Below are 71,854 nucleotides of genomic sequence, written 5' to 3' on the forward strand. Positions count from 1 at the left end.
GCAAGGAGTCAAGACAGATTTGGCGATCAAGCAAGATCCTGGTCGGTTAGAATAGGAATCCTTATCCGACCACCTATGGCAATTGTAACTGGCTAGGATTAGTTTCCAGATCTGTAACCCTACCCCCTGGACTATATAAGGCGGGTAGGGGACCCCTCTCAAAAACATCTCTCACTGACATACAGCAATACAATCAGACGCAGGACATAGGTATTACGCCTTCTTGGCGGCCGAACCTGGATAAAATCTCGTGTCTGTCTTGCGTCACCATCTTGTTTGTGGCTTGCGCATCTGTCTGCTGACAATCTACTACCTTGGACATACCCCTAGGTAGACTGCCGACCATATTTCGTCGATAGTGGCACGCCAGGTAGGGGGTGTGCGTACTGCTCTCCAAGCAAACAAGATGGTCATCATCTCTGGCTCCGTGGCTATGTCGAACGACCTCACGTTCACCGTCGGCCAGATCACCTGGACCACCAGCTCCGATGACTTCATCGCCATGACTACGGAGGAGGCGCGGATTCAATCTGCGTCAACCACTGCTTCACCTGCATCGGCTACGACTCCGACCAGCTTGGATACGGCTCCGACCACAGTGGATACAGCTCCGACCATAATGGATCTAGCTCCGACCATGGTACATCTGGCTTCGACCACACCTGCATCATCTTCAGCCACACCGACAACCCGTCGTCCGCTTCCCCGCTACAAAGGGAAGCAGATCGACAACACCGACTTGCTCGACTCCATCGATCGGGTCGGCACCAAACTCGATGAAACCCTAGCTCTGGTAAGTGCAATTCAAAGTCAACCTAATGAGTAGGTAACCACTCCCCACAACAGATCTACCCGACCAGCTCGGGCCAGTCGTCCTGCATGACTTGGTACAGATCTCATGGTCATATCTACTCCCGAAGGGCGCTCCGCTCGTCGCCGGCCAGCCTCCGCGACGGGCCTCCGGCCCTCCAAGTACGAAGCCTCGACAGAGAACTACCAGGCCTAGCCCTATGGCCTGTGAAACATTGCCTCCAACAACATGTATAATATACAACGCTGCTCGGATCTGTGTTTTATACATCGACCTCGGCCGAGGCCACGCAACTTCATCAACATGATCCGGATTGAGGATTATCAAGAAGGATCCGTCCACACGGTCCAAGAGGGTGACTCTAGCTCCTTGTCTGGCATCGCATCTAATGCCTCCATCCACACCGAGCTCCAGCATCATGATGATGAAGGCATCGAATATGATCTGGATATACCAGACCACGCCCCGGGGTTCCCACAATTCCCGTCTTTCCCACCAAGGCGAGGGGATTTGATCAATGTTGTCAGCAATGATGAACCACTAGCAGTTGGCGAAACAGAACAAGAAAGGATTGCACGCGAAGCACGCAATATTGACCGGTTTAATCGCTGACAAATCGAAGCCGAAGCAGAAGAGGAGGCACGACGCATAAGGGTCCAGCCACGCGACCTCAACAATGCTTTCGATAGGGTGGGGGACAAACAGGTCTTTAGGACTCCAAGCGCCAAAGTAGCCGTTGCTATGGCGATGATGCAACGGCTACCCAATACCCCAGAAACCCAAGCAGTTCACGATGAAATACAAGCCTATCTAACAGCTGCTATGGCCCAGACCGCAGAGATTGTAAATCAAGCCTGGGCTCCATCCGTCTCAGTCAAGTCAAGCCACAGCCGCCAGTACTCAAGTCGCTCACAGCCACCCAACCAACATGGCTCGCGCAACAACGACCCGTCAGACAACCATCAAGGCAGAAACGGTGGCCATGATGGTGGTCGGGATGACAACCGCCGTCGGGAGGACAACCGCCGTGATGTCTAGGACGATAACCGCCAAGACAACCGCGACAATCGCCGTGATAACCATGGTCGCAGGGCTAATCTAGATGGCAACCGAGATCGCCGCGATGGCAATAACGATCTCCGCCATTACCTCGGAGGATGTGATCTGCATGCTCGCATCAACCAAAGAGCCAACGATCGTGCATCCCGTACTACAATCAAGTCTGAGGCACTCATCGATTTCATCGTCGAGTGGACAGACTTAAGCACGCCTGCCTCTCAAGGGTCCGATGAGTATTAGAAGATGTACTTCGACGGCTCTCTCAATATCGACAGCGCGGGAGCAGGAGTCCTTTTCGTGTCACCATCTAAGCAGCAGCTCTGGTACGTCCTCAGGATTTATTTCCCAGCATCTAATAATGTCGCCGAGTACAAAGCATGCCTACATGGTTTGCGCATTGCGGTCGAGCTCGGTGTTAAACATCGCTATGTCTACAGAGACTCGGCTCTAGTCATCAACCAACTCAACAAGGACTGGGACACGACCAGCAAAAAGATGGATGCATACTGCAAATCGATCAGAAAGTTGGAAGACAGGTTCTATGGCATCGAGTACACACACGTGATCCGAGACAAAAATCAAGCAGCAGATGCGCTGTCAAAGTTAGGATCATCCCGAGCCAAAGTCCCACATGGCGTATTCGTCCAAGACCTGCTCACGCCTTCGATCGAAGAGGAAGATTCCACGGTCGACAAGCCTCCAGACAAGCAATTGGTGGCTACGGTTCCGGCGTCGAGCACCACCGAGCCACCTCCGACCACTCATGAGCCTGACTGGAGAATACCTTTCATCAAGTACCTAACAGATGGTAGCGGTTACACTGATAGAACAGAAAACGAGCGCCTGATGCGTCGTAGTAAGCAGTATCTGCTCGTCAATGGAAAGCTATGGCGCAAGAACGCAAAGGAGGAAATCTTGATGAAGTGTATAACCTAGGATGATGGCGAGCATCTCCTGGATCAAATCCACTCTGGCTCCTGTGGCAACCACGCAGCCTCGAGGACGCTGGTCGGCAAGGCTTTCCGAGCAGGGTTCTATTGGCCATCAGCGGTAGCCGATGCAGAGAAGCTAATCCACCACTGTGAGGGTTGTCAGTTTTTCGCCAAGTGAATCCACATACCAGCACATGAGATCCAGACAATACCAGCCTCTTGGCCCTTCACATGCTAGGGACTGGATATGATCGGGCCCTTCAAACCGGCTCCTGGGAAATTTACATGTGTCTTTGTGTTGATCAACAAATTTTCTAAGTGGATAGAATACATGCCTCTGGTACAGGCATCCTCAGAAAAGGCTGTTACGTTCCTCGACCAGGTCATCCACTATTTCGGCATACCCAACAGTATTATTACTGATCTGGGTACTCTGTTCACCGGGAACGCTTTTTGGGATTTCTGCGATGAAAGGAGCATAGTAGTAAAATATATCTCGGTGGCGCACCCCAGAGCTAATGGACAGGTCGAGCGGGCAAACGGCATGATTTTGGACGCATTGAAGAAGAGGATGTATAGAGAAAATGACAAAGCTCCCAGAAGATGGCTCATAGAGTTACCAGCCGTGGTCTGGGGCCTCAGAACTCAGCCCAGTCGTAACACCGGTGTCTCACCATACTTTATGGTTTACGGCGCTGAGGTAGTCCTCCCCGCAGATATAGCTTTTAGATCAGCATTGAAAGGGCCCTACCAGCTCCATCCCAAGTCAAACCATACCATGGAGAATTGCCGCATTCTCAAGTCTATCTACATGTGTCAACAGGCTCCGGATACATCCGACAAGCCTAACGACGCAGGGGAACAGCGCAACGAGGATAACGGCGATGAAGACGTAGATCCCCGTCACAAGTACGTCAAGCCAACCGATCGCGTGCACACCATCATCAGAGGCAAAGTGTCCATCGAGACCAAACGAGAACGCAAGTTGCTCGCCCGCGCTTGCTTGAACGTGGCCAACACCGATAACCTCCTCACCGATCCGTGGCTCCCTCCGTGGTCTCACCGCGAGATCTCCTTCAGCAGAAAGGACCAATGGGCCGCAATACCTGAGCCAGGACGTTTTCCCCTAGTCCTCGATCCTTGTATCAACAAGGTTCAGTTCGACAGAGTGCTGATCGACGGCGGCAGCTCCATCGATATACTGTTCAAGAACAGTCTGCCCGCCCTGAAGATAACCTAGGCGGATCTCAAGCCGTACGAGGCACAGTTCTGGGGTGTTCTCCCCGGACAGAGCTCTACACCTCTCAGGCAGATCACGCTACCTGTGCAATTTGGGACCCTGGACCACTTCCGCACTGACTACGTCAACTTCGTGGTCGCTGACTTCGACGGCACCTACCATGCTATTCTTGGTCGACCGTCGCTCACCAAGTTCATGGTCATACCTCATTATAGGTATCTAGTGCTCAAGATACCTACTGAGAAAGGAGTTCTAACCCTCAGGGGCAACGTATATGTGGCTTATACTTGTGAGGACGACAGCTTCAAAATAGCAGAGGCTCATGACCTCTCTATTCGCATGGCTGAGACCATGCTCGGCGCCAAGAAGACCTCAGCCGACCACTTGGAGATCCCAGAGCTCGAGGCTCCATGCAAGAACACCAAGTCTAAGGAGCACAAGGTGATCTAGCTGGTCGATGGTGATCCTAGCAAAACGGCCCTTATTGGAGCCAACCTAGATCCCAAATAGGAAGACACGCTCGTCAGGTTCTTGAGGAGCAACGTGGATGTGTTCGCATGGAAACCTGCTGACATGCCCGGTGTACCTCGGAACTTGATCGAGCACTCCTTGAATGTCAACGGTAAGGCCAAACCTATCAAGCAGAAGCTACGACAGTTTGCTCATGACAAAAAGGAGGCGATTAGGGTAGAAGTTACATGGCTTTTGGCAGCCAGATTTATCAAAGAAGTGTATCATCCAGAGTGGTTAGCCAACCCGGTTCTTGTACGCAAAAAGAATAATGAATGGAGAATGTGCATTGATTATACTGATCTCAACAAACACTGCCCTAAGGACCCCTTCGGCTTACCTCGCATAGACAAGGTTGTAGATTCAACCGCCGGTTGGGAGCTACTTTCCTTAATCGATTGCTACTTTGGTTATCACCAGATCGCTCTAAAAAAGGACGACCAGATCAAGACATCTTTTATTACGCCTTTTGGCGCCTACTGCTACACGACCATGTCGTTCGGGCTCAAGAACGCCGGGGCTACCTACCAACACGCTATACAAGCCTGCCTCAAAGAAGAGATAAAAGACGACCTCATCGAGGCTTATGTTGATGATATAGTTGTCAAAACCAAGGAAGCACATACCCTTGTTGACAACCTGGAACGCACCTTTGCAGCCCTTAACACATTCCAGTGGAAATTAAACCCAAAGAAGTGCATCTTCGGTGTTCCTTCTGGCATACTACTAGGCAACGTCGTCAGTCATGATGGCATATGCCCTAACTCAGAGAAAGTCAAAGCTGTCTTGGACATGAAGCCGTCCCAAAAGGTGAAGGATGTTCAGAAGCTTACCGAATGCATGGCCGCCCTCAGCCATTTCGTATCAAGATTAGGCGAAAAAGGATTACCGTTCTTTAAACTACTCAAAGCATCCAAAAAGTTTGAGTGGTCGGAGGAAACAGACGCTGCCTTCATACAGCTGAAACAATACCTTACGTCACCTCCGGTCCTCACTACTCCCAGAGAAGACGAAACACTCCTGCTTTACATTGTGGCTACTAATCGAGTGGTCTCCACGGCCATGGTGGTCGAGCACGACGAGCCCGGCCACGTCTATAAGGTACAGCGACCAATCTATTTCATCAGTGAGGTACTCAATGAGTCCAAGACTAGGTACCCATAGATTCAAAAGTTGATCTACGCCATACTGATAACATCCAAAAGTTGAAACATTACTTCGACAGATATCGTGTGGTGGTCATGACTGAGTACCCTCTGCGAGACATCATTAGCAACAAGGATGCGAATGGGCACATCGTCAAATGGGCAGTGGAGCTATGCCCCTTCTCCTTGGAATTTACAAGCCGTACTACAATCAAGTCTCAGGCACTCGTCGATTTCATCGTCGAGTGGACAGACTTAAGCACGCCTGCCTCTCAGGGGTCCGATGAGTATTGGAAGATGTACTTCGATGGCTCTCTCAATATCGACGGCGCAGGAGCAGGAGTCCTTTTCGTGTTACCATCCAAGGAGCAGCTCTGGTATGTCCTCAGGATTTATTTCCCAGCATCTAATAATGTCGCCGAGTACAAAGCATGCCTACATGGTTTGCGCATTGCGGTCGAGCTCGGTGTTAAATGTCTCTATGTCTACGGAGACTCGGCTCTGGTCATCAACCAACTTAACAAGGACTGGGACACGACTAGCGAAAAGATGGATGCATACTGCAAATCGATCAAAAAGTTGGAAGACAGGTTCTATGGCATCGAGTACACACACGTGATCCGAGACAAAAATCAAGCAGCAGATGCGCTGTCAAAGTTAGGATCATCCCGAGCCAAAGTCCCACATGGCGTATTCGTCCAAGACCTGCTCACGCCTTCGATCGAAGAGGAAGATTCCACGGTCGACAAGCCTCCAGACAAGCAATTGGTGGCTACGGTTCCGGCGTCGAGCACCACCGAGCCACCTCCGACCACTCATGAGCCTGACTGGAGAATACCTTTCATCAAGTACCTAACAGATGGTAGCGGTTACACTGATAGAACAGAAAACGAGCGCCTGATGCATCGTAGTAAGCAGTATCTGCTCGTCGATGGAAAGCTATGGCGCAAGAACGCAAAGGAGGAAATCTTGATGAAGTGTATAACCCAGGATGATGGCGAGCATCTCCTGGATCAAATCCACTCTGGCTCCTGTACAGGCATCCTCAGAAAAGGCTGTTACATTCCTCGACCAGGTCATCCACCATTTCGGCATACCCAACAGTATTATTACTGATCTGGGTACTCTGTTCACCGGGAACGCTTTTTGGGACTTCTGCGATGAAAGGAGCATAGTAGTAAAATACATCTCGGTGGCGCACCCCAGAGCTAATGGACAGGTCGAGCGGGCAAACGGCATGATTTTGGACGCATTGAAGAAGAGGATGTACAGAGAAAATAACAAAGCTCCCGGAAGATGGCTCAAAGAGTTACCAACCATGGTCTGGGGCCTCAGAACTCAGCCCAGTCGTAACACCGGCGTCTCACCATACTTTATGGTTTACGGCGCTGAGGTAGTCCTCCCCACAGATATAGCTTTCAGATCAGCATGGGTCGAGAACTTCGATGAATGCAGGGTCAACGAAGTGTGGGAGCTAGAAGTGAATAGTGCAGAAGAGAAGCGGCTCGATTCTTGTGTACGTATAGCCAAATACCTTGCTGTTTTGCGCAGGTACTACAACAAGAACATTAGAGAGCGGTTCTTCGTGGTCGGGGACCTGGTCCTGAAGTGGAAGATGAATCAGGCTAGTGTCCATAAACTCACAACTCCATGGGAAGGGCCCTTCATGATCAAGGAGGTCACACGACCAACGTCTTATAGGTTAGCTCACCTGGACGGTACGGACGTACCCAATTCATGGCACATCGACAAGCTTAGACGTTTCTATGCTTAACTACTAAGATATGTACTCCTCTTGTACTTTCGATTTCATTCAATAAAGCTATTATGATTTCTCCGACCACTCTAATGTGTCACTTCGAATTTTACGGTTATTCTAACTTAGCCAGTCAAAGCCAACCACCATTCCTTCTAGGGTTTTCGGAGTAGGCCCTGTCTCCGATTCCTCCCAACACGTGCATGGGATCCGCTCTCTACGCTACGGGTGATCGGTAGGTCCCCCCTGGTTTGACTTGTCCGTGTCTACGTGTGCACAGGTCACGCACCTCACACTCCGACCACATGGCAAATTCGGGCCGTACAAACCTTTTAGGATGACGTGTCGAGTAAAATGGTACAACTAAATAGAACGTTTACATGTTCTCACTTAGTTACACCAACATGAGTTTCAAGCTTAAATACGTTTTATACAAAGCAAACAAGCTTATGACGATATACAGTTACGTTATTACAAGCTTGCCTGAAGAGGCCCAAGTTTACAATAACACAACTATGTCCTTCTTCTACAGCTCTAGCCTATTCTATTGACTGCTCTCGACATCCTGCTCGAGTCTCGGGGACTCTTGTACTGGTTGAGCTGAAGAGGATGGCCTGCCGATGCCTGGCTAGTCGAGACCGTAGGTTTCACCGGTTGGCTCACAATTGATGGCCTTTCTAGCTGACTTGTTGATGGCGTACCCTGTACAGGTGCTGTCCCACCTCCACACAGGTTAATATCGCTAATTATCTTTGAAGACAGGTCCAGCTGGGTCATCCAAAGCTCCTCGGCCTTATCTGGATCTACCTCCTTCGGGTACCCAGCCTCCAGGCACTTGAGATCGATCAGGGGGTAGTGGGCACGCACCATGCTTAGCACATGTGCACCTGTGTACTCACCCGCCTCCTTCACGAACTCTTGGAACCATCCCCACGCCTTTCGGCATCTCTTGACCAGTTCGAGCTGCGGCGTCCCTGGCACTTCTTCTGTAAGCGCTGGGTTGATAAGGTCGAGGACGGGCAAAATGCCAGTTGCCACCTCCTGGCACCGTTTCTTCCATGTGTCTCGATCCTCAGTGATCTCTAGGCATCGCGCCTTCTAGTCATCATGATCTTTCATCACGGCTTCCAGATGTCTCTTGGCATTAACTTTTAAAACTGCAAACCGCACAAGACATTAAAATGTCATGCCACGACAAGATAAGGCGGGCAACAGAATGAGCAAGGTGGTCTGGAACACTTACTTTTTAGTTCCTCCTTCATCTTAGTTGTACGGTCCCGGAGTTGGGACTGGTCGCGCGCCAGTTTCTCGTTGTCCTCCTTCAGGCGACCACACTCTACGGCCACATGGCTATTCTCCTCTTGGAGATGGACTACTTCGGCTTCTAAGCCTGCACTACAGCTGTTACTACCAACAATGCAACAACACTTGTCATGCACTTGTTGTGATAAAATGACAACTTACTTATTTTTTCCTACTCTTTGTTACTGAGCTGGACGACTAGGTTCTGGTTCTATGCCTCTTGCTCAGTCCTTTCCTATTCGGCGGCTTCAAGTTGGTGGCGCAAGCACTCCACCTCGACTGCCAGTTCTCTATTGCTTGCTGTGATTCCCTCGATCTGGTCGAAGCACTTCTTTCGGTACCTTGCGGTCTTCATCAAGTATTGCATGTAAAAAAAACTAAGTCAGACAGTTTGACTGGATAGCAGGATCAAGCGGTCAAGCAAAACATACCTAGACTTCTGTCACCAGACATTTTGCCGCTCATTCAACCTTGATGGTCTCTTTGACCTCTGGGATTTCCTCATGCATAACCCATTGTTCGTTCCGCCAACACAACACATATACATGTTGTTGCTTGTCCTGAGGATGGCCTAGGACCTCTTCTACTTCGTCCTCTTCGGCCTCTTGTTCGGGCAGCGGCGCTGGTCCAGAGTTGGCAGCCTATGCGATCACTATGGCTTTCCCACGGGCCGTATCATTAGCAAACCTACTCTGTGCCACCTCCAGCTGCTGCTCCTTGGTTTGTTCTGGTACCCTTGGCGCCGAAGTATCCTCCTCAGTAGGGTTAGTGCTCGAAGCACCTGTACTTGGCTCGGCTCTCCCCTTGACCACCTGCTCGGGGACTGTTGTCTAGTCGCTCGTCTACTGAGGCTCTGGCGGACCTTCTACTATAGGCTCCTCCATAACCGGCTGCTGGGAAGTCTTCTCTGGGACTGCTGGTGGAGCCATGCCACACCCGGCTAGTTGGTCGGGATTTTCGGTGGATGCCGACCTAATGTATCAGAGATAAGTCTAGAGGACAACATTATTCAAATATAAATTGTAAGCTTACATCAAGGTTAAAAAGACTTACAGCTTGGAAGCACGGAATGATGTGGCGAAGGCGTGTCTCTTCGTTCGTGCTTGCTCCACGTGCTCTGCGAGTGTCACCGAGTCTCTTTCCACGACCTGTACCGGCACCGGGGCTTGGTGTTCGACCCCTTTGTCGCTTGCCCTCTGCATTGCAGTGGTCGGTGATGCGGTCCTCGCTAGCACGGAGGAGCCACCCAGCTCCGTTGACTCCAGTTGTCTCCTCCTCTTTCGAGGGATGAGTCGAAAGATGTCTGCATCCTCTATTTCATCATCTGACAGTGGGAAGATGGCCTGACGACGCTTATTGGCCGCTGGCTGCTTGCCAGCAGCCCTGGCCATTGCCTCCTCCCCAACCCCGAGTATGGCCCAGTCGACGTCTTTGACCCTGGCACTAGTCTGGGTGGTTGGGTAGGCAACTTGCGGCCAATCCACACCAGGGGGTGGAGACACGAACACTGCTGCCCTATCATGACCATTACTCTAGGAAACATAAAGGCAACAACACAGTCAGTTTTTGTTATAACATAACTCTACAGGTACAAGGCAGCATAATTTACCTTTGGGGGAGGTCGGGCCAGCTTGAAGGCGTGCTCGATGTCGCTTAACCTGACACAATTCGGATCAGCTAAGTTGAATAGCTCTCCAATCCTGGCTTTGATTTCTATCTTGTCAAGAGCCTCTTGCCTGGTCCTAGTTGGGTCTGCGCTACCTTGGTACTCATAGCTGGGATGTACCCTCCTCTAGCAAGGCTGGATCCTTCGGCTAATGAAGTTCCCGACCATGCTCGGACCATCCAGTTTCTTCCATGGGATCATCTCAAGAAGTTCTTAGATCTGCTCCAAGTGCTCGGGCTTCTTTGACCAGCTGTTCTTCTTCTCCGGAATGAACCCCACATCACACAATGTGATCGTGTTCGGCTCTTCACGGATGTAGAACCACTTCTTGTACCAGTCGTCCAAAGATGTGTTCCAAGGGCAGTGCAAGTACTGGGCCTTCATCCCGTCATGCAGATTGAGGTACACACCTCCGGCTATCTTCGAGCCGCCGCTTCCTTTCTTCCGCAGGCAGAAAAGATGGCGAAAGAAGTCGAAATGGGGCTGGAAGCCACCATATGCTTCGCAAAGATGGATGAAGGTGGAGACAAGAAGAATCGAGTTGGGATGCAGATTGCAAATCCCAATCTCGTAATACAAACAGAGCCCCTGAAGGAAAGGGTGCACTGGAACCCCAAAACCCCGCTTGAAGAAATCTTCAAAAACCACAATCTCACCTGGTTGTGGATCAGGGTACCCTTCTCCTTCCGGCGCGCGCCATCCTGCGAGTGCCTTGTTGTGGAGTACTCCCATGATGACGAGGTCTTCGATGGTCTGCTTGTTGCTTCTTGACTTCCACCACTCCTTTGCCATGACTCCGGCTTTCTTCTGGGCGTCACTCTTCGCCATGAATCCACCCTTGTTGATGGAGGTGGATATGGTGGAGGGGTGATTGGTGATGATTTCGGAAGTATTAGGGTTTGCAAGAGGAAGAAGAAGGCTGCGGCGGCGAATGGTAATGGGGATCGGTAAAAAGTAACTTACCAGTTCTATATTATAAATAACCAAGAGTTCCACCGTTTTGTCCGCCCGAGATTCTTGGGAGACATGTGCACGCGCCGCAGACGGTTGTTTTCACAACCTTGAGATCTACGCCAATAAACGTGCCCCTTCGTTACCAATGTACGCGCCTCTTCGTTGCTAGTGTGAGAGGGCCCACACTGACGCACCTCCTTACAGGTGCCAATCGACTGTTTGCTAGAAAGGGTAAGAAGACAGTATGACATGCTATACCCGTCTGCTTTTTTTACCAGACGTGTTAGATTGGACTTGATAGAGTAAGAAGATAAATAAATACACCAAATAATAGTACAAGTGGCATTCGTTTCTTCGCTGCATGTCTTGTGCTCGGGGACTGCTCCGACCACTACCGTGCTTGGGGGCTGCTCCGACCACTATCGTGCTCGGGGTCTGTTCTGACCATTACCGTGCTTGGGGACTGCCCAGACCACTGCCGTGCTTGGGGACTGCTCCGACCACTGCTGTGCTCGGGGGCTACTCCGACCACTACCGTGCTCGGGGATTGCTTCGACCACTACCGTGCTCGGGGATTGCTCCGACCACTACCATATTTAGGGACTGTCCCGACCACTGCTCGGAGACCGTTCTCCTCGACTACATGTGATTTGTACTCACATACAGTTGAGAGACATTTATTTAGACCTTGCTACAAGGCTCATACTTTGCCTTCCAACAAGCTCGGGGACTACATCGGTACGATGCACCTGCCGGTGCATCTCGTATCGCCTGTACGACGGTTGGGTTCTCAACTTAACTGGGAATTCTTTTTAGACCCTGGCACCACGTGCCTGCGTCACCTACTACCAAGCTCGGGGACTAAGTGGGCACACTTCACCTTGCGGTGAATGTGTTTGTTTTTCGACTGCTACGCCTCTGATGATCAAGGACGCTACGCTTCGAGACGCACTTACATTTCTTTTCAGAAATACAAGTGGGCACACTTCCTAGGATGGAAATCTTTTTCTTTTTTTCTTAAGAGCACCATACATTCTTCAGACAACCTACTTCTTCGGTTGAATACGGTGGTCAGAGATGTCAAGAACTCAAGCCTCAATGTTCGGAGAAGGTTAAAATGGCGTGTCGCAGCATAATACATGGTGCTCGGGGACTAGTTGTGGGGGTATTAACCCCTAGACCCTTACGGCTAGGCTTGGGCCGGCCCAGATCAGAGGGTCCGATCCACCAAAAGACGACGCGCGGCCCGGCCAACCTGTTCGGAGTCCCGCGCAAGGAGTCAAGATAGATTTGGCGATCAAGCAAGATCCTGGTCGGTTAGAATAGGAATCCTTATCCGGCCACCTATGGCAATTGTAACTGGCTAGGATTAGTTTCCAGATCTGTAACCCTGCCCCTCGGACTATATAAGGCGGGCAGGGGACCCCTCTCAAAAACATCTCTCATTGACATACAGCAATACAATCAGACGCAGGACGTAGGTATTACGCCTTCTTGGCGGCCGAACCTGGATAAAACCTCGTGTCTGTCTTGCGTCACCGTCTTGTTTGTGGCTTGCGCATCTGTCTACCGACAATCTACTACCTTGGGCATACCCCTAGGTAGACTGCCGACCATATTTCATCGACACTCCCCCTCTGCCTCTGCTGCCTGCTTCACTCCCCTCCGCCTCTGCTACCTGGTGCTGTGCGCCTGAGGCTATTGGTGCAGGCTGGTGCTTCAAGAATTGTTAGAATCGGATAAAAACTCAGAAAAAAATCAACAACAAATCAGGAAAATAATAGACAATAGTAGTAATCATCAAATCAGAAATAACCTCGAAAATCATTATTTTTTTAAAATAAAATCAAGGAAAGTAAGATAACATGAAAAATAAGAGATCTACATAAATAATACAAATCATGATTGATTTGTGAACAAGTATAGCTCAAATGTAGACCAAAATTCAAGCAGTAATAATACAGTTCCAATAGAGATTATGGCTCCAAAATTATAGCTCCAATAGAGATTATGGCTCCAAAATTACAGCATAATTGCATAGGTAATTTAGCACAAAGCAAGATAGTTCTCAAAGAAGCTTGAATCTGCACCTATTGTCAAAGTACAGCTCCAAAGTCGAAATAATACAGTTCTATCCATCATGGAACACGAACACAAATTAAAACTTCAATCTTAGCTAGCTACCCTCTACTCCTTTGTGTCCGGTGCTAGCAGCAAAGAGATGAACACACAAGACGAGGGAGGTAGACATTTCAGGTCTAATTCTGCAGCAAAAAAAACATGTAACATCAGTGGAATGAGTGGAATTAGTAACTTAGCAATGAGATGAACAGAGAAAAAAACCAAACAAAGCAGGACGACTGACGAAAAGAAGTACTTGGGATTTCTTTTTCACATAGTGCAACTTATCTAAACTCTGAATTTATTTACCACTGCATTTCCATATACTCTTGCCATACTCTCTCTAACACTCCAAGTCATGTTCTAACACTACAATAGGTCACATTCAGATATGCATTCATACAGGTTCAGTAGGTCATTCAGCAGATGAACACTACAGTAGATAAACATTCATTCATTCAGCAGATAAACATTCACACGTGTTCTAACACTACAGTAGAAGAACACTACAACAGTCTCCAATGATCAAATTAGAGGCATCCATTCAGATAAACATTCAGGTCATCAAAAATATCCACAACATCACATGAACACTATAGCAGTCTTTGATGCTAGAAGAAGAGGAGAAAACTAAAACAAGCAAACATACCTATGAAATTTTTTTCTTTAGCCAAACTAGTCGAACAACTGGATTTTTAGTCATCATAAATATCTGTTGATTCATCTTAGATTGAAAGAGCTCATTAGCATCTGCCTTCTGCTCAATAGTTAGGTCTTCTATGCTATCCACAACAACAGTGCACTTTTCTACAGAATAGTCATCTTCTTTTTTCTTCTTCTCATCTAGTTTTTCCTGATTTTTCTCCATCTGGATCTTTCTCAAGTCTATGAATTCGCCGAGTTTAGCTGCCATTTGACTTTGCTTGCGTTTTTATTCCACTAGCACTTGCTCCCTCCTCTAGATGGAGTGTTAGCAAAATTGATGCCAACAGAATCAGAGCCAGCAGCCGTGTTCTGCGTACTTTGCTTAGAGTGACTTCTTTCAATTGGAGGTCATGATGTCATGTTAGGTGGCTCAGTTGATGTAAAATTCAAATCTCCAGTGGCTATACTTCCTATTAATACACATCACAGATACACTCTTAGGTATTATTCAAAGTTATTCAGCACCATAGGCACATGTTCATTTAAGAAACAGAGCAAACAAATGGTAAGGCCATAATGATAGACAAAATTGTGGTTCCCTAAACTCAGACCACCAAATAAACATAGTTGTTCTTTTAGACTCATGAGCTGAATAAAATAAAGAGCACACTTGTACAAAAATTCATGACAGTTCTGAATACTCTTACTGCAGCACAGATGAGCTGAATACTTGTACAAAAAAATCAGATTTACGATACAGCTAGCTCATTAATACAGCACCACAAAAATTGTATTCATGAGCAAACAAAGGAAAATTACCTACATACAATGATGCCAGGTGTTCATAAAGAGGAAGTGGCTTCTTTTGGAACTTACTGACTTTGGGATACTTCTATTAAATGCAACAAAGCAACATTTTGGTTAGCTTCTTAAAATAGTGAAAACACAGTACTATATAATTGATAGAAAGTGTCTAACCTCAATTAGGTCTTCCCATTTCTTTGGTTCGGCAATTATCATGCTTAATGTCTCATTCCAACCAACACCACTCTCCTTTCTGGTATCTCTAACTGTCCTATAGTTTCCTTTCAACTCCATCTCCTTCTCTTGCATTTGTTGTTTTGAAAAATGACCTAAAGGGAAGGTTTCATTGAACCGTTTAGCAATATTTCTCCAACCATCTGTTGTCCAGCCATTTTGTGCCCTGTACACTGGGATATTGACATGCTCTTTCATTACATCCACCAGCCGTTTCTCATACGTGTAGCTCCATGCAGCCCTTGTACCCTGGGACGTTGACATTGCTGAAAAATGGTGAAAGATAAATATAAGCTAAAATTATAGAAATATAAATGTAAGGTAAAATGCTGAAAATGATGAACAATGCTCCAAATTACCATCTAATTATTATAGGTAGCCCGCATCGCTTGCGCAATTTGATCTCGTAATGTGTTACCATCACTCGATTCTATCTCGCTTGGATAACTGTTATCCCCCTCCGTCATATCAACAAAAGTGGTTGGATTGATATATTGTGGTTGGTGATCTAGCCAATTATCTTGCCCATTGTGCGCTCTAATTATATTGTGAAATACCGCTGCTGCTGCAGGAATCTTGATCTGAGTCTCAATTGGATAGTGTGTTCCCACTTTCAGAATTGGAAACCATTTTTTCAACACCCCAAATGCCCTTTCAATATGATTCCGAAGTTGTGCATGCCGATGATTAAACAACTCCTTGTAGTTTGCATACTCATTTCTCTACGATGATCCATGCCTTCTAAACTCACCAAGGTGGTACCTAACTCCTCGGTACGGTGCTATGAATGATGGAGTGTTAGCATATCCGCCATCTACAAGGTAGAATTTCCCTGGCGGTACATGAAAACCCTTCGTAAGAGCATAACATAGGACTCCTGCATTAGACGCAGATCCTTCCCACCCACAAGAGATGAAAGTGAATTTGAGATCAAAGTCACAAGCGAACATAACATTCTGGGACAATGTCCCTTTTCTGTTTCTAAAAGGAGTGGGCCTTATCTTCATTGATAGTAATAGGGATATGTGTCCCATCAATGGCGCCAATGCAGTTCTGCACGTAAAAATGAACCTAAGATTGTTGGAATAGTGTGTTTAGAATGATACAAGGGCAAGCAGCATATATGACTAACCTGGAAGAACGACATGAACCGAGGGTTTGATAAAATCTTGGCATGTGTTTGGTTTAGATTTGGAAGCTTGATGAATCTATGAGTCAATGTTGGAATTATATCGAAGACCTCATTAACTTTCCTATGAATTGTCTCACCACTGTGTTGGAATGCTTTCTTCATCGTTTCAATGCTAGCATTATGGGAGAGCATGAACAAAAACATTCCTAATTGCTCCTCAATCTTAACACCGCGTGTGTCGCGTAATAAGTTTTCTGCTCTGAGAAGATTTGCTATAGCTCTAAAGATCTCAACCTCCATTCTAAACTCTGACTTGCACCAATTTTCGTGGCCTTCTAGGATTTCTTTGACCTTTATGGCACCAGGAAGAGATGACATGTGTTCTGGCATCTTTTCATCATAGAGACATGACATGACAAGACAGCAGAGACAATAACAAAGAAAAGTTCATCGTCCAATTCTTCCTCATCTAATATGAACCGCCTAACATCCTCCTCCCAAGAACCTATTATCTATTATATAGGGATAATATTATTAAATAGGATATAATATAACTAAAAACAAGAATTATAACTGATGTGCCAAACATAAAAGAAGAGTTCTATGAACTGCAATACATAAAAGAAGAGTTCCCTGAACTGCCAAGCATAACAGAAGAGTTCTCTGAGCTGCAATACAATTTTCAAGTAGATCGAAACGAGATTTGCAAGAACCTATTACTCAGTCAACTCCTAAAGTTCAGGATCTAGGCTGATCTTACTCTAGTTAATTAAATGGGGCAAATATGTAAGGTCTTGGCTAGGTTAGTCCAACTCAGTAAGTATAGTAAGTTAGTAATCGGGATTTATTTTTCATATGTGTTTGTCACCTCTGATACAGAAGTTTACAGAAAAAAGATGTAACACCTCTGGTGTTTTGACCTAATACTAAAATTTGACATGTCATCATGTGCATTGCAAAGCATTCATATAGTATAAGGTTTTGAATACATTCACTAAATAAGGTTTATTTCATAAGGTTGTTATTTTATGTGATGTGTTTCAAAAACCCTAAATAAAGATCATGACCACAAGGGTCAAATTTCATGTGATCATGTGAGGCCATGTGTCATTTGACTCAAATAACCCTAATGGGCCATGTTACTGGTCAAAAATCAAAATCTAAGTAAAAGGAAGACAAATCAAATTTTAATTCATATTCAAATTATAAAAGTCCTTTTTGCCCCTTTTGACTAATTCAAAATCCATGAGGAATTTGGGGTTGAGGCAAAAAGCAAAGTTGGAGATTATTTTATGTAGATCAACTTTGGTATTCAAAGTTTTTCAAGTTTACATATAAAATTTGGAGTAATTTTGAAATGATTCAAATGCTCAAATGCACCCCAAATTCAAATTTCAAAATGGAGGCAGAATTTGAAAATATTTCTAGAAGCAAAGTTGTAGAGTTTGAAAAATTGAACAACTTTCATTTTTGGAGATTTTCAACTTCTTTAGAAAATTTGAGAGTAATTTGAAAAATAGACTCAGTGGCAGTTCTGTAAATAATTCAAAAATTTGGATTTACATCACCGCTTATCGCTGGCGCCACGCCTCTGCTGTCGCTGAGCGTTTTGCGCCGCTTCCTCGCGCCCTGGCACGTCTTCATCGCCGTGGCGTCTTCGTCGTGCGCTGTCGAAGCCAGATGAGCTCCTTCCCGCTATAAATAGCCGTACCATCGTCGTCCCTCTCCTCTTTTCCTGCCTCTGCTCGCCGTCGACGACCTCGCTGCGCTCGCAAAATTCGTCGCCGTCATAGCATCTGGAGTCAGTAGCATCCGCCAGTAGCTCCGCCTCGTCTTCCTGCTCCTCCCAAGCTTGGTCGTGTTGCTCCTAGAAGTCCAGCGCCACCGCGCAACGTCGTCTTCCCCGAGTCCGGCCGAAGCTCCGCTGTGACCCACCTCACCGTGGCCAGGGCGATTCAGTACGCCTCCGTCTACACCAAGGACACCCTCGTGATCACGGTGAGCTCCGGAGCGTGATGCTCGCCTTTCTTTTGACTCTACTGCACCGTATCCCTAGCTACATCGACCGCCGTCGGGTCCGAGTCGCCATGGCCGGCGTAGGGTTCTATCTGGGGTGCCTGTTGCTGATCTAGGGGTTGGGTTAGGTTCGCGACATGGTGTAGATCACATTGGTACAGTCCATCTCACCGGAGAAGCACCGCCGGCGCGTTTTGTCAATCGGAACTGACCACACCGCCGTGCGTTAGCTTTGAGTCACTGACAGTGGGGCCTAGCTGTCAGTGCGAGTGAGGAAGAAGAACAGTGATAATTTTTATTTTCTGAATTTGTGAATAGTGTTGAAAATTTGGAAATTTGTAGGAAATTCATGATAGCTCCAAAAATTCTGAAATTTTGTGTGTGGCTTCTGTACATGTTCTGGTATGATTTAAAAATTTCAAACTTGAAATTTGAATAAATTTTTAATGTTCAAATATTCAGTCCATTAATTGAAAAATGCAATTTCCATGATTTTTGTAGGTCACTGTATAATTCCAAAAATTTTGAAATTTGTTTTGGTACACTAATTTGTCATGAGGAATCTTACATAAAATTTTCAGGTCATTTGGAACAAGTTCATTTTTGGGCTTAATTCCAAATTAATTCAAAAATAGATAAATGCAAACCCTAAGTGTTTGATTAGTGTTGGATCTTGTTTTGGTCATGTTTTGTGACTAGTAGGGTTTCAAGATCCATTTGGTCATGTCACATGTGTGGTTCTTAATGGTAGGATTGCAAGTTGGTTTTGTTGGCTTGCAACTGTACCGTGAAATAAAATCATTTGCGGGTGTTTATACATTTCATGTACCGTGAAAGCATAATGTTTACATTATCATCATGTTAAAGCATATGTTATCATTTCGTGTAGAACCCGAGAACGAAACGATTCTAGTTAAGCAAGTTCTGGAAGAATCCCCGGTTGTCACGGGATTCGATAATTGTGGTACTGATCCGGAACCTGAGATCGTCAACGAAGGCAAGCCCCGGTTTATGCATTAAACCCTTACCTTGTTTACTTTGAAAAGTTTATCAACTATGTTACTTATTGCATTAAGTTAGTTTATTCAAATGTTTCCTACTTGATGCATTACCTACCTTGTTACTTGTTTACCATCCTTGGAGATGTTTTTATTTACAAAGACGTAGAATGCTTAGTATGCTTTATAGTAGGCTTTCAAAGTAAAAGTTTTGATACAATCAAAGATGGCATACTAGCCAAAGAAAGAAATAAGGTAGAATAAACTAGAGACTAGTCGGGTGACTTATCTTGAATGTTGGGTAATGTTGCCGACTATGTCGCTTAAAGGCCACTCATTGTGGATCTTCTGAACGAGACACTTTGTAGTACTGGTCGCATACTACGGTAAGCCTACTTCGGCTAAATCCGATACTAAGATGAATGCCCACGCACTGGGAGTGGAGAGATGGCGGGAGTAGCGTGTACCCTCGTGGCTGAAATGTGGCCGGATTTAAGGTGTGCTGTGCTCTCGGGTGGCGTGGAGATGGCTTAGTATAGGAAGATCCGGTAGCGAGGTTGATATATGCAAGATTAAGTTCTACATATGTCGTGTGATAAGGAATCCCCAGCTGGGACTTGAATCAATTCGAATTGTCGGTGCTCCGCGGATATGGAGACTCAATTCATTACAGAAGTAATGCAGGACTGGTGAATTACTAAAATATAAAAAAAGAATGGAATGAGAAGGAAAGGAATACGAGAAATGTACATTTAGTTTGAGATAATGAACAAAAAGTACTTAGTGGTAAAACTTGAAAATAGAATGAAGAATAGTAAGCTTTTGGCAAAGAACTTTTGAATCTTGCTACATCCTTACCTTGTCCCAAACCCCTGCATCTCTAAAGTCTTACACCCCGTTACGTCGGGTTAGTCTTGTTGAGTACCTTTGTACTCAGGGTTTGTTAACCCTTGTTGCAGGTGAGTCGCATGCGCAGGCTTGTTTTGGTCCCTGCTGCATGTCGGTGTTTGAAGTCAACGACGATGAGGAGTAATGAATGGCCTTTGGACAAGGCACTAGTTTGTATGATAAATAAAGTTAATGTAATATTATCCCGCTACTATGGTTGTATGACACTTATGGTATTGTAAGTTTGAAAACAACTGGTTTGTAAACTATGTTATCTTAAGACTTCAGCTATCTTTTACTCTGATGTATATATTTGATTAAACTGTTGTAATCTGCAATGACTATGATTGGGATCCTGTTTGAAAAGAGAATCGTGGATGATTCGGGTTTCCCAAGGACACCCCACAGACCTGTTGAGTTGTTGGGAACTCGTGTACGCTATCCGAGGTCTGTTAAGACAACGATAGATGCATGTGGGCCCGATTCCTTAGGAGGTTCTGCCACAAAAGAGAATACTGCTAATTCCAAAATGTAGCAGGAAATGCATCTCTCTTCCACAACAAATAGCTAATTGAGATGGATCCGACATCTACTACATACTCCTAGTAGGATTAGAAAACTGCATGCAGTCTTCTATTTTAGCTCTCACTCAACTATTTAGAAACCTATCTAGATATCAAGATATATTTTGGGCAACTAAAGAATGTCACAATTTGTCTTTAAAAAATCCTTTCTAGGCCTTTACAACTCACCAAACATAATCTAACAATTAACTGTTTTGCTTTGTGCAACATCAAAATACAAATACAATCCTAAATAGTATATTTTTTATACACTCAAAACTGGTGTATGAGTGCATTATGCCTTCTAGCAACTAGCAGCAGGTCTTTGCCAATGTTTTTCTTTTAACTATAACTCACAGATGTCATCAAAATATTACCAGATCCTCTGCTTTGTTGACAAATATTACCGGATGTCGTCCAAATATTACCAAAATTGAAACATATAACCAAAGCAGCAAATTTATGGAATCACAGCTCAAATGAACAAGGGAGAGGAATCAGTAACAGAGACACACAAAAGTACCTAAGCTGCTAAGCAAGGAAGTGGAACTTGCTGGGTCACTTCTTGCCTTCACCCTGAAAACAATCTATCAACTGAGAATTGTAGATGAAGCAAACTAAGATGACAATCAAATATCTAATTTTAACTATAGGTAAATTTGTTGGTATTACCGCAATAAATAGAACAACATTCATTCACTGGTCAACCAGTACATTATAGCAAAAATGGCAGATCCTTGATTTTTCTAGGATAATTTAACAGATCCAGATCCAGCTCCACTTTGAGTCTAGCTAGCCTAGCCTCGTTTACTCGTTATTAACTGCAGATTGCACGTAGAAACGATGATCCAGAAATAGTATGCAATTTAAATGGTATTGCGCTTTGGATCTGGCTAGTGCATCCATCATGCACACTTGAATACGAATTAGATCTAGGTGAGAAACTTGGACGGGTTCTTGGAGCTAACCTGGAGTAGATCTTTAAATTCGGACGGTGGTGATGGCAGTCGCGAGGCCGGCGACGGAGATAAGGAAGAAGCCGGAGGGGGGCGAGCTCGGCAACGGCGGGGGCGGGGGGCGGGGGGGGCGGCGAGCTCGGTGGTAGTGGCGGCGATGGGGGGCGAGCTCGGTGGCGACGATGAGGGCGACGACGGCGGCGGCGGCGGCGGGAGGACGGCGGCAGCGGTGCTTCCTCTTCGTCGCCCTCGCTCGGTTCGGGGAAGAGCCGCCCGGACCCCTGGGTGCGGGACGAGCCGCCCCGTGGAAAGTACGGGGCTCGAGTCACCCTCTCCCGGGTGATGTGCTTCCAAATGCAAGGGGGCTTCTCCCCGTGGCCGAAATTCGCTCGGGGCTTGGCTCAGGAAAAAGGCGGGGAAACCCCCGTGGATTGGGTCTCCGAAAGGAGGCCTTAGAATTGGGCCTCTCTATTTTCGTTGCTGTAAACATGGAATCGGAACGTGAAAGGTAACAAAAAAAAACCTATCACCAGTAATTCGATCCAGCCTACATCGAACTCACTAGAAACCGCATGAGCAACGGGAAAAAAAAAGATCCCAAAAATGCACACGGTTTTACACTGGCACCAGCTACACTGCCTAGGCGAATGACGGAGATCTCCCCGACGCGCCCGTCCCAACGGTCGACCAGATCCTGCCGTCCACCAGCCCCCCGCGCGCGCATCCCACCGTTCAGATCGCCCTCGCCTGGCCCGCACCGAGGGCAGAATCGTCCGACGCGAAGCCTCGTCTCCCCCATTTAATCACGGCAAGGGCCGCGAGCGCCGCCCAGTTTGAAATCTCAAAGCCTCCTCGCGTTTTCCTTTCCCCCCAAACCGACCCCGCTCCACGCCTCCACCCCCACCCCCCACCACCCCCCGGGCCTTCGCGAGCGGCGGCCGGCGATGGCGGCGACCAACATCGGGATGATGGACGGCGCCTACTTCGTCGGGCGCAACGAGATCCTCGCGTGGATCAACACCACGCTGCAGCTCGGCCTCTCCAAGGTGGAGGAGGTAAGCAGCGCTCCCCCGTGTCCCTCTTCCCGATCTGTGTGCTCTGTTCGCGTAGTGGTGGAGCCGAGGCTGAACTAATCCGTCGGGAGGGTGCCCTGTTCGTGCGGGCTAATCTGTTGGGTCCTGTGCGAGTTGTGAGTCCATGAAAGGCTGAAACCAGTGGTCGATTTCGTGTTCTGCAGGCGGCGTCGGGCGCGGTTGCGTGCCAACTGATGGACGCGGCTCATCCTGGTGCCGTGCCGATGCACAAGGTCAATTTCGACGCCAAGAATGAGTACGATATGATCCAGAACTACAAGGTCCTGCAGGATGTGTTCAACAAACTCAAGATCACGAAGGTGAGCAGCGTCTGGGTTTCTCTCCGCGTGGGGATTGTTTTTTTTTTTCTGAAATCGATTGAACAAGGTTGCTTCCCTCGTGTTTCATGCTCTGGTTGTTCAGTGCTGATAAGAGTTTATTCCAGTTATGTGATGGCCGTGTTATGCAGTAGTTTGAAATCGATTGAACAAGGTTGCTTCCCTCGTCAACATGTTATGCGGTAGCTTGAAGCAGCTATGTGATGTGACATATGCACATGTTATGCAGTTATGTGATTGTTCAGTGCTGATGACTGATGAGAGTTTAATTCCAGTTAGGATCCTAATTTTTCTTGTTTCCATTGCTAGCTTGAAGCAGTTTGACGATGCCGTACTATTTGTGCTCTAATTTTTGCACGCTGTGTTGTTTGGTAGCTTTAGAATCTGACAAGAACAATGAAACCCTCTGCAGTCTGCGTTGCTTTGTTGGTCTCTGTTATACTTTGTAACAGAGTAGTTTTTCTTGTTTAGGTTACTACTTACTAATTCCTGTACTAAATAGCCTTTTGTTGCTACTATGATCTTATTTTTGTTGTTTCCTTTTGTTAATGGTTGCAGCACATAGAGGTGAACAAGCTTATCAAAGGAAGGCCACTTGACAATCTGGAGTTCATGCAGTGGATGAAACGATATTGTGATTCTGTCAGTGGTGGCTTCATGCGCAAGTAATCACTGACCTGGTCATTAGAATTTTAGACTGTAGCTCATATAAGGCTTTGAGTGTTTCTCAGTATTATATTAACTTTATTGCCACCAATTGTAAGAGAAGAAATTCTCTCAGTGCTTACTCATTGTCCTGTTCTTTTTTGACATACACAGCTACAATGCTTCTGAGAGAAGGGAAAGCAGCAAAGGGGGAAAGGATACCAACAGAAGGGCATCGGTGCCCTCTCACACGCCGGCCAAGTCTGCTTCCACAGGTCATAAGGCTCAAGCCTCACATGGTGCTAAGCGGGCAAGTGGGCAGACGGCTAGTGCACCACAACGCAGTGCTAAGCCATCACCTGCACCTGCCGACTCTGGTGGACCAGCTTATGATGAACAAGTGAGCCTTATTAGTCAGTCTGTGTGAATGTTTCTCCTAATTTCTTCTCAATTTCCAAAATTATGACGACTTGTGTGAATGCCATGGTTTGCAGATAACTGAGCTGAAGCTCCTTGTTGACAGCCTGGAGAAGGAGAGAGATTTCTACTTCTCCAAGCTGCGGGACATTGAGATCCTGTGCCAGAATCCTGAGGTTGAGCACGTGTCGGTGAGTACTTGTCGTGTGGCTATCGTTTGAAATCCTTCTTCAGAGCTGTATCGTGGTGAATGATGGTGGTTGTGTCTTCTGGTCTCAGGTCCAAGCTATCCAGAACATACTCTACACATCAGAGGAGGACGCTCAGCAGCAGCCTCCGGCCCTGAGCCCCATCATGGAGGCGTCCGAGGAGAGGCCGAAGCAAGAGACGGCCGTGCACAAGAGAAAGAGCATCTCGGACCTGGACGAGTTTGGTGTGTCATCCAGCTCAAGGCAGAGGCTCTCCGACATCTTGGACGTGCAGCTGTGTGGATCCCCGCTGACGAGTTTCAGCTGAAGGAACTGAACTGTCATTGCTACAAAATGGGGCTTGTCATTCCTGTCATGACTTGGTCCTTCTGAACTGGGGTGTGTGTCGTCTCTGTTTATTTGATTGGTTGGTTTGTGGTTTCATCTTTCATGTGTCGTGTGTGCTTAGCAAGGTATATTGATCTGAGTTATCTGCCACAGAATTTGTGGCCATTTGCTACCCATTCCTGCTACGTTGCTCTGTTGGATTCAACTGTTTGTCTGGTGGTGTGAGGGTCAAGCACTCAGCGGGCCGCGGCCCACGCCCACCCGTTCCAAAGCTGCATAGTCGCCGCGACCAATGTCATGCCGTGTGCAACATTGCCCTAGTACTGTTGTGTTCCGAAATTTAGAGCCTGCTCTAGTAATTTCCGCTAACACTTGCGATCCCCAAAAAGCAATGTGCAAGCAAGCACCAAAGTGGGGCGCTACGAGCTCGACAACGGTTTCCAATTTCTTGAGCTGTGACGCGCTTGCCATTTTGAATTACCACTGCAATGAACTCAAAACACCCCTCTCATTTCTCTCTCTGCATAGAAAATGGAAGCAACGCACACAGCATTTCGTAGTTACACACCAAGTAATTTTGTACTTGACTGAAAATCACGAGAAAACCAGCAAGAGCAACCGGCTACACAATCAGCCCTACAAATTTTACACCAAAATTTCGTATGGACTTACTCTTCCCTTGTGCTTGCAGGTTGCCAATGCAACAATGCGAATCGCATACTCTTCTCGTCGATTGACGACCCCGAGCTAGTGCCAGAATCTCAGCCGATGCCTGACAGCAGCAGTTGTTGCCGACGCTGGGCGAGAGGGCTTATAGGAGAAACATTTTATCTGTTGCGACAATGCTTTTCTATGTGCTGAAACATTTTTTAAGTGTTCACATAAAGCAATTTGTAACAAACATAATATACCTATACAAAAGAGATGATTGAGTTGATCTCCGTGAAAAGGAGTTGATCTCCGACTCTCTCAGCTATGTGGATCCCCTCTGACGAGTTTCAACTAAAGGAGTTGTGGACTTGAGGTTGGTTGCTGCAGCCTGCAGGGCATTTCTCCGTTGGATTGGGTTGTTGTTTCGTCTGTTGTATGGCGTAGTGTCGTGTACTTGTGTGCCCTTTTGCAAGGTTGGGGACCTACATACGGTACAGAATTCGTGGCCTTTTGGAGCACATTAACCCAATATATATTAAATCTTATTTAGATCTATAGAACTAATAGTTAGTTGCCAATGATTAGCTACTTTGGATCCAAAGGGGTCCAGGTAATTGTTAGCTAATACACAACTAACAATTGTCTTATTAGCTTGAAGCCACAGCCGCTGCCGCTGCCACTGCTCTTCAGGCCTCTACCAAGTTGTACGGTAGTTATAATTGAAAACGCTGCAGCGAACAGGTCGGGTATTTTCTCACCTTACCCATCTATACTAGAACATGGAGGTAACCCCATGCAAGACAACTTGTGAGAATTGGCACACCAATGCGTTTGCATATGCAGGACAACCAAACACCAACATATTGCATGTATTTATGTTGCATAAGACCTAATACATGCAACCTACCGTAGCAAACCCAATTGCACCCATAGAGGCAGTTAGCAGAATGGGAGGATCATGCAATGCAATGCATGGCATGACTAAGACTAAATGTCTGGAAAGAGTACAAGCGAAATCCTGAGGGGCTAAGGAACTCTTACATGACATCCGATAGAAGCCAATTTGATATCAATATGCATTTAATTACAATTGCATGTATCAGTTGTTCAGTGAGCAATATTACATCAGCCAGTGTTTTATGTAAACTATGTAGACCTCCCATGGTAAGCAAAAGGACATAGAGGCATCTTCAGCTCTTCAAATGGGTCCCCATTTGGTGTTGTTATTCTGCATCAACAAAAATCTGAAAGGCAACAGCATGTAAGCGATCGCGCAGAAGGGTTTCTGCAGATTCATGGAAGGAAAGGGAAAAAAACAAGGAAAGGAAAAAAAAAAACAACAGGAAGTGAATTCATATGATCGCTTGCTACTTTAACAATTCAAAGTGCTATTGTGTTAATGATCAGCAGAATTAACAATGCAAAGTGCTATTGTGTTAATGCTCAGCAGAATAAACATGATTACATGAAAAGCAGATGTTTACCTCTATGCCGGGCAAAGGTTCATAGTACTTCTTTTCCTGCACGGCGTACATTGTAATTCTGGAAATCTTTTGCACTCCTAGCTGGGTGGCTACCATGCTCTGCACCAAGGGTATTCCAAAGATGGTAAAAATGTTAGTCGTTGAATTCTCACTCTTGGTAGTAGGAGAATTCTTACTCTCATCGAGAGAGGATGACACTAGGAGTTGGGGCAATTTTCTTGTCTATTTCTCACACAAGCTCACACAAATGCCATACCAACCTGAGGGGTTGGGGTTACATATTTATAGGCTGCTAGCCAGCCAAGCATATGCCAAGATGCTAGTCTAAGATGCTAATATGCTGTCCTAGCTAAGATGTTGTCCTCTAGTCTAAGATGCTGTCCTCTAAGATGTTGTCCTCTAGTCTAAGATGCTGTCCTAAAAACAGAAAAACAGCCACAAGGACCATGACCATGTGAGCATCACAGCCCCACAAAGACCAGCCACACATGAGACTTATCCATCATTCTCCCCCTAAGTCTTGTGCGTCGTCTTGTGGGAGAGTTGAACCATCCCGGTCCTGGAGCAGAGCTCAAGGAACTTGATCCTCCCAAGGGGCTTGGTGAGCAGGTCCGCAAGCTGGTCCTTGGTGTTGATGTAGCTCGACTTGATGCTCCCTTCCTCCAAACAGCCTCGGATGAAGTGGTACCTCACCCGGATGTGCTTGCTGCGTTCGTGGAACACGGGGTTCTTTGCCAGGGCCAGAGCGGACTTGCTGTCCACCCTGAGCTCCACCGCTCTAGTGTCTCTGCCGAGGAGATCACCAAGCAGTCGAGCGAGCCAGAGCGCCTGAGTCGAAGCGGTGGAGGCCGCTATGTACTCGGCCTCGCAGCTGGACAGGGCCACCACCTGCTGCTTGACCGACTGCCAGCTAACGAGGCACTTGCCGAGGAAGAAGAGGATCCCGCTCGTGCTCTTGCTGGTGTCGATGTCGCCGGCGTGGTCGCTGTCGCTGTACCCGACGAAGTGTGCCGCCCCAGGGCACCTCGAGTAGTAGAGGCCGTGGTCGAGAGTCCCCGCAACGTAGCGGATGATCCTCTTCACAGCCTGCTGGTGCTCCGTCGTCGGTCGCTGCATGAACCGACTAACGTAGCCGACGGAGAATGCCAAGTCCGTCCGTGTGTGGGCGAGGTAGCGAAGGCTCCCCACAAGACGCCGGTACTGCGTAGCGTCCACCTCCTCCGTCGTGCTGTCGCGGCTCAGCTTCAGCCTCTCCTCCATCGGAGTGAGAGCTGGGTTGCAGTCGGTGAGCCCAGCTAGCTCAACGACGCGCTTGGCGTAGGCGGTCTGTCGAAGCGTGATCCCAGAGTCATCCTGGTGTACCTCGATTCCCAGGTAGAAGGAGAGAGGCCCCAGGTCACTCATCTGGAAGGTGGCCTTCATCTCTTCCTTGAATGCCGCCACCTCCGCATCCTTGGTGCCGGTGATCACCAAGTTGTCGACGTAGACACCCACCAGCAGGGCATTTCCTCCATTGCCCCGTCGGTAGATGGCCGCCTCGTGCGGGCTTTGCTCGAAGCCCATCCCCTTTAGCGTGGAATCCAACTTGGCATTCCACGCCCTCGGTGCCTGCCGCAAGCCATAGAGGGCCTTGCGCAGGCGGAGCACCTTGCCCTCCTTGCCGGGGATCGCAAATCCCGGCGGCTGGTGCACGTAGACCTCCTCCTTCAAGTCGCCGTTAAGGAACGCCGACTTGACGATCATGTGATGAACACGCCAGCCCTCCTGGGCAGCTAGCGCAAGGAGGAGTCGCACGGACTCCATCCGTGCCACGGGAGCAAAGGCGTCGTCGAAGTCGACCCCCTCCTGCTGCACGAAACCTCGTGCCACCAAGCGAGCCTTGTGCTTGACGATGGCACCGGCTTCATCCCTCTTCAGCTTGTACACCCACTTAAGGGTGATCGCGCGATGACCACGAGGAAGGTCAGCAAGCTCCCAGGTGCGGTTCTTCTCGACCGCATCCATCTCCAACTGCATCGCGGCGCGCCATGCCGCGTGTCTCTCGGCCTCTGCGAACGACCGAGGCTCGCCGTCGTCACACGCAAGGTGCAACTGCGCCTCCAGGTCCTCCAGGTCGTGAGGCACCAGTCCCGGCACCAACTGGTCGCCGAGAAGGTTCTCCATCGTACGGTACCGCAACGGCTCGCCGTCGTGGTACGCGTCGATGCGCTCCTCGTCGTGAGAGAGCGGAGTAGCGAGCTCAACCGGGCTGTGCTCGACACGAGCTGGTGTTGGAGTAGTCGTGCCCGGAGAGGTGCCTGTCGGTGCTGGAGTGCGTGGCGTTGCCGGCTGTGGTGAAGCCGGTGAAGAACTCATCGCAGCCGAGGTCCTGGCTGGAGAGCGTGGAGCTGTCGAAGTAGCAGGCGTCGGGGTCGGTGGAGGCTCGGGGACTGGGGTAGACGCGCTCGCCGAAGAAGAGCTGCCTACTCCCCCAGCTCCCTCGAAGTGGACGTACTCGACAGTGAAGTCGTCGTACGTCGGAGCCGAGCCATCGTCCACCGCCTTGTCCCACGCCCATCCTCGCCCTTCGTCGAACACAACGTCGCGCGCCGTGCGCACACGCTGTGTCTTCGGGTCGAGGATGCGGTAGGCCTTCGAGCCCTCCGCGTAGCCAATGAACACTCCCGGAGTGCTCCTGTCGTCGAGCTTGCTGATGTGGCCAAGCTCCTTGGCGAACGCGAGGCAGCCGAAGACCCGCAAGTGGGAGACCGCCGGCTTGCGCCCATGCCAAGCCTCGTACGGCGTCCTGCCATCGAGCGCCTTGGTAGGCGAGCGGTTGAGGATGTAGACGGCCGTCACCACCGTCTCTCCCCAGAAGACAGCCGGCATCCCCCTCTGCTTGAGGAGGGCCCGAGCCATCCCCACAACCGTCTGGTTGCGCCGCTCGACGACGCCGTTCTGCTGCGGGCTGTACGGCGCGCAGTAGTGGCGCTGAATGCCCTCGTCAGCGCAGTACGACGCGAATTCAGCCGCCGTGAATTCGCTGCCGTTGTCGGTGCGCAGCACGCGCAGCTTGCGGCCGCACTCCGCCTCCGCAGCAGCCTGCGCGCGTCTGATGGCGTCTGCAGCCTCTCCCTTGCTGCCGAGGACCATCACCCACATGTAGCGGGAGAGGTCGTCGACGAGCAGCAGGAAGTAGCGTCGTCCTCCCGGTGTGGCCGGTGTCACCGGGCCAGACAAGTCCCCGTGCACGAGCTCGAGCCTCTCCTTGGCTCGAAAGCTCGCCCGCTGGGGAAAAGGGAGTCACCTCTGCTTCGTCAGCACGCAGACGTCGCAGAGCTGCTCCACATGGTCGAGGCACGGCAGGCCTCGCACCATCTCCGTGGCACTGAGCCGCTTCAGGGCCTCAAAGTGAAGGTGCCCGAAACGCTCGTGCCACTGCCACGCCTCGTCGTCCCGACGAGCAGCGAGACAGAGGGGTTGTGCCACCTGCACGTTAAGGACGTAGAGTCGATTTGCGCTTCTGGATACCTTGGCAAGAAGGCAATGACGACGATCCCAAATCCTCATGACTCCGTCCTCAACCACCACGCGCGAACCGTTCTCATCCAGCTGTCCCAAGCTGATGATGGAGTTCCTCAACGCGGGGATGTAGTAGACTCCGGTGAGCAGCCTGTGCTTACCAGACGCGGCGGTGAAGATGATGGAGCCGACGCCCTTGATCTCCACGCCGGAGGCATCCCCAAACTTGACGGAGCCTCGGACGCTAAAGTCAAGCTCGGTGAAGAACTCCCGTCGACCGGTCATGTGATGGGTGGCGCCGGTGTCAAGGCACCACCCGTCAGTCTTGTCGTTGCCGGAGCTGTCGCCGAGGAGGGCGTGTGCTTTTGGCTCGTCAAGGTGGAGGAGAGCCGCTGCGGCCGGTGCCGCTGGAGGTAGCTCGATGCTGGCATGTGCCATGAACAGAGCCGGCTCCTCCTCCTCCGCCTGTGCGACGTGGGCCTGGCCGCGTCGTGGCTGTCGACAGTCCTTGGCCCAATGGCCAAGCTGGCCGCAGTTGCGGCAGGCGTCGTCTCGTGCCGGCTTGTGCCTGCCGGCGGCGCCGCCCTGGGCGCCTCCGCGGGCATCACCCTCGGCACGTCCTCGCGCCCCGGCCTGGGCGTCTCTGCGCGCCTTGCGTGGCTTGCCATGCTTGCGGCCGCCTGTCGCGGAAGAAGGCTCCCCCTTCCTCCGGTCACCTTGGCTGGCAAGCCACTGCTCTCGAGTGAGGAGAAGCTTCCCGCCAGTGGTGATGGGCCCCGAGAGGGACTGTGGCTCATCGCTGTCGACGACCTTGAGGCGACCTATCGCCTCCTCGATCAACATCGTGGAGAGATCCAGCAGAGACTCGATCGAGCGAGCCATATGCTTGTACTTCTCGGAGACGCAGCGGAAGAGCTTTTCGACAGCTCTCTCCTCGCCGTAAGTGTCGTCGCCGAACTACACCATCTTCTGCAACAGAGTGTTGAGACGGAGAGCAAAGTCATCAGCGTCCTCACCTGGCTTGAAGGCCAGGTTCTCCCACTCCTTGCGAAGTGCCTGCAGTGTGGACTTACGGGCGCGGTCGCTGCCGATGCGTGCCGCAGCGATGGCGTCCCATGCCTCCTTGGCATTCCGCTTGCTGGTAAGCGAGAACTGCATCTCGGGCGGGACTGCAGCGATGAGAGCATCCAGCGCCCGTCGATCTAGGTCGTAGTCGACGTCGCCATACCGGACTGCCTCCCACATGTGCCGCACCTGGAGCTTTACCCTCATCACCGCAGCCCACTCGACGTAGTTGGTCTTGGTGAGGGTAGGCCACCCACCACCGGGACCGACGTCCCTGACAACAGCCTGGAGCCCGTGGTAACCACGGTACCGATCCGGGGAGAGAGAGCCACGCTGCTTGTGAAGGCCGCGCTCTCCATCGACCCGTCCGCCACCGTTGCTGTGCGCGCCTCCTCCAGGAGCGCCGCCGCCGTGCGCGCCTCCTCCAGGAGCGCCACCGGCGCGTCCGCGCCTGTCTGGGCTGCCGCCGCGCTCGTGGGCGTGCGCGGCTGCCCCAGGAGCGCCACCGCCGTGCGCGCCTCCTCCAAGAGCGCCGCCAGCGCGTCCGCGCCTGTCTGGGCTGCCGCCATGCTCGTGGATGTGCGCGGCTGCCCACTGCGCCGCCCGCGCTCGCGCTGCCTCCCTCTCTAGCAGCTCGAGGTCTGCGTCGGCGGTGTCGTCAGCGGAAATGGAGCTGTCGATGCTGCCGCGCAGAGCCTCGACCTCCGCCGCCGCCGCACGCGCTGCATTCGCCGCCGCCGCTGCTTCCGCCTCCGCTCTGGCTGCTGCCAGCTCCGCCGCTGCCAGCCTCGACGCCCTTGCCGCCGCCGCAGCGGTCTCTGCCGCCGCTCGCTCGCGTTCCTCTGCCGCGGCAAGTTCGGCCTCCTGCCGACGCCGCGTGCTCGAGGCGACCTAGCGCTGAGACTGCCCTGCGGACATGACGCGCTACCGGGGGCTGCTGCGTGGGGAGAGGGCTGCTTCAGACGAGCTGGGAGAGAAGTGAACAGGAGCGGCCGGAGGAGCTGCTGCTGCCAACAGCTGGGGCTGTTATGGGGCTGGGAGAGAAGATGAGCAAGAGATGCTCGGGCTACAGGATAATACGGCTCCGATACCAGTTGTTAGTCGTTGAATTCTCACTCTTGGTAGTAGGAGAATTCTTACTCTCATCGAGAGAGGATGACACTAGGAGTTGGGGCAATTTTCTTGTCTATTTCCTAACTGACCTAAATATCTAGACTTCTGAATTGCAGTAAGCACCTAACTGATCCATAAATACCATCAGTTTTCAAACTATCAATAAACACAGGAATTGTTGAAATACAATGTAAAAACTGGCAGACATTTGATTTTTGAAAAGCCAGGAGATATGTACAGAACATAAGTTATGAGTCCAGATAACTTCCTCACCAGATCAAATTTGATAGACTCAAAAGCCTCCACCAAAGGTAAAATCTGTGCACAGTTAAAGCAGAAATAAGAAAAGATGCTACCAGCATTATGTTCACTATAACACAGGAAAAAAAAATGGCCCCACTCAAGCAAATAGCTGTCATCAGCTGGTAGTGTCCTCTAATATAATGATTGTTCTCGTTCAAAAAAATATATAATGATTGTTTTTGGCTTTTGACTATTTGTAACAACTTGTGAAAAACAAGTTTAATAATGTGAAATAATTATCATCAGAGTTGGGGGGTACCCCAACTTGTTTGGGACTGAAAGGCTATGTTGTTGTTGTAGAGTTGGGGGGAAACAAGTTATTATACAAGGTGCACCTACTCTGCACTCCTATCTACTCCCTCTGTTCCAAAAGCTATGTATCTAGACAGCGTAGTATCTAGGTGCATAACAAAAGCTATGTATCTAGAAAAGCCAAAAAGACTTATAATTTGGAACGGAGTGTTCTAATGAGTTCAACCACCACCTAGTCTAGCCTTATACCAAGATAGGCATAAAATAACATGAAAGTGAAGCTACCAACCAACTTCTGTGGTCCATTGACTAGAACAGCTCTGCCTACACCCGACATGCTTGGAGCTAGAAATACTTCAAAAGGGCCCACAGTTTTGTCCGTTTGATTTGTAAGGCACAGATTGACCTGAAGACACTCGCGTACATTAGACAACAGCAGTAGAAATGCGAAAAACCAAGACAGAATATATGGACCTGCAGTAATTAAGACAATGATCACATATAACGCAAATCCATCTCATCCATTGGGCAGACAAGTAATGGATATGCAAAAAGGGGACTATTTCAAGTTCCTTCAAATGGCACTGAAAGTCTGGAACCAACAAAGACAATGTATGGACCTGCAGTAATTATTGCTGGTTGCCATACAAATCAAACCATAACAAACTCCTAACTGATTCAACAAGACAACAGTAAATACCCAGGGCAAGTGCAGAGGCTGTAATACATATATACACCACTGCACCTCTAACAATATTGCTATAGGAAGCAGACAACTGTGGTTTCATCCAGAAAAATAGGAGTAATAGCAAAAACAGGATTGGATCCAGGGACCACGATGCCAAACACCAACATCTTAAGAACCTTATGGTAATGAAAAGGAAATGAGAAGACGATACAAGTAAACGTAAAAGTGGAATGAATTGAAAGGGGCAAAATAGCGAAGGAAAAGAATTCTTGATGTCCTGCTTCATAGCTTGCCTTCTGGAAGGTAAAGTATGGCACAGTGGCAATTAATTGTGAAAATTTATTCAGATTGGATTAACTATATAACAAGAAGCTGGACAACAGGATAAGCTAAGAGCATAAGAGGACAGCTAGTAGCTACATTAGAACAGGCGGACCAGAAAGGAATTCAGGTGTCACTGACCTATCCACCTAATATTTTCTTGAAAACACTGGACAAGAGAATACAAACATAGATATCTTCCAATTTAGTCCGTAAAGAACACAAGAATCTGAAAATAAAAGGATCCCCTCAGTAAAGGAAAATAAATTGTTGCCAAAGTAAATTTCTCATGCATGAAATTGCATGAGATGACTATCTAAGCAATAGTAATAGTATGCCCAATCTTAGAAGAAGTACCAATCGGGATTGTTTACCATGAATGCTCTTTCCACATATATGATTGGAACTTTCGCAGCACGGAGATCAACATCTTTGCTTGCAGTCGGCTGCCAAAAAAGGAGTTGCAAATATTAAATGTAATGGAAGCAATTCAGTAATAAGGGAGCGAAAAGATAACCTTAGGCTCAATATCACAGTAACTAAGAACAGAAAAGTTCAACACAAAACATAAGATAATTAAATCAGAAGCAGGAATGTCACTAACAGTGCTATGAATGTTTTGAGTCTGCAAACGGCCTGGTTCACCCAGGTTCGTACGCCATGTTATCTGAAATTTACCAAGTATACTGCTTCCCTCGGACTTCGTTTGACCAGCTTCATCAGATGATGATCTTAGCTGATAAAGGTAATTGTATATTCCTCCCCCAGCTCTGATGAGGATCGGTTGTCTACAGAGGTCCCTGCATGACAAAATGCCAGTATATTAGGAACATATGTGCCACTCAGCATGCTCGCATAACCAAAGAGTGATCTTATAAAAAAAAATCTAGTCTTTAAGCACTTGAATTACCCTATTGTAGACTTCACTGCTGAGGGATGTTCATCAGCTTCCAATCTTGTAGCACTCCATTGTTGGGCAGGCTCAAAATCAACTTGATCCATGTAAAGATTAGATTTTGTATGGTTCTCTATGCAGGCTTCCAGATATGTGATGTCCTGTCAGCATGGGCTAACTATATAGAGTTGAAGACTTCCATGGTGAATTAACAGGTGTGCAACAAATGAATAAACAACAAGCACTACATGTTTTTTGAAATATATCTACTTTCTTGATGGAAACTATAATTTGTTAAAACAGAATGCAGATAAACTAAAGCTGAAATGAGGCTTCTGCATTTGTTAAGAAATTCAAGTTGGCTAAGGCAAATGTGAAGGTTCACTTAAAAAAGATATGAAAAGCCTAAAGCACTGTATTAACCACTACAGAAGCACAACAAATGGGATGGCAAGAAAAAAACTAGATCAACCTAGGAGGAGCTAGATGGCTTTATATTAAGAAGAAAACAGGCACCCAAAGTTGCCTCGATGAGGACTTGAACCTGGGTGATCTGAGTGTACATCCACACCCTTACCAACTGAGTTAGCTCAGCTTCCATGGGATGGCAAGAAATACCATAGAAAAATCTTGGTAAATATTATTAAAAAAAAATGGGAGAGCTGTTAGTTCATACAACAAAACATAAACATCTATATGAAACACAAAAACTACTCACCTAACTGCAAATTGTTTTTTAAGTTATAATTGCCAATCTGTAATGACCTTCAATATACACCTGTTAAGATTTCTAAAGATGGCATCTACAACTAACCAAAGAACCTACAATGGTTGTTTACACTTGCACAACAACAGGTGACCTACCTTGATGGTGCGAACCTGAAAAAGAAAAGGATGTACACAAATTATGATAAGACTTCTGTATAATCTTGTTCTGCTTCTTCTATCAACTATGAGATTATGATAATAAGATATAACAGAATGTAGAATGAAAACTAGTTACCTTTGTCCTAACAGATAATGGATTTGAAACAGAGAACTTAAAGAACTGGGGAAGATATTTACGCTCTCCATCACCATCATTATATAAAGCAGTACATACAAGCCTGGATTCAATCACTAAATGAGCAAATCAACAAAAAGGATTGTTTTTAGCAAAGGAATAATATATGGATAATATTAAAATGAAAAGGAACCCCTGTTTTCAGGACGTCCGATTAATCGCGACTAATCGTCCTGGACGGTTTTAGCAACTCGACCAGGGCCTCCGAATAGGCCAGACCGTCCAGGAAACTAGTCGTCCGATTAATCGTCGTCCAGCCGCGATTAATCGCCCGTCCAGGCTGTGCTAGTCGTCCAGCCCGTCCAGCCTGAGAGTGGGCTGTATCTGAGAGCTGGGCCTATTTTATATTTTGGCCCAAGCCCATTAGGGTTTCCCTTTCCTACCCCCTCACTCCCTCAGCCTCTCACTCACACGGCAGACACACTCACTCTTCAGTCTTCTAGTCTCTCACCTCTCCCAGTCCAGCAGCAGCCCTCCCTCTCCCTCCCAGCTGCTCCTCCCCCTTCCAGCTGCCCTCCCTCTCTTCCTTGTGGTTGCTGCAGTGCTACAGGCATGCAGGCCTGTAGATCCAGCGGGTGCAGAACTGCAGATCCAACTGTGCAAGGGAGGAAGACTGCACGAAGAATATGAGCTCCTCCTCCTCAGGTCAGTCATCACCTCCTCGTTCAATCTTGGTGCTTTGAAGCTCGAAGCTCTGTTTCTCTGTGTAGATCTAGATCGACAGAGGCAATGTGCAGTGGAAGTGTACATGAACATCCCTGATGCTGAAGTTCAAGGAGAAGTTGGTTCTGCTCCAGCCTCCTCAGTTGCATCAGGCTCTACTGCTGCTGCTGGTTCAGCAGCATCAACTGCTCCCGATGTTGCATCTCTTGTGGAAAAGGCCCTAGCAAAACTGCCTCCAGAAATGGCTGCTGAAGCTAAAGATCCCAAGAGGAAGGCTAAGTCTCGAGACCCTGGATGGAAGTTTGGATGGTGGCCAGATATTGCAAAGAAGGACGTTGTGCAATGTACTTTTTGTAAGAAGATAACTCCCTCAGGAATCAGTAGGTTCAAACAACACCTTGCTGGAAGTTATGGTGATGCACTTGGATGTCCAAATTGCCCTGAGATTATTAAGCGAGAGATGGATGCTTACATCAAGAAGAATACAAGGTCTGCAGTTGTGGTAGTTCCTGAAGTTCAACAAGATTCTGAAGAGGGTGAAGGTGATGAAGTTGCTGAAGTTGAACCAAAAAAAAGTGCCTAGTTCTGGTACAAAGACCAAGCAAAAGCAAGCACAAGCAAAGAAGAAAGTAGCTCAATCTTCCATCGCTGCCTATATGGCTGCTGCTGGTTCATCAAAACCAGCAAATCAAAAGAACACCAAGTCAGTTGTTTCCATGCTTCGGAAGACACCAGAAGAGGTAGTTTCAGAAAGGCACAAATTCAAGACTTCTCAGCCTACTATAGAGCATTGCACAAAGAAAGAGAACAAACAAGTTGTTGATGACCATGTAGCTGATTTCTTTTATGAAAATCATATACCATTCAATGTCATTAACTCTAGAAGCTGGGAGATTATGCTTGAGTCAATTGGACAGTATGGACCTGGGTACCGCTCACCATCCTACCATGAAATTAGGGAGCCATTGTTAGAAAGGGTTGTCAATAGGACAACAGAACCGAGGAAGAAGCATGAGGAAGCTTGGAAAGAGTATGGTTGCACTCTGATGTCTGATGGTTGGACAGATACTAGCCATCGTCATCTAATCAATTTTCTTGCAAACAGTCCAACAGGGACCTTCTTCCTAGGTTCAGTTGATGCATCAAGTGAGGTAGCTGATATGAATTTGCTAGCAGATTTGTTAGAGAAGCAAATTGACAAGATTGGGAGGGAATACGTGGTGCGGATTGTCACAGACAATGGGTCCAACTTCAAGGCAGCGGGAAGGATTCTAATGGAGAGGATCCCGCACTTGTTTTGGACACCTTGTGCTGCCCATTGCCTGAATTTGTTGCTGCAAGACATTAGAGAGATAAAGGAGTTCAACACTGTCATAAATTCAGCAAAGAAGGTGAGCAGATTTCTATACAAGCATGGGAGGATACTTGATCTAATGAGACAGAAAATAGGTGGGGATCTTGTGAGACCAGCTGTGACTCGATTTGCTACTTATCTCACTATGGCAAGTATGTATAAAAATAAGCAAGGCTTGAGAAATTTAGTCGTCAGCGAGGAATGGCACAATAACAGCATGTCTAAGTCTGTTGAAGGCAAACGAGTTGAGAATATTATCTTGTCTATGCCATTTTGGACTAAATTGGAATATTGCTTGAAAGCTTCACAACCACTTCTCGTTGCTCTAAGGATTGCAGATGGGGATGAGACACCAGCAGCTCCTGAGATCACTGCAGCCATGGATGTTGCAAAAAGCACCATCAAAGAATCTCTAAAAGATAAAACTGAATTACTTGGCCAGGTGCTGGCGTTATATGATAAGAGGTGGGATACCCAAATGGAACAAAAGCTATATGGGGCAGCCCTATTCTTGAATCCAAACAAGTTCTTTGCCATAAGGGAGAAAGACAAGAGACAAGCTGCAAGGTTAAGAGGCGTGTTCAATCAAGTTCTATGAAAAATGGTGACTGATGACAATGTGTCAACCAAGATTTCACAGCAAGCTGATGACTATGAACAATCTAAAGGTGAAGACTTCTCAATGCCTTTAGCTATAAGGGACAGAGACAAAAAGAACCCTAGTAAGTTTAGAACATTTTCTTTCCTTCAATTGTGCTGATTCTGTTTTGCTATGAGCTGATTCTAGTCTAATTGTGTTTCAGTTCGTTGGTGGTGTTCATATGGTGGCCATGCATTTGAACTACAATGTTTAGCAAAGAAAATTATCAGTCTTTGTTGCGCAGCATCAGGTTGTGAGCGTAACTGAAGCGAATTCTCTATTGTAAGTATTATTGCTAGAGTGTTAGTGCTGTTGGAAATTGTAGACCAATGTGATGTCATGTTATTTTTTTTCTGCAGATTCACACCAAAAAGAGAAATAGATTAGAGCACAAGAGGCTAAATAAATTGGTTTATGTCAGTTACAACAAAAAGATGACAAATATGTTTCAAAAAATTCGAGAACTTGGTTGCAAAGGAAAGAGGAGCAACCCTCTCTTGCTAGAAGAGTTTCAGTGGGATAGTGAATGGGTTGATGAGAATTGTGGGGAGCTGCCTTGGGCTGTTGTGGATGAAGCTATTGGTGCATCTGAGAATCTAAGGGCTCGCAACTTGCCTAGGGTTGCTGCTAGCCGTGCTGTAGCCACTGTCCAGAAGACCTATACTAGGAACAGGAAGCGTCGTAGGGGGACTTCTGCAGCACAAGATATATCCAGAGGTGAAGAAGATGATAGTGACCATGATGCTGATGCAAGAAATGAAGACCAAGAAGATCAAGATGCATCTGATCCTGTGGCACCAATGGAGGAGGATGAAGACCCCCATGGATGTGCAACAGATGGAGATGGAGGAGGCTTTTGTGTAGATGGCACTCTACTTGAGTAGTTCTTTAGACCATTAGCTGTTTTGCCTATTTATGTACTGGACTTGATGTATGCACTATTGCACTATGCACTATGGCACTGGTAGTGTGGCACTATGCCCACTAGCCACTATGCACTATGCAGTTCTGGACTGGTTTAAATTGTGTGCTTTACTGTTTTAATTTCCTTTGTTGATCACTTGATTGCCTTTCACCTGATTGTCTTTCACCATATTTCCTTGCTAATGTGCTTTATTTTTCTATAATTTCAGTTTGTCAGCAGCAGCTAGCAAGACAAGAAAGGGCTCTGCAGCAGCCAGGTAAGTGGCCAACTGACCTATCTAGAGCCCAGAACATGTAGTATATTAGTGTGTGTATATTAGTTTGAGTAACTATATAATATATATGGTATATCAGTTCCCCATATATAGGGGACGACCAGGACGACCAGGGGACTCGTCCAGGGTCGATTAATCGTCCTGGACGACGACTAATCGTCCTGGACGTTCTGGACGGTTCCTGGACGTCCAGACTCGACCAGCCGTCCTGAAAACATGGAAAGGAACATACGTATGTGCTCCTAGTTCTTTGACATCATGCTCCACAATGAAATCATATCTACCCCCTGATCTAATTGACTCAACAGGGGACTTTGATGTATCCTGAAGAAGTATTCTCTGTCTCTCTGTTTGTATTTCCGCCTAGTGTAAGTAAGGTACCAATCAAACTTTATGTTGAAATAAGAAGCAGTAAATGCATCCAGCATTAGATATTTAAAAAGAGGGAGAATACATACATTTTTCTAGTCTATCCACACTGAGAAAAAAACATTATGGATATTGTGGGGGATATACCCCCGGGTACCACAAGATGGTACATGGGCCGCACCATCCGAGGTGGCTCGGCCCGTAAAATCAAGGCGTACACATCAAGATTACAAGTTGTACTAGATATTGTAATAGTACCAAATTGGATACTTTCCTTGTAACCTTATCTCTTCAGAGTATATAAGGAGAGATAAGGGTCCCCTGGAGGACAGGTTAATCTGTATACATCTCAATACAATACACCAAAGACACAGGACGTAGGGTATTACGTCGATCAGATGGCCCGAACCTGTCTAAATCGCTGTCTCTGCGCCTTGTGTCACCATCTGGTTCCTGATTACACGCACCGTCTACCGATAATCTACCACCACGGGCACCCCTCTCGGTGGACTGCCGACCATATTTCGTCGACAGTGGCGCGCCAGGTAGGGGTCCCCTTTTAGGGGTTGTGCGTGCTGATCTTCCGGCGAATCAGATGGCGATTTTCTTCATCAACGTCCTCCGCGGCAACTCGGCTTTTCGTGGCGGGCGTCCTTGAACTACGATATCTATGGCGACTCGTCATAACGTGGTCGGCTACGGCGGCAGCGTGCACCATGTCGCGTGCGGACGTGTTCATCTTGGCCTCGTCCTAAGAGACGTGCTGACGGCGGAATCCATCTACACCAGCGACGAAAACACTGAAAGGGCACAACGTCGTCTACACGAGTACACGGAGTACGTACGGGGCTACACCGCGGCTTGCCGGCCTAGGCTGGCACGTCACACTCGACCACCTTCGGCTTGTGTTGAACCCCGTAAATCTCGGATCAGCACAGCGTCGAGCTCTCTGAAGTCGAATCCATGTCATCGACCAAGCACATCTCGATCCGTGTCGTCAACTCGACACATCTCCGAATCGACGCCGTGCTATTGATCCCATCTCCTGTACGAGGCGCACTAAAGCATCGGCACCATGCACGATCCTGTGCGCGCTATGGCGACAAGCTAGCAAGGAGGCCATGAAGATGAAGACCATGTCCATCTGCTTAAATACGTGTGCAGGCCAGCATTAATTAATCAAAGATATTTGATTCATTGATTGACTGCTGCATATACCATATACGCGTGCATGCATGAAGATTTCATCAGAGGAGTATGTACGCATCTTACGCGCGTATGGAGCAGATCAACGTGCGAGATACAAGCCAACGTACCTGACAGCATGAAGTCAAGCCGCCAAGCGAGCCGGAAGCAAGCCGTCCGGGCTGTTGTCAAGCCATCACGCAAGCCACGCCGAGCCACGGAGCGAGCCGCTGACCAGACCGCGTCGACCACGTCCCGAGCGGCTCTGCCGAGCTCCGACCACCTCGACCACCAGACCACGACGACCACGTCACGAGCGGCTCCGCTGAGCTCTGACCACCAGACCACGTCCCGAGCGGCTCCGCCGAGCTCCGACCACCAGACCACGTCCCGAGCGGTTCCACCGAGCTCCGACCACCTCGACCACCAGACCACGTCGCAATAATGATCGCCGCGAAGAACGGCGCTACGACAATCGCGACCACAGTCATGACGACAGGTCGAAAAGCTCGAGGATCGGACAACTTCATCGCCACCGATCAGATTTCTATCAAAGATAAGTACACTTCTAATATTAACACAATTTCCATTACGACGTTTCTCCACAACGTCCTTGTCATGATTATTCTTCAAATAACGTTTGTTCATGTATACCATCTTAAAAGATAACATACAGCTATACTTAATGCAAATCCTCGACCAGTCATGTTGACGCTCGATGCCTTCAGAGACGGCCCTGTCTCCGGCTCCTCCCTACACGTGCACGAGCGTCTGCCCTCTGCGTTATGGGTGGTTGGCAGCGGCTCCTTAGCGACGCTTTGTTCCTCCTACACGTGCACGGGCTCCGCGCCCCGCGTTATGGTTAACGGGCTAGTTAGGGCTGGAGACTCAGCTACATACTAACTGGTCGGGCAGTTTATATTAAGTATAAACACAAACTTCACATTAACACTGATGTTTACAAAGCACCAACTGCTTTATCACATCATGCTCATTTGCAAATGACTGCTGAGCGTCATACGCTATTTCTTCACCGCTGATTTTTCTCCATAATTTATTTTGTACATCATGTACTACCATTCTACATATTTATATTGCAGGAATTTCGAGCTATGCTCGGGGACTTCGTCGCTCGCTCCTCGACCTATGCTCGGGGACTGCCTCGATCACTCTCCGACCACAGCTCGGGGACTTCGTCGCTCGCTCCTCGACCTATGCTCGGGGACTGCCTCGATCACTCTCCGACCACAGCTCGGGGACTTCGTTGCTCGCTTCTCGACCTACGCTCGGGGACTGCCTCGATCACTCTCCGACCACAGCTCGGGGACTTCGTCGCTCGCTTCTCGACCTACGCTCGGGGACTGCCTCGATCACTCTCCGACCACAGCTCGGGGACTTCGTTGCTCGCTCCTCGACCTGTGCTCGGGGACCGCCTCGATTACTCTCCGACCACAGCTCGGGGACTTCGTTGCTCGCTTCTCGACCTACGCTCGGGGACTGCCTCGATCACTCTCCGACCACAGCTCGGGGACTTCGTCGCTCGCTTCTTGACCTACGCTCGGGGACTGCCTCGATCACTCTCCGACCACGGCTCGGGGACTTCGTCGCTCGCTCCTCGACCTATGCTCGGGGACTGCCTCGATCACTCTCCGACCACAGCTCGGGGACTTCGTCGCTCGCTTCTCGACCTGTGCTCGGGGACTGCCTCGATCACTCTCCGACCACAGCTCGGGCGGGGACTGCCTCGACCTGTGCTCGGGGACTGCCTCGACCACTCTCCGACCACAGCTCGGGAACTTTGCGTCTCAACTACATGCGACTGGCGACTCGCATACAGTTGGGATATTCTTTCTCGTTTAGATCTTGCTACAAGGCTCATACCTCGTCTTCCAGCAAGCTCGGGGACTACATCGGTACGATGCACCTGCCGGTGCATCTCGTATCGCCTGTACGACGATTGGGTTCTCAACTTAACTGGGAATTCTTTTTAGACCCTGGCACCATGTGCCTACGTCACCTACTACCAGGCTCGGGGACTAAGTGGGCACACTTCACCTTGCGGTGAATGTGCTTGTTTTTCGACCACTACGCCTCTGATGATCAAAGATGCTACGCTTCAAGACGCACTTACATTTCTTTTTAGAAATACAGGTGGGCACACTTCCCGGGACGGAAATCTTTTTCTTTCTTCTTAAGAGCACCATACATTCTTCGGACAACCTACTTCTCCGGCGACAACGGTGGTCGGAGATGTCAAGAACTCAAGCCTCATTGTTCGGAGAAGGTTAAAATAGCGTGTCGCATCAGAATACATGGCGCTCGGGGACTAGCTGTGGGGGATATACCCCCGGGTACCACAAGATGGTACATGGGCCGCACCATCCGAGGTGGCCCGGCCCGTAAGATCAAGGCGTACACATCAAGATTACAAGTTATACTAGATATTGTAATAGTACCAAATTTGATACTTTACTTGTAACCTTGTCTCTTCGGAGTATATAAGGAGAGACAAGGGTCCCCTAGAGGACAGGTTAATCTGTATACATCTCAATACAATACACCAAAGACACAGGACGTAGGGTATTACGTCGATCAGACGGCCCGAACCTGTCTAAATCGTTGTCTCTGCGCCTTGTGTCACCATCTGGTTCCTGATTACACGCACCGTCTACCGATAATCTACCACCACGGGCACCCCCCTCGGTGGACTGCCGACCATATTTCGTCGACAGATATGATGAAAGTAAGGAACTTATTATTTGGCTGCAACGATTATATCAATGCAAAATATTTTACTTCAAATATGTCCACAAATTATCATTGACAAAACATATAGAACTTTACAGTTCACAAGCATCCATAAATAGCATAAAGTAATAATTTATGAATCAAACAAGGTGAGATATGCTTAAAAAGGATTCTTGATCATAAGGGGAAGAGCATGAAATTGCATGAATATTAGGTTCCCATGTATCCATCAGATGGTTGGTTGCTTTACTAGCTCACGACTCATGTGCATAAAAAAAGTTGCTCTACTGAATCCAGTTATAGCTTGTAAAACTCAAGGTAACTGTGTACCACAAGTTTCGACATAGAGAGAAACTTGCCAATGTATCATCAGAACTATACTCATTCCAGCACAAAAGCAACAGACCATCTGGAGTAAATTCTTAACTAAATTTCCCACTGAATTTATAATCATTTCAACTCATCCTACTCATGCAGAGACATAGCATAAGAGAAACTAGTGCACGGACTAATCTAGTGACTGGTGATCCAAACCTTGGCTCATGACATAATGACAACAAGCAGCAGTGCAGCACCACTGATATTCGAGATCCGATACTAGAACAAATGCAGTAACCTAGATGTTTAATCAGCTGTAAATGTACTTATCAGTTATCACTAACCAATTTAGTCCAGTTTGCCAGAATAACCCAAGAGTTCAAATGCATTTCTAAATTTGCCAGATAAAAAGAGGTTTCGCTCGATAGAACACCTTGATGACGACGTCCCTGGCCTCAAAGCTGGAGCTATTGTTGATGCTGAAGTAACGCAGAAGGTCTCGCCCAAATAGATAGCACTAGCCACGCACACACAAGAACAACACCAAAATCAGCGATCGCTGCACTGGAGCAGGACAGGACACCGGAATCAGGATTTGGGAGGGGGAGAAGCGAACCCGAACGACTGGGGCAGGACGAGGAGGCCCGGCAGAGCGAGCGCGTCGGCTGGGTCGCGGAGGAGGAAGCGGTCGCGGAAGGTGAAGTCTCCAGGGACGGCGGTGGCGGAGTCCGCAGGGTGGAGAAGGCCGTCGAGGAAGTTGGCGGCGGCCGACGGGTCGCAGCCGGTGAGCGCGTCCTCAGGGAGGAAGACGTCGCGTGGGTCGAGGCGGAGCAGCGCGGCCAGGTCTGGCTGGAGCGAGGGGCGAGACAGCCGCATCACGCGGAACGCCAGGGAGTGGTTCTGCTGCTGCTGCTGCTGCTGCACCGCCGCAGCGGGAGAGGGAGGCTGCACGCCGCCGGCGTAAGGCGAAGCCATCGCCGGAGACGGGGGAGAGAGATCTGGACCCCTTCGTCTCGTTTGGTCCGGGAGTCTGCGCGCTCGCGGCAGCCGAGCTGAAGTGCTGAACCCCGAACTGTTTAATAAAATGGACGGCTCCGATTCGATCGTCCTCAAATCGGAGCATGGTGAATCACTAGATGTGCCAAGTTGTTAAATCGCTATATATGGATTTTAAACCGGACAAATGTTCACTTTCTTGTCTTGGTTGATCACCGAAATACTGAGGAAGAGCCTTTCGCAATAATCCTATAGGAATTTCAAAATCGGTTTATTTTCATGGGGAAAAAAATCCTGTATTTCAAAAGGACCGAGGCCATGTACACAAGTGGACTTTTACTTATGATTTCTCAATACAGGCTACTAACAGCTACAAGGCGTGCAAACGAAGCGTTATGCAACGAGAAGCTCAAATTCCTCGGATGCAGTCGTGGCCATTTCATACATCTTAGATCTTACTGTACAAGCCTTTTTTTTCTAGTTCGAAAATGACAATTTATCATAAAGTGCAAACCAAATTAATTTTCTCAAAATCCTTCCTAGGGAGTACGCTGACTAATAACCATGATGTTTCTAGAGGTACAGATGCTGACTAATAACCATATTCCATGATTTGCCTTTAGTTAGAAGATGCTCTCACAGAATCCCTAATCAAAGTTCCATTGAGCCACAGCCCACAGGCATGTGCTGAAACTTCGATGGAAAATAATAACATCATGTGCGAAGTATAAATTGAAAACATGTAATGGAAATTCTCTGTATAGGACCGCAGGTGTGTGAACAAATGTGGTGCTACATAATAAGCACATGTCCAAAGCAACTATAGAAAACCTGCAACTGAAAACATGCAATACTTAAAATGGCAAAAATACAATTACTAAGACAATCAGCCCGTTCGCTGGTTGGTTTCTGGGCTGATAAGCCCGGCTGGTGCTGGTTTGTTGTGCGAGAAAAATACTGTACCATGACTGATAAGTCCTGGCTGAAACCAACAAGCGAACAGGCTGAATATATGAAACATAAGGTGAATTATGCCTGAAGTCCAAAAGGAAAGCTCAAATACAACACACAAATAAAACTTCAATCATATATAGTTTTTTTTTGTTAAAAAGAGCCCATTATGCCCGCTTAAGTTAGAAGAGCCTCTAAAGTTCTTGACGATAATGAGAAAGTTGAAATGATTCATGCATAGTTTCTTGATCAACACAATTACCTTCGAAAATCCCTATTACAATTATATTATATTGCAAAATTTCCACCTGTGTGTCGCTTTGAGATAGACTTCCTTCGAAGAAGGCTAGCAGCAGTCGCCAATGTCTGAGAAACACTTGCCATGTCATGGGATGTGAGATAGAGCCAGGCTTAACTCCCTTACTCAGCATTTGACTGAACAGAGATAGTGCATCCTGCACCTCCAGTTTTACAGTGGCCATTAATCGTGACCATGTTCGCTTGATGGTATCAGCCATGCTTATCAGTCATGATATAGTGTTTTTTTTCTCACAACAAAACAACGTCAGCCAGCTTATAAGCCACAGAAACGATCAAGCGAACAGGATGCATTTTGATACATTCATTTTGCTATGCATCTTGATCTAACGTATGTCTAGATACATAATAAATTTTAAGTACCAAAAAAAATTAAAGCAACTTATAATTTAGAACGGAGTGAGTATATTATAAGATAATTAATCAGGTTTCAAGCCAATCAAAACCATAGCATCGAGGAGTTTCATTGTTATCAGTTTTACCAGCCAAGCCACGCCAGTGATTATTGTATTATATGAAACATCACCAGGGCCCAATCCTTGCTGCCGTATTTTGTCAAATATAAAAGCAAAGCTTCAACTAACGTTCTGCCCTTACAACATGTAGATGCTTATGCTGCAGACATGGTCAGGTGGAAGTGGAATACCGTTCCATACCATGAAATCATTCAATTTTTTCAACAAAAGCTACTTTAGAAGCATACCCATGAAGCAGAACACGGTACGTAGTATTACCCTTTGGTGGCGTTTCGATACAATTTGAGAAAGGGATAGGGAAATAGGTGGGTTACGCTGGGTTATGGTCTGGTTAATCTCCTATCTCTTGTTTGGCAATTTGGTTTGGGATAGCAGCTCCATGTGGGATCCACTCACTACTTTGCTAATAAAAAAATGCCCGACGGTTCTCAGTGTCCATCAGGCTTGTTCGTTTGGCTGCGGCTCATCGTAAACGATCGTAAATTTTTAAATAAAATAGTATTTTTCTCTCACACAAACCAGCCAGCTGTACTTTTTCACGAACCAGCCAACCGAACAGCTTGTGCTCATCTGACAGAAGACAGGGAGGAAAGACAGGCATCCAACGCTGGCAGCTGCAAATGGCCTTGGCTTGCTCCTGCTCCAACGCATCCGGTGGCATTCGAGGTGAGCGGTGGCAGCATGCAAATGGCCTTGCCCATTCGAGGTGAGCGGTGGCTCCGGCGGCGCGGCATCTCCGAGGCGAGCGACGGCCTGCAGCTCTGTCGTCTCGGCGTCTCGCACAGCTTGGCGAGGTGTGGCTGCGATGGTGGATTTCCCATCGTAACTCCACCCCTCCCGCTTGGTTTCGATTTCCCTATCCCTAACCCTTCTTATTTCCCATGCCTATAATCCAAACATGGGTTAGGATATTTTCCTCCCTTCATTTCCCATTCCCTCCCCTCATTTCCCACTATCCAAACGCCACCTCTGGTCCCTCCTCAGCCATATATAATCAAAACTCTTCCTAGCTTCTGCACTAATCCGTCCTTGCAAAAATGGCCCACCCAAAAATTGATGTAAGAATATCGGGCCTGTGACTACCATTTCTGCTTGACAGTCGCAATTGTAATACCCTATACTCATGGAACTACTATTATATAGCAAAACAAAGAATTTGAGCAGCACCTCCTTTTGTAGAACGCAGCGACAACAAAACATACATTCCTCAAGAAATACGAACAACAATGCATCAAACACACGACAGGAACAAAACAAAAAAAAAAAAACATGCCTGGTGGAGCACCGAGCACGCATGATATAAAAGAAACAACAACGACGTATACCAAACACCTGAAAATAACCTTGCTTGGTGGAGCAAGGCTATCCTCTCCCAGCAAGGCAAGTCCAGCAGGGGTTCCTAACACAAGTCAGATTAACGCGGCTTTCGATTGTTTAGGAAGCATACCTCCATTAGTACGTCCATTTCAAAAGTAACACGTGCACGCGCACGCAGGCACGGACAAAACACGAAACCTACGTCCAGCACTGAACATGTAACAATGTCGCTCTTCTTTTAGTAAGGAATGCCACTGGTTAATAATACACTACGTACACGAAGACAGCATAATGCAAATGTTAGTTACATGGTTCAGACCACCAGAATTGCTCCTAATTCTACAATAGGTTTCCACAGTTGTTACGCCAAGTATATGTGCCTGTAGACCAAGCATGATCCTCTGACCTGAACCTGAATCTAGGAGTAGCGTTAGATGCAAAACTATAGAAGTTGATACATATTTGCCAAGAAAGCAATCAGCAGCTAAGTTGTTGCCAAATGAACCCACTCAAACAACTTTCACCCATGAACCCCCACACATTGGGCAGGCATGGCTCCACCGACTGATCCACCAAGCCTCACGTTCATTTGTCTGATTTGGGGCACCAGGATGCGCAAATGCACAAGTTTGCCGTAAACATCGTATGCACTAGAAAGAAGAAACAGCAAATTTAGGTGTCAAAGTATATCAGGAGAGCACTCTAATAAAAACTCGTCAAGGAACTATGAACCCAGACTTGACAGCAAAAGGTAAAGCAACCATAACCATACTCACCTTGTACCATTCACCATCAAGGCCTGTTCTCCACACAGCCGTGACAACATCCCTTCGAGATCCCATGACACCTAGATAACCTCCAAGACCTACAGATGTTTTCAGACCAAATGCCGCATCTCTTTCAGATAACCTACACTTTCTTGGCCAAAGACTACGAATCCCAATGGAACTGCCATCATCCTCTTCCATGTCAGACAAATGAGAGTTGATGGAACCATTAATTTTTAGACGAGGCATATTGTCCAATGGACCAAAATCATCTGGTTCTGACAAGGGTCCACCAAACATGTTGCATCCTGCAAATCACTAATAAGAGATCATAAACAAATTATGCAATCAAACCGTTGTCCATGCTAGGCTGGATGAAATATTAAACTGCTTAAATCAAGGGTCCAAAATAACCTACAGATGCAATTCCACTATATGATGGCTATATCGACATGTGTTCTACCATAGCAACCAAGGCTAGACATTTCCAAAGAAATGCAGGAGCCAAAACATAGTTGTTTCCAAACTAGTCACTATGTTCAGGTCACAAAAGTTTTCCAGCGCATTTGGAACATCATCAGCTTCTTCACTAAAGAAAAGCTCAAATGCCAACGATCAGTTCGATCGCACTAACTCCCAAAGTTTCCTTTAGTATCACTCAATATTAAACAGTGTAAAAAAAAGGGATTTGTGCAGCTACTTAACTGATATATATACGATGTTGCTTATTTCCATTGAACAAACCCTAGGTTGCGACAAAAAATACTGTATTTTGCCAAGAATTTGATAATCACCTCATCTGAAGTATAACCTTGCCCAGCGTTGCCAGAACCTATTCTAACAGATTTGCCAATCGGATTTTCTTCAGCACCCTTCGCACCAAGAACAAATTGCCCACCAAGCGTAGACTGGCCATCTTCTACTTTGGCAGCTCCTATACCAGATCTTACTGTCGTACTGTTGTCCTCTGTCTTAGCATTCATCATGTGCTGTATTTTCTGGATAGCAGAATCTTGATTTTTTTGCGAATTTGCAAGTAACCTTGGCGATTGCCTTCTTCGGAAAACAAGATAATCTTGCAAAGAAAATAGGTAGGCCGCTAGCGGAGCAAAACCAGGCCATGAAGGGGGGTTCAGAGACGGAGGAACAGAACTTGTTGCATTTATCTTCGCAGTTGCCTGAATACCATTTCCAAGACCTGGCATCACTTCCCAAACAACCACAGTGGATGGATTAACAAGGGGTACCCCAGTAACATGTAAAGCTCCAGATTCTGTTACAATAGCATCAGCAGCCATTATGCCACTGGGTCCTGCTCCTAGAAGCCCTTTGCGAGTAGAAAACCATCTAGGATGTGCTGAGTTTTGAGAAGGCCACTGTGACCAATGAAGCTGAACAGAACCTGATGAAAAAACTGAACAAACACATAGAATACTTGGACATCCCACTGCAACAAGAAGCTTAGGTCAGATTTTCAGGAGTAAATTATATGTGCAAAACCTGCCAAGAAAATCTATTCCATAATAAACTCTGAGGCTGAAGGGCCTGGTGCAAGCGGTAGAGTCTTACCGCTTGTGACCGGAAGGTCCCGAGTTCGAGTCGCGGTCTCCTCGCATTACACAGGCGAGGGTAAGGCTTGCCACTGACACCCTTCCCCAGACCCCGCACAGAGCGGGAGCTCTCTGCACTAGGTACGCCCCTTTTTTAATAAACTCTGAGGCTGTTGGGTGAGGAATTTTTCCTCAAAGGTCTTCAGGTTTGAACTAGTGGAGTTTGTAGGAAGCCATCTATACTGCAGGACCAATAAGAACAACAAATTTAGCAGCAGTTAAAGGCTTATAGCTTGGTATCTCTTATTCTTCTATCTATAATCCAATTGTTTTGAAGCCAATAAGGCCACCCAATACTGTACTCCTAATTTTCCTTTAGTTTCGTATTTGATGCTTTAAGGCTGAATACTTTTTTTAATTGATGTTAATAAAGAATTATGAGATATGATTCTATCTTCCTGATGCCCCCCCCCCCCCCCCCCCCCCCCCCTCTCCACTTAGTACATGCAACCCTGTCCCTTTGCAAAAGAACTTGTCAACTATAAGTCTATAACCAAGGCATGTGTGTATGGCATATCTAGTTAGTAGCACTTTTCAATAAAGGATGACCAAAATGCCCTTCAAAAGTATTTACCTGTACATAGACTGGGGTGTAAGAACAGCAATCTGGATCTTAACAAAACACTACAATTAATTTGAATATTGTGTTTGACAAATATAATGACTCTGAGTACTGTTATGGTGCCCAAGAAATCTGATCTGTGAAAACTGGAAACAGGGACATTCAGCAGCATTGTTGAATTAACCACAATGGGGCATGTTAAACTGTCAAGGTAAACAGCATGGAGTATTATGTGTGTTACCAACGTACCAGAAATTTTCCTGACAACCACTTGGTCACCACAGAAAGATCTTGACGCCATTCATGTTCACGCTGCCATGAGCTTGCATCACGTACAAGATTTACAGGACCCTTCACCGCAGAATAAAGTGATTAGTAGGAAAATATTTGATAACATCAAATATAAAACTTTGTTTGAGGCAGCTATCAGAGAAACTCATGTTCTTATTGAGCTGCAAAGTTAGCTCTAGAAAGAAATGATGCATCCATCTCAAGGGAATAACTCACCTATGTTTGCTGTGTCCATATAGTGACCCCCCATGAAAATTTGCCACTAGCAATGCACGAGGGCAGGACCGAGGAGACCATTCAATGAACTGAACAAAGTTACGTGGAGAATCTGTTCAATTGACAATACAATTACAGTGAAATATGCTGAGAGCAGATCGTTTTTATAAAAAATGAATAGATTTATTTATTTCACATAAGCAGACAACAGAGTATCAAACTTGATCTGCATCTGCTTGTACAGTCATAAGCTGAGTACAATTACACCACTAAAATATAACTGGGATTGAAATTTGAGGCATGTGTCTAGCAAAGAATAACATGCAAGTAAACCATAGTTAAGAATACTTTGTGTAGCAGATAAAAAAAAAACATGTACCTGCTTTCACATTGAATACAGCGCATTCTGTTGGTCTCTCTGGATTCAGGATATGTATAGGAATCCAAAATGGAGGACTTGAATTGGGGCTGGAGAAATAAATTAAATAATTTTATGCCACAGAATATTTCATACAAAAAACTGTGGATAAAAAATGCCAATAAGAGGGTGAATACTCGAGCATTCTTTGCTAGGCATTGACATCAGGAGGATCTCCATTTTACTACTCCCAGTCTTAGGCCCCGTTCGGAAGTGGCTGAAAAACACTGTTCTGGCTGAGAAAAACACTGTTCCGGCTAAAAAAAGAAGCCGAACAAGCCGAATATAAGGTAAGCCGAACGGGGCCTTAATGTTTTGATTTTTTTTATGTTACGAATCTATACTTTCCTATCTTTTGTCGTCTGTTGCACAAGTATTGTAGCGCTGCTCCCGGAGTCCTCAAACACCCCTTATAAATTACTTGTATAGTTTACTCTGCTTATACATGAGTTATAATTTTACCAGTAGGGCTATGTCCTACTGTTTCTGCTCAAGTAAAGAAACAGCGCTTTTCTACCACAAGCTCCACTAAGACACCCCTCATAGTTTAAACATTTTAAATGATACATGTGCAAGGCAATCAAGGCACAAAACATATCTGAGGCCTTATTTAGATTGCAAATTTTTGCAATCTGAACACTGTAGCACGTTTCGTTTGTATTTGACAAACTTTGTCCGATCATGGACTAACTAGGCTCAAAAGATTCGTCTCGTGATTTACAACCAAACTGTGCAATTAGTTACTTTTTTTACCTACATTTAATGCTCCATGTATGCGTCCAAAAATTGATGTGATGGAGAGAGAGTGAAAAAACTTGGAACTTTGAAGCAATCTAAACAAGGCCTGAGAAAGGTGAAAGAAATCTAACCTTGGAATATGTGCACAAGTCTATGATGCGCAAGCAGTTGCATTCAGTTTCCCACACCAAGCAACTGCACTGCAGTAAAGAGCCCCATCAAAGCAAAAAGTTACCGACTAGTTTGGAGGTAAGATTAGGATAAAAATAACTAGCTAGCCGAGCTACATACCAGACAAATGCAGTTATCTTCTACAACTAAAAAGAACAAAGTGTGGATATTTTTTGGTGCGACATTTGTTTTGGTTCGTCCGTCTGTCCACGCCTACGATCCCACGACATCTCCCGCATGTTGCGTCCTTTGGTGCGAAGAAAACACGGAAAGTCTTGACCCTGATTTGCATGCGCTACAAATACGGAAAGTCTTGACCCTGATTTGCATACGCTACAAACACGGAAAGTCTTGACCCTAATTGCCTCAAACAAGGAAAGCGATCACCCACGTCTCACGCTCGATCATACCGCCCTCGTGTCACAAATATGAAATTCTTGACCCTGATTTGCATGCGCTACAAACACGGAAGACCATCGTCGCTGCACGATCGAACACGTCTTCTTGGTAGGACTCAAGCCCGTCACTGGTCGCTGCACGGAGACGATCGTCGCGCGCCCCATTCCTCAAGCCCCTGCACGATCGAGCCGCCCCTACTTCTTCCTCATCGTGTAGTGGAGAAGCAACAGCAATGGATCATCCACCTTCTGCCTACCAGTGGATGCACCTGTGGCTACATCATCGATCGCTGCAAGGTCGCCGCAATTTCACCTCCCCGTGCGATCTCCCTTCCCCGTGCGATCTCCCCTCCACGACCTGCTCCATCGTCTGGTCTGTGCGCCCGCGCCGTCATCCTCCCCGTGCGCAACGTACACTGCCGCCTCCACGACGTCGCGCCGTCGTCCTCGCCGTTCGCCCGCATCATGCACCTGGAAACACCGCCGCCTCCACGACGTCCGTGCCGTAGTCCCCGCCGTTCGCCCGCGCCATGCACCCGAGCCGTCGTCCTTGGCTACCGCGCCGCTACCTCAACGCCACCTGAGTCGTGCACCCGAGCCGTCGTCTTCGCATATGTAGACCGATTGACGTCGCCCGTCCTCCATCACTCGCTGTTCATGATGTTACACAACCATAGTTCATGATGCTGCAGACGTTCTTGTTATATAGTTAATCATCTATTTTTTCGATATTGTGTGCCTGCACATTGGATGCCATTGTTTTTTAGCATAGTTAGCCCTTTGTCTGTACCAATCTCGTTTCAAGTAGCTCGAGCCTTATTTATTTACTGATAGTCTCAATTCATGAGTTTGGTGTACCAATGTTACATACTTTACTGGTAAAATATATTAGATACTTTTCTCTTGTCAACTTTTTTATGGCCACTGAATTTTTGGCTTGCTAATTTTTTTATTACACTGGATGGTATTCAGATGTTTGGCATTAGGCCTTTGCACCTCTAGACCTCGCTCGCTGAATTAGTGTTCCCGTAACAGCAACACCAAGTCAGGTCATAAAGTTATCTCTGCACTGCAAAATGTCTGTGGATTGATCTTTGTTTATTTTTGAACAATCTGATGTAGACAGGCAAGAAAAAGAATGATGATTTATCACTGAAGTTAAACCTTGAAAAAAGGGATTTCTCACTGAACTTGTCCTGAATTGTTGTAATTTATTGCCATGGCTTACATTTGTAAACTCTAGAGGATGAGTCAATGGTTGACATTGATACACTGATGCTTGATGCGATATTTTTGGGTGCGACATATGTTTTGGTTCGTCCGTCTGCCCACGCCTGCGATCCCACGACATCTTAATTACTGATTGATCGTGCCATTCTCCTTGATTAAATATTGCCAGTCATGTGATAGAGAAATCACGATAAAATAGGAAGTAGAAAATTATTGTGCTATCCATATACACATTGCATGTTTGCATGCACCAGCATGCATGGCAACGAGCAAAAGGAAAGAAAATTAACACAGAAGGAAAGAGAATTAAGACAAAAGGAACATCTTTGCATTTCTGAGAACCTTGCCAAATCTGCCTACATTTATTTACTTCCCCTCTTTGCATTTGCAAAAGGGACAGCTTTTTCTCCTTTTATTTGGTTTCACGCTCACGTGTTCCATCGCTCTCGCTTGCTGTTTCTTACGTGAACCATAGTTGATGTCATCTGTCTTCCATGGCTCAGCCTCCCAATCCCAAGAGAAGGTCTCAACCTCTCCCTGACTGGAGATCCAATCCGCCAGAGGATCTCCTCGAGTCCATCGGGCAGCGTCTCGCGTCAGGCCACAACGCGGCGTCCTTCCGATCCGCTTGCTCCCCATGGCACGCCGCCGGCCCGTTCGCGACCTTCGGGCCGCTCCTGCTGCTCCCGTTCGACCCCGACTCAGACCGCGTCGGCTTCGACTGCGTCCCGAAGAAAAAGGTCTTGTCCAAGACGCTGCCCGACCTACGCGGCAAGGTGGCGTGCGGCTCCTCGTGTGGGTGGGTGGCGCTCATGGACGAGGTGGCGTCCGTGACACTGCTGAATCCATTCGCCGGTGCCCGTGCCCCCCGCGTTGAGCTCCCGCCAGCAGGCGAACACGTCGCGGCGACGTCCTCATCGGAACGCGTGTCTAGGGTCCACGGCCGGTGGGTCCTCCATCCCACCAACGGCTACGGGGACGTGGATGCCGCAGACAGAGCCATCAAGCTAGAAGACATGAGGGACGTGTTCTTCCGTGAGATTGTGCTCTTGGCGCCGCCTGACGCCGCCGGCCGCGAGTGCGTGGCTATGGCCATGCTTGGGTGCTCCACGGAGGTCGCGTTCTGTTGGGTTGGAGTCGACAGCGCATGGACGCTGTTCGACACCAAACTGGAGTTCTCCGTGGGGTCCATCGTCTACTGCCAAGACAAGTTCTTGGCGATCGACTGCACTGGAGAAATCTTCGTCTCTAGCAGCAACGCCGCCGGCGCTACTCCAACCACGACGCTACTGCTATCGCTGTCGCCACCTACGGGGCTCTGCCACCGCAGCTACCTGGAATCAAACGATGAGCTGCACATTGTGGGTGCCATGGTGAGCACGTTCCACGAGACACAAAGCTTCACCTACAGCAGCGCGATCTACAAGTGCAACCTCCACAACCGTACGCCGGAGTGGTCCAGGGTGAGGGACATCGGTGATCAGACATTGTTCGTGTCTAAACATTTCGATGAAAGCTTCAGTGGAACAAGTGTATCCAAATACAAGGAGAACAAAATCTACATGTCTGAGCCATTGTATGGGGATCCATACGACTTGGTCCATCGACTGGAGATCGTTGATATTGCTACCGGCACATCCGAAGTGAAACCCGTCCAGGAAAAGATACAGGGTTCCGAGGCTCTAGGTTGGATTCGACCCAATCTCTGGAAGCTCTAGAGTTTATGAGCCTACGACGCCACGCACTTCGTGACTATGTTAACTTCATAAACTTTGCTTTTTGGATTAAATGTCACTTTAACATTGGTATTTAATTTAACAGTATTGTTATCTTATCGTGCAATCCGTGTGTTTTTAGCATAAATTATTAGTTATCCCGTAGCAACGCACGGGCACGCTTCCTAGTAGAAACAGGAAACCAGAAAATCAAGAAATAATAAACACAATCAAAAGGATTTGGATCTAACCATCCCCGCTACCACCACAATTCTCCTCCTGCCCAAACAGGTCTTCAAATTGTAAGCTACGGAAGGTAGTACAGTTTCATAAAATGAACACACCGAAGTTATTAGATAATAATATACGGCCACAGGAGCCCTCCAAACAAGTTTTACAACGTTCTAGATCAAGGACAAATAATGCAATCGCAGCCGCATACACACTCTCTTCATAATGACTCAGAAGTCGGTGATTCCACTATTCCATGCACCCGTCGCCAAAATCTTAACATAACTGACATCCAGCACTGATCCGAAAAGGAGCTGAGTTCAAAACAAACACTTGATTTTGGCATAAACAAAGGAAATGGAGACGGAAGCGCAGGGATGCTCAGCCACGCGCACCTGAAGTTTCTGCAGAGCTCGGGCACGCGCATCTTGTGCCGGAGGCTCGCGGGCGACTGCTTGAGCCGAATCCGGAACACGGTAGCCGGCGAGGCCTGCTGCGCTCCTCCACCCGCCCCAGCGCCTCCTCCTCCTCCCACCGAGACGCCCACCTCCGCATCCCCCGCGCCAGAGCCCCCATCCACTTCCATAGCCTCGGCCGCAACACCGGCTGCTACTCCCGCCTCCGCAGCCTCGGCACCTCCCCCATCCGCCGCCGCTGCCTCCTCCTGGCCGCCCCCTGCTGCTACTGCGGCGGCTGATCCTTGGGTGATGAGGCGGTCCCGTTCGCGGTGGGGATCGGAGTGGGGACGGGGACGGGGCTAGGGTTCGGAGGGGCGGAAGAGGTCATAGGGACGGGGGCCGGGGGGAAGAAAAGGAGAAGGGAGGGGGCGCGCAGGTGCTTAGGTCACTTGAAGCGACCGGCCGTCGCTGTTGCGGGGAAGCGAGGGGAGATGCGAGAGGGGTTCCTGAGTTCCTGTGCGGCGGCGGCGCTATCAGTGAAGGGAGGTGGCGGATGCGGCCGTGGAAAGGGGACGCGCGGACGACGGGAGGGGGGCGAAGACGGCGCCGACGGTGGTTTTTGCCATTTGGACGATGACCGTGGGTTTTTGCCGTTTTGGCACTTGGACGTTGCTCGCGCAGTCGAGCTGGGTGTCTCTCTCGCTGTACGCGTGGATCCCACGGGACGTTGAGGCCGGATGCCCGGATCTTCTACGGCGGACCGGAGATTCCGCAGATCGGTTCTGTACACCGGCGTGCAAGCCAGCCACTAATAATAATGGCTCCCATGCATGCTGGCTCTAAATATGTAGGCAAATCCCCGCTTTTCATTTGTTGTTGTGGCGAGCCGTATCATTGCATTGCAGGTCGTAGCTTTATTTTTTATCTTGTTGACGTAAATCACGGCGACCAAACCTTACTTATTTGGATCTGTGGAAGAACAATAATTTTCGAGTAGTTTAATTGTATCTACGTCATCGTGTGCGCGGGTTGTGTGATTCATCGAGACCGATGAACGGAAAATCACGGCCATACCTACTTCATCACGTAATCTCTACTAATGGACCGGTCGAAATTATACTAGGCTCCTCCACGAAAACATCCCCCGCTGAGAGCTCAAATTATTGCGCACCTAGAAAAATACACACACGAATTCAGCACTATTAAAATCAAGGGTTAATCAAACACCTTAACCAAATCCGATGATCACAATTCGATGTGGGGCTTGTCACCCCGCATTCTCACCCCGGCACCCTGCTCGCACTTTAACGCGGTGTATGGTACTCCAACCCGCACCCTCCCCCGCGGCGCTGCGACGCCTGCTTCTCCGGTACGTGCCGCGCAGCCACCGATCTATGCCGTCGCCGTCGCGATGGAGCTGAAGAGCAAGGACAGAAAGCTCTCTCTGCTCGCGGTGGCTGCATCCAGATCTCACGGAGGATGTCGTCTTTGCCCCGCAGCCGCCGATCTGTGCCGCCGCTGTCGCAATGGAGCCGAAGGGCAAGGACAGGAAGCTCTCTCCGCTCGCGGTGGCTGCATCCGGATCTCACAAAGGATGTCGTTGTTGCCCCACAGCCGCCGATCTGTGTCGCTGCTGTCGCGATGGAGCCAAAGAGCAAGGACAGGAAGCTCTCTCCGCTAGCGGTGGCTGCATCCGCAGCCTGGATTGGCATGGTGCTCGGCAAAGACGACATTCTCCGTGAGATCCTGTTCCGCCTCGGCTTCACCAGCTGCCTCGTCCGCGCCGCGCCGCCGTCTGCAAGCGATGGTACCGGATCGCCTCCGATCCGGACTTCCTCCGCAGGTTCCGTGCCCTCCACCCGCCCCGCCTCCTCGGCTTCTACGACAACGAACGCCTGCGCTCCGTGCCGCGCCCACATCCCCCAGAGGTCACTTCAGTGGTCCGCCGCTGAGAGGCCTTCTTCCCATGGCCTGAGAACCCTGATGATGATGAAGGCGAGGACAACAACACAAACGACGATGTTGATAAATGATAATGATTTGCTGTGGTCAGTTTTTTATCAAGGTTTGCTGCTCCCCGAGGATGGTGTTGACGGCCTCTCGTGCACTTCGGTGACCTTGACGCGCAGTGTTAGGGGAATCAGGGCACACGTTTGTGACTTGCAAGATGGAAACTGGAACCAGGTGCGTAGTTCCAAGCTCATACTGTGGCCGGATCTGACGGAAGTGTTAGTGCCATGCCGCAATTTTGGTTTGCTTTCATATGGCAAGGTCTACCGGATTTGTATGGCAGATCACGTCCTCGGGATAGATTTAGCTTGTATGAGCTTGTTCTTTATCATGATTCTTTGAGCCGATTTTTTTTATGTCAAATTGTTAATGAATTGATAGGCATTTGCAGAAGTTTCACATATAACTTGCATCAGTCTGTAGGTTCACATATAACTTTTAAGTTCTATTGCTTTCCTGTTTAGAAAATGAAACACATTTATCTGAAATACTTAAGGTTTGGTGAATGAAAGATTGATCAGTTTTAAAAATAGCAGAGCAGATAAAAGAATGGAAGCTTGACCAGCTTTGAAATTAGCTGATAAAAGTTGTATTTTTGTTTTCACCGAGGTTGCATACATTAATCTCTGAATAATTAGATTCTTAATAAGTATATATTTGCTTGAGCTGTTGAGGAAGAATAAGAAACATTTGCTTGTGCCATCGATTCAACGGTTTGCCTATCTCCTTTTGTAGAAAGTGAAAAGGACTCTCATTTGGTTAAAGTTAGAGTCAGTTTGTCGAAACTATATATTCTTTTTGGATTTTACCGTCCGTTCCTGATCCCAAATAGATACATATATACCGTCCGTTCCTGTCTTTTTGAAATTAGAAGTATATACTTCCCGCAAAATAATATCATTACTTGTTATGCAATTCATGACCCAGTTTTGTTATCTGAAATATACTCTTTCTCTCATTTTTTGGTTAACCAATTAAATGACAGTGATCTTTTAATTGGCCACTGAGAATTTCCAAGATTTTTCAAGAACAACGTGAAAGCGATCTTGTTGGCAATTTGTGGATTACTAATTATGAGAGAAAAGATACAAGAATTTTGCAAGGTGCTCTCTAAAATAGTTGGAAAGTCCTTGTTGGATATTGCACTGTCTACTTTAATTGTCATTTAACTTCTTCTGGAACCAAATAGCAGCCGATGTTGTATTCTCTTGGGTCAATTCAAGTCCTCCTATACTTTTGTAGATGGATGGTAGGTAACTTTTTGGGATATTATATTTCTTTAAGCCTGTGTTGATCTTCACAAAGATTTGTCACTTGACTTTTCAAACGCCGTAGGGAAGAAGAAACGATTCACCTCATCTTAAAGTGTGTTGTGGCTAAACAGATGAGTGCACTGGGCATTCAGAAGATCATGTACCAGTTGATTGGCAGCTCTGAGGGCAACTTCTGAATGTAGAGGAGCTTGGAGACCTGCTGAAGACATTTTGCTGCCAAGGCATGTGCTCTTGCACTAATATTGAAAAATGTTATTATTCATATTTTGATCAGGTAAGATTGACTTCTTTTTTAGTTTTTCTTTTTTGTGTGAATCATAAATATATCTCATTAAATTTGCATGAATCATAAATATATCTCAGTAATGCATAATAACTTACATATATGCCTTTTAATTATTTAATTTGCATGATTATACGCTATTGTAGTGGTAGTACGGGCATTATACCAGTTATTACTAGTAGCCTACGTACGTAGTACTACTCGCGCTTGCACATATGGATGGGCGATTGCATGCACACTGCACACAGAATCTTCCTTATTCCAGCAAATGTAGCCACGTCCGTCGTCGGTCTTGATCATCGTCCACACGGAACAACCACTGTGGCTCGAAGATCTGACGACGACGTACAGTACTACTTCTAGTACGTTTGCTGTGTGACAAGGCGCAGGTGCGCAACAGTCAAAGACAGCTAGCTTAGGCTTAGCTGATAGCTGGAGTAGTAGGCATCTCCTGCACGTTCATGTAATCGGTATTTTTTAGCTTATTTTTTAATTAGAATAATATTTTTTTCCCACGTTAAATTAGTCGGAACAATATTTCAACTTATTTTTTAAGCCGAGCTCATATATACATATAGGCCCCGTTCGCTGGTCTGAACTTTGGCTGAAACTGGCTGAAAAACACTATTCCGGCTGAATTGTTGTGAGAGAAAAACACTGTTCCAGCTGAAAAAACAAGCCGAACAAGCCAAGACAAGCGAACGGGGCCATACTATTTTATTGGAGGGAGAAGCAAGCCTCTGCGGCTCTGCCTGTGCAAGGGAGTGAGGGATGAGGAGCAGAGCAGTGAGGGACGGGGATTGGAGAGGCAGCGTTTACTCCGTTCCTGCGCCGATCAGCCGGTGGTGCCGCGCCACGTAAGCACTCGGGTGGAGGAGGTGAGGTGATAAATGGCGTCGCCCGCCGGGGCGCAACACAGTGCTCAGTGCGCTGCACCACAGCCAGCTCAAAAGGGTGTCTGTCTGTCTCCCCTATCTGTGATAAGAGAAAATCAATTAGTGCTATGCGGCATAGCACAATATTACGTGAAAGTTCTGTTGCTAAGTATTTGGATGGCTGCCTAACTTCAGCATGTTCGTTTGGTCGTATTTGGCTTATAAGCCATGGCTTATCAGCCAACGAACAGTATTTTTCTCTCACACCAAACCAGCCAACAGTATTTTCACTCATGGCTTATAAGCCAAACCAGCCTAAACGAACAGGGCGCTTATTCATCATTGCAATGTTGATTGTAGGTGAGTGTGATAAAAGGGTACGGTACAAGTTGCAGAGTAGTAAGAGAATCAACATAATCCATTTCTATCTCCCACCCCTAAATTTAAGACATGTCTATACCTAAGCTTTAAAAAGTTTTGAAATGTCAAATTCCAACTACATAGTTAGCTAGCTAATAGCTCGTAGCTAATATTAGCTAGCTAACTATTAGTTAATTTCGCCCAACTAGTGAGATAGTTTTTAGTTAGTATCTAGCTAATAATTAGCTAGACTATTAGCGGACCCATTTGGATCCAACAGAGCTAATTATTAGCAACTAACTATTACCTCTATGAATTTAAACAGGGCTTTAGTGTATAAATTAGTACTCACTCAATTTCAAATTATAGACGTTTTGGTTTTTTTAGATATAATAGTTTTTGTTATGCACTTAGATATACACTATATCTAAATATATAGTAAAGTATCTAGAAAAATAAAATATCTTATAATTTGGAGCAGATGGAGTAGATTTTAGTTCCTTCAAAATATTTTGAAGATCGAAACAGGCCGTAAGTGAATTCATTTTTTTAAAGAAAATAGTCCAACAACAGCCATATCGCAGAAAATTTATCATCGCAACCAACAGAAAGCTGTAAAGGTTTACACAAAATATCTTGTTGCAGCAGGCAGCAAGCAGTGTCCGTGGTTTGTTGGAATCGGACCTCGATGGGCGAGAATCCAATCCACTAGACGACGTCACTTGTTTTTTTTTGACGTACCAAGTGACCAACCACCTCGACAGCCTGGTGGTCCCTCCTCTCTGCTTACGAAGCCTGCCATCGCCGCCGGTCGGCCCACGTGAGGCCTCTTCTACGAGCAACGGCCTTGTCGTCAGCATTCACGCAGGCTGACAAGTGGACCAGGCTTGGTTCAGGTGAAAGCCAAGAAAAAGATTTGCAGAGATCCACGGATCAAGTAGAATACAGGGTATTTTACATTTTTTACTACAGCACAGTGGCATCTTATTTCATGGCAATTGCGTTCGATTAGGCCCGTTTGAGTCATGGGAAAAAAAGTTCCATGGTTTTCTTTCTGCCTGAAGCGAATTTACTTTTGAGAATTCGTTGTTTCTCGTTCCAAGCGAGTCATGATTCTCAGAGAAAAATGTTAGAAATATATCTGAAGTATCAGTCATAGAATTTAGTGAAATGCTATCCGCTTCGAGGAGGTCTGACTTTGTACTCCTGCCCATCATGACATATCTTTTTCATTAGGTTGTGCAAGCAAGCAAAGATAGTAATGCAGAGAACGCATATTGTCCATAACAATCAAGTCCGCTGTGGAAATATACACCTTGTTGCGTAATTAACTAAACAACTTGATATTTGGAGGCTGTCATCTATTCTAATGTGTATCAAAATCAGACTACACAACATCGTTGGACGTACAAACACGCGGGGTTCTAACCCGTATGAGTACATGTCATGAGTCCAAATCAAGTACGGATCACAAGAGATGCATGTGCACTTTAAAATGTAGAAAGACAGACAGAAGGATTACTTCACTCTTCAATACTCTATGCGTTCTGAATCATAAGTCATACTGTCTTTTCTAAATACATAGTTTTTACTATGTGCCTATATATAATGTATATCTTATACTCCATATGTCCTGTAATACAACACATTGTAGTCATTTTAAGACGAACTAAGACAAAACATAAAAGACGCATGTACCCTTATTTTATTTCCTAATCAGACGTTATCATCAAAGTGATTAATGATGATTGGTTGATAAATGGAAAATATTTAATATAAAATTGGTTTTTGTCCTCTAGAATGTATTATATTTGAGAAAAAAAAATTTAAATGCTAGAATGCACTATATTACAGGACGGATGGAGTATATAACAAAAACTATGTATCTAGTAATCTAGAAAAGCCAGAATAGCTTGTAATTTGTAATGTATGAAGTATTAAGTAACAATAATAATATACGTAATATACATGTATAGATATTTGAAACGGACGAAGTATTAAGTAACAATAATAATAATAATATACATGTATAGATATAGACATGACTTTATGCAACATGTAATGTTAATATATATTATTTCATAATTAATCTAACAATACTTATTTTATATCATAAATGTTAATACTATTTCATATAACTTTAGTCAATGTTTAAATTATTTATCTCAAATTTCGAATTGTTTGTCTCCTTAAAACCTGAGAATTGCTTTTTTTGTGTGTGTTTATCGAGGGAGTAGTTGCTAAGGTCTACTATGGAGCATCTGGTGATCGGTGTAATCACCTGCTGCTCCATCTGCTCTCACAGAAGTACTGTAGAGAAGATTCATATGAACGAACCTCCCCGGCGCTGCTCTGCTCTCTTATAATTTAGTGGACACGTACCATCCGCAGACCGCGGACTGCTCCATCTCTAGTGGACACTGCATGCATGCATGCAACTGTGGCGCCACTGCAGCTACGGCAAAAAGAAAAGCTGTGTCTCTGCACAGCTGACTGATGTATCCCGGCCTACATGCAACGAATCATATACTTGCACTGATCGACGATTGAGACAGAGCACTATCGACTGAAGACTTCGATCGTTCGTACTCGCTGCTGCCTCTCATAGCCCGTGTCAGGTAGCGGCGGATGCAGAAGGGGGCGATCTCTTCTTCTTGATCTCTCTTTTTTTTTTCCCTTCACCTCTTCTTCTCACTCCTCCTCTTAATGCACCAGCTGCTGTAGGGGGGCTGGAGCCCCCCCCCCCCCCACTCTCCCCTAGATCCGCCCCTGCTAACTACTCCTGCTGTCCCAAAATAAACGACGTTTTGGGTTTTCGTGCCACAAATTTGACTCGATTTGTAGAAAATACGTGTAATATTTACATCTTCAAATAAATTTGTTAAAAAACTAGACAAAAAGATCTTTTCAATGATACTAATTACTTAGCATAAATATTTATATATTTTAATATATAATTGTCGGCAGTCGTTTCTCGGGAAACGAGAACGTCAGTTATTTTGGGACGGAGGGAGTAGCTAGCTAAAACCTCCAACACCAGCATCAACGCATGCTAGCTGTGCTTTGATCGATTGCCTTGCATGCTAGCTGCTGCTGGCCACCACATCCCACCTCCGGCTCCGATCCGTGAAAGGGTCGCTGCTAATGCTATGCTAGCTAGCGTATGGGCCGATGGCGTGATGACTGCTACGCGGTACCCTGGCTGCAAGCATATATGTAGAATGCGGTAGAGTTTTGATAATTGCTCTCGGTCATGAAATTAAGCACGCGTAGGAGACAATAAGGAAACTTCGCGGAAGCTGCAGGAGTAGTAACCATGCATGCATTTCGGCAAAACACTGCCTACGTGGGCTTCAGATAGTGGTTATGTTAACATCTCTTAGTACGTCTACATGGACTGCACTGTAACACCCTCGGTGTTACACTGTGAATCATTTGCTAAAACATGTCATGAGCATCATGTTTATGTGTTAATGCATTTAATATAGAGTGTAGATCAAATTCCGTAACTCGAAACGATCAACGAAGTGCGAAACGAAAGTTAATTCCATAGTTATGTTATATTATTTAGGGTTTAAAACCAATTTTTATTAAGCAAAAATGCTATGGAACATATATGCGATACTTGAATAAAGTTCGAAGTACAAACTTTGTAGATGATGATGAAATACCTGCGGTCGAAAAATGATATCACTAGCTAATATTTCTAATAGCTTGGAAATTGAATTTGAAGCAAATCCAACCCAAGACTTAGTCGATTTCTTAAGTCTGAAAATTGATTGACAAAGCTATGTTTGGTACTTTTTGTAGAGAAATTGGGTTAAGGAGTGGTCCAGTCTGAGAGAGCGATCTTGTATTCCTTGCACCGAGGTGCTTGTAGTAGGGGTTTACAAGCTGGGCGAGAGAGGGAGCTAGTCCTAGGTCTCTGCGTGGAGCGGCGTGGGTTGCTTGAGATGTTGATCTCTTGCAGCGCGGAGGAGTGTGAGTTACAGAGCGTTGTGCGTTGTTCATCCGTGTGTGTCTGTCTGAGTCTACGTCTGTCTGTGCGTATCTAGAAACGGCCCTGGTCACTCCCTTTTATAGTTGAAAGGGGGACAGGGGCGATACATGTGTTCGCTACGTGATGTTTTGTGAGCGGAGGCGGTATGTTCGAGCCCTGCAGCTCGTCACTATGGCGGCATGGTCGATGGAGCGGTCTTGTCCTCGGTGCACTGGAGCGACGCGCCGGTCACGCCTGATCCTGTGCGACGTGGGAGCTCCTGTGATGGCCTGACACAGGGCATGGCGCATACTATAGACGACATGCTGGTCGCTGTATGTTGACAACATAGAGGGCCGAGGCCCAGTCAGTGCAGAGGCTGAACTATTGTGGGGGGGCTCGGTGGGCGCGAGTCCCAAGGCTACAGGGGTGCGGAGGCGGGTAGCCGAGGCTCGAAGGGAGCAGTTGGTCTTGTACGCTGATTCCGAGGCTACAGGGACCCGGACATGACTCTCCACGCTGCGCTATCCTTGGAGCAGGTGGGGTTAGGCAGTACAGTGCCGCATGGGTGTCAGTCGTGGGCACAGTGCCGAGCACAGCGGCCGGTCACCCCTGCCCTGTCCCGTCCCGGACGGCATGGCATCGATGTGACTCCCATCTCGTCGACCGCTCCGCTGTATCGAGCCGTCGTTCGGCTGATGTCGCGGGAGTGGCTGGTCGCGCCAGTTGGACGTGACGTCCTAGTCGAGGCGGCGGTGATGGGGTAGCTGCCGAGCAGGCCTCGGGCGAGGCGGAGAATTGGTACCTCATCCGAGGCCTTACGTGCAGGGCCTCGGGCGAGGCAGAGAATCGACACCTCGTCCGAGGCCTAGTGGGCGGGGCCTCGGGCGAGTCGAATAATCGGTACCTCGTCCGAGGCCTTCCGGGCGGGGCCTTGAGCGAGTCGGAGAATCGGTACGTCGTTCGAGGTCTCATGGTTTCATTTTGGGCCGAGCCCACTTCGGGTGAGTCGGGATACTGTTCGAGGTGGGCTGGGCGGTCCAGCCGAGCCTCGGATAAGGTGGGGGTTTGCCGGTAGTTATCTCTTGGATTTGATTTTTACATGGTCTAAGTGATTTTTTCGGTTCTTGTTTAGGGGACCCCTTTTTATGGTACCCGACAGTAGCCCCCGAGCCTCGGGGAGAGTGTGAGCGCTCTTCCTGAGGTTTTGACGAGACTTGGCTCGTGGTAGCTCCTAGCAGGATGGTATTTCGTACTTGAGGCCTCGGTGGGTGCACGCGAGTGCACCCGCTGGGTGTAGCCCCCGAGGCCCTGGAGGAGTGGATTCATTCCTCCAGGGGCTTTTCTAATGTTGAGCGAGGGGTTTTATCGCTTTTGCCGAGCCCCAGAGTGCGAGTTCGGGTCGCTGGGTCTTGGCTTGGTTGCAGGAAGATCCCCCGAGCCTCTGCGCGGAGCAAGAGGGCGATCAGGAGTTTCTCTGTCTTTTTTGTGCGGCCCTTGCGCATCCTTTTTGTTCGAAAGGAGGGGTGGAGTATGCCAGGCTACCCTCGGTGGGCGCGAGCAGTGACACCTCCGGTGAGCTATTATCGGGTAAGTCCAAGTGGAGGCCCATGCCCCATTCGATAGGGGTCGGCTGGTGGTCCAGAGACGCACTCCAAAAGTACTAGAGGGTTTCTCTAGTGGGTCCCAGGGCCGTTCGATTGGCCCTGGGGGCTCGAGGCCTCTCTGCGGTGGGATCCCATTCAGAGACCTCCCTGTCGGTCTCGGACACGACTTAGGGCATCCCAAGCAATTGCTTGCTTGGGCCATAGCCATGTACAGGCTCGCCCATAGTCATCCCTAACTCTGTTTGTCCTAGGGCGGCTGTTGAGACCCTCGGGGGCCCAGCCTTCGAACCCCTAGACCGTAACGGGCTCGGTGCCCTTTATCGCGTTTTGCCGAGCCCCCGAGTGTGAGTTTGGGTTGCTGGGCCTCAGTGTGTATGCAGGAAGAGCCCCCGAGCCTCTGCGCGAAGCAAGAGGGCGATCAGGAGTTTCCCTATCTTTTTTGTGCGGCCCTCGCACATCCTTTTTGTTCAGAAGGAGGGGTGGAGTATGCCAGGCTACCCTCGGTGGGCGCGAGCAGTGACACCTCTGGTGAGCTGTTATCGAGTAAGTCCAAGTGGAGGCTCGTGCCCCATTCGATAGGGGTCGGCTGGTGGTCCAGAGACATACTCCAAAAGTACCAGAGGGCTTCTCTAGTGGGTCCCAAGGCCGTTCGATTGGCCCTAGGGGCTCGGTGCCTCCCTGCGGTGGGATCCCATTCAGAGACCTTCCTGCCGGTCTCGGACACGACTTAGGGCATCCCAAGCAATTGCTTGCTTGGGCCTTGTCCATGTACGGCTCGCCCATAGTCATCCCTGACTCTGTTTTTTCTGGGGCGGCTGTCGAGACCCTTGGGGGCCCAGCCTTCGAACCCCTAGACCGTAACAGGCTCGGTGCCTAGTTCCTTAGTCTGAAAGGAGTCAGGTTGGGGATATTCCCCTCCCATCGACTGACAACGGTGGGTGCGCCTTTTGAGGCAGTTTCTCAGGGAGACGGAATGGCGCCTGCCATCGCTGTGGTCGGATGCAACGCGATGTCTATGGATGGGACGTTACTGTGCATGCGCGGTTAATAAGGAAAAGGTGGATGCGTGGGCGGTTTAGTCAGATATGGATTAACTGTGCTAGATCTGAGGGAAACTTCCCCGGTTTTGTCGCCCATCCATTTCACCCCCTTCCCTCATAAATACGTGACGAGCCTCGTCCCTCCCCTCTTTACCTTGCCTACCCGCGTTCGCCCTTTTTGCCCTTGAGCGGTTGCTAAGAACAGAGGAAGAGAGCGCCGGGGAGAAGAAGGGAGAAGGGAGAGGAAAGGCGCGAGAAAGAGAGAGATAGCGAGAGTACGCCTTATCGCCGTAGCCACATTCTCCACCGCACCCATGGCTGGCGGCGCTGTTGTTGTCCAGGCAGATCCTTGGGGTTCGTTCGACGTGTCCGTAGCGACGCTGCAGTCGCTTGTCAACGACAGCCTCCTCCGCCTGGTTACCGACCCCAACAGACTGGAGTGGATTGCTCTAGGGGCCGAGCTGGAGCCGAGGCCATGTGATGGCTACATCATGAGCTTCGTGGCCATCCACGAGCGCAGTCTCGGCCTACCGATGGACCGGTTCATGCGGGCGCTCCCGCACTACTATGGCATGGAGCTCCACAACTTCAACCCCAACTCCATCGCACAGGCGGCCATCTTTGTCACCGTCTGTGAGGGGTACCTGGGCATTGCCCCCCACTAAGAGCCATGGCTCCACCTCTTTCGAGCGGGGCTCACCACCAAGCCAGTGGACACGGCAGGCACGCGGAAGGCGTTGAGGGCCGGTGGTTGCACTCTCCAAGTGCGCCAGGACCGGCAGCCCCTCTACATCCTGGCCCAGCCCACGTCGTCCAACCGTCGCTAGTACAACAGCTGGTTCTACCTCCATAATGATGATGGCATGCTTCCCCGCTATACCGGGTGGGTCGTGGAGAGCCAGCCGGAGAGGTGGAGGTACGGCGTCCCGATGGCTGATCAACCCAAGCTGTAGCCACTTCTAGGGGCGCTGGAGAGGCTGCGCAGCCGTGGCCTTACGGCGGCTGTGGTCGTGGTGGCCTTCCACCGCTGGAGGGTGCTACCGCTGATGGCTCAACAGCAGCGCCTGTTCGAGATGACACCAGATGAGCCGATCGATGGCGTCCGACTGTCTGCCGTCGCCCTCTCCGATGAGGAGATTCTACGTTGGGTGAGAGAGATGGTGGAGGGGCGGCTGAGGAGTAGTGGTCTGACCCCGTTCCCAATGCGCCCATTGCGGCGGTACCTCTCTCTGGTAAGTCATGTGCCGCTGCGGCCCCCGAGGCCTCCTTGCTCTTATTTGCATTCGCTGTTCCTACAGGGGATGAGGGATGTGCGAGCCTCCCCACCGCCCGTTCCCGAGGACACAGAGCAGTGGGCGGTGAACAGGGCGCATGCCGAGGCGTACAAGGAGCGGAAGGATGCTGAGGAGGCAAGGCGTAAGAGGAAGAACGTTGAGCACGACGAGCTGGAGAAACGTCGCCGGTAGTAGAGGCATGATGGTCTCCCGGTGGAGCTGTCTCCGTCACCGTCATCGACGGATTCCTCGAGCGATGACGACAAGAGCGAGGTGGGGTGGGGTCCTCTAGACCATCTCCCTGATGTCAGGGGGACTATGCCCAGGGCATCAGTGAGCGGCCCGGTGTCTCCAGGAGGAGGAGGAGAGGACACCTCGGGGCTGGCGATCGCCTGCCCCGGGGCCAAGGCCGATGCGCCCGAGGCACGGGCGTTGGGGAAGCATGCCATCAGCTCGATGGGCTCGACGGTGGAGGTGGAGCGGGCGATGGTGGGGGTGACCCAACAGCCTCCGCAGAGGGTCGAGGGGGCATCGGATTCCGGTGAGGGCCGGCCGGCACTGGCGGACACGGAGACCGTGCCACCGCCGCCGCCACTGCCATTGTAGAGGATGAGGGATGCAGTGCGGAAGCGGTTGTGTCCCCATTTGAGGTAAGTGTTTTGTCAGCAGAGTTTGCAGCATCTCCCACTCGTCCCTTGGTCATATGCTAACCTTGTGAGTGCTTTGCCTTTAGCCAGAAGCGTCAGGCGGAAGCGCCCGCCCTGGTGCCGCGTAAGGCGCTTAAGGTGAGCACTAGCTCCACCGCCCAATGGGTGGTGGAGGCGCAAGCCGCCGTATAGTGTGGCGCGGCGTCGGCGAGGGCCGACTCGAAGGAGCCGATTGCCCAAGGAGAGGTTACCGAGGTGGCCACGAAGCAAGCGGGGGAGGAGGCGCCTACGTCCCGCGAGGCTGAGGCCCATGAGTCAGATGAAGCCAAGGCGCCCTCAGTTGCTAAGGCCACCAAGGGTGAGGCCGAGGCCCCTTGGACCTCTGAGGCCAAGGTGACGGAGGCCGAGGCATCTAGGACCACCGAGGCCGAGGTAGCGGAGGCCGTAGCTCCCGAGACCATCGAGGTCAAGGTGGCGGAGGCCAGCGTGGGCGAGGTAGAGCCGGTGGCCTAGGAAGCGGAGACACAGGCGGGGCAAGCTTCAGTACCGCCCCTGGTCCAAGACCCGTCGCCATCGCAGAGGGCGCCCGGGAGGTGGAGGTCCATTCGATCTCCTCCGACAATACTTCCCGAGGGAAGGAGGTGGCGGACGCTGAGGCGGCCAGCACCGCGGAGCAGCCAGCTCGGACCTCTAGCGAGGGGAGCTCGACCCTCATCCAGGTACAACCCGAGCCTCGCGGGTGGGATAGCCCACGTGTCTTGTGGCAGAGCCGGGATGCCCCTGAGGGGGAGCCTCTGTTCGCCCTCGAGGACGCGGTCGAGGGGGGTGCTGGGACTCCTTCAAGCAATTTCGCCATCTGGCGGAGCAGTCGCTGCAGACAGCGCCGTCCGTCGTGGCTAATGACCTGCCCGGTGTTGCCCAGGTACGCACCTCCTTTTGTTGTGATGTGTCGTCTTTTCCCAAGTTTTCTCACAGTGCTTGACGTCTGTCCTACCTATCTAGGAGCTCGAGGCCCGGTCCCTTAGGAAGTCGTTGTTCCTCCAGCGGGAGAGGGATGTCTGGGACCAGCTCTGGCAGCAGAAGGACTTGCTCACCAATGCCAATGAGCTTCTATCGGTGCGGAGCACGGAGGTGGAGGACCTCCGCCTT

At 48.2% G+C, this 71,854-nt stretch overlaps 2 protein-coding genes, 1 long non-coding RNA gene and 3 pseudogenes across 3 annotated transcripts; 3 read left to right on the plus strand and 3 right to left on the minus strand.

Annotated features, from left to right (window-relative positions):
- The first annotated feature begins 22,597 nt into the window (after positions 1-22,597).
- Positions 22,598-24,907, plus strand: LOC136538896 (microtubule-associated protein RP/EB family member 1C-like). The gene is made up of 6 exons (XM_066530827.1): positions 22,598-22,787; positions 22,970-23,125; positions 23,702-23,808; positions 23,963-24,188; positions 24,283-24,396; positions 24,485-24,907. Exons 1-6 carry the CDS (start codon positions 22,677-22,679, stop codon positions 24,719-24,721), a joined length of 951 nt encoding a protein of 316 aa, XP_066386924.1. The 5' UTR covers positions 22,598-22,676; the 3' UTR covers positions 24,722-24,907.
- Positions 24,908-26,434: 1,527 nt separating this feature from the next.
- LOC136524445 (uncharacterized) lies at positions 26,435-45,603 on the minus strand (annotated as a pseudogene).
- LOC136524438 (uncharacterized) lies at positions 36,147-40,155 on the plus strand (annotated as a pseudogene).
- A 3,239-nt stretch (positions 45,604-48,842) lies between the features above and the next one.
- On the minus strand, positions 48,843-50,301 carry LOC136524476 (uncharacterized). Its single transcript, XR_010776190.1, has 3 exons — positions 50,173-50,301; positions 49,388-49,696; positions 48,843-49,261 (listed from the first exon to the last, which is right to left on the minus strand). It is a non-coding gene; the product is annotated as an uncharacterized lncRNA (long non-coding RNA).
- Positions 50,302-50,687: 386 nt separating this feature from the next.
- On the minus strand, positions 50,688-58,000 carry LOC136524467 (mediator of RNA polymerase II transcription subunit 16-like; annotated as a pseudogene).
- LOC136524456 (putative F-box protein At5g55150) lies at positions 53,424-57,252 on the plus strand. The gene has a single exon (XM_066517827.1). It carries the CDS (start codon positions 55,507-55,509, stop codon positions 56,728-56,730), a length of 1,224 nt encoding a protein of 407 aa, XP_066373924.1. The 5' UTR covers positions 53,424-55,506; the 3' UTR covers positions 56,731-57,252.
- Positions 58,001-71,854: the final 13,854 nt, after the last annotated feature.

The sequence above is a fragment of the Miscanthus floridulus genome, chromosome 2 (genome assembly GCF_019320115.1).
Source record: "Miscanthus floridulus cultivar M001 chromosome 2, ASM1932011v1, whole genome shotgun sequence".
Lineage (NCBI taxonomy): Eukaryota > Viridiplantae > Streptophyta > Magnoliopsida > Poales > Poaceae > Miscanthus > Miscanthus floridulus.

Coding starts and splice junctions, on each gene's coding strand:
- LOC136538896 (XM_066530827.1), top strand. CDS start 22,677: ATGGCGGCGACCAACATCGGGATGATGGACGGCGCCTACTTCGTCGGG. Junction 22,788..22,969: donor GCCTCTCCAAGGTGGAGGAG/GTAAGCAGCGCT, acceptor CGTGTTCTGCAG/GCGGCGTCGGGCGCGGTTGC. Junction 23,809..23,962: donor AGTGGTGGCTTCATGCGCAA/GTAATCACTGAC, acceptor TGACATACACAG/CTACAATGCTTCTGAGAGAA.
- LOC136524456 (XM_066517827.1), top strand. CDS start 55,507: ATGGCTCAGCCTCCCAATCCCAAGAGAAGGTCTCAACCTCTCCCTGAC.